At 33.7% G+C, this 70939-nt stretch overlaps 8 protein-coding genes across 10 annotated transcripts in view; 3 read left to right on the forward strand and 5 right to left on the reverse strand.

The window, feature by feature from the left end:
- The window catches only part of LOC124944531 (2-oxoglutarate and iron-dependent oxygenase domain-containing protein CP2-like), an 8072-nt gene extending 3411 nt beyond the window's left edge, over positions 1 to 4661 (forward strand). Inside the window, exons 9-10 of one of the 3 annotated variants that reach the window (XM_047484807.1) lie at positions 237 to 899; positions 4243 to 4661. In XM_047484807.1, coding sequence (XP_047340763.1) covers positions 237 to 530 — 294 coding nt within the window. In that variant the 3' untranslated portion in view covers positions 531 to 899; positions 4243 to 4661. Of the gene's footprint in view, positions 1 to 236; positions 900 to 1183; positions 3630 to 4242 lie in introns of those variants that run through there. The other 2 variants (XM_047484806.1, XM_047484808.1) reach the window with 2 other exon arrangements.
- A 3443-nt stretch (positions 4662 to 8104) lies between these two features.
- On the reverse strand, positions 8105 to 11883 carry LOC124946089 (kinesin-like protein KIN-14S). The gene is made up of 11 exons (XM_047486654.1): positions 11661 to 11883; positions 11385 to 11503; positions 11218 to 11317; positions 10842 to 11138; positions 10477 to 10759; positions 9931 to 10092; positions 9643 to 9858; positions 9516 to 9553; positions 9267 to 9430; positions 9076 to 9189; positions 8105 to 8992 (listed from the first exon to the last, which is right to left on the reverse strand). The coding sequence occupies exons 1-11, from the start codon at positions 11683 to 11685 to the stop codon at positions 8294 to 8296; spliced, it is 2217 nt and encodes a 738-aa protein (XP_047342610.1). The 5' UTR covers positions 11686 to 11883; the 3' UTR covers positions 8105 to 8293.
- A 1902-nt stretch (positions 11884 to 13785) lies between these two features.
- Positions 13786 to 17702, reverse strand: LOC124945036 (lipid phosphate phosphatase 2-like). The gene is made up of 9 exons (XM_047485401.1): positions 17427 to 17702; positions 17157 to 17239; positions 15280 to 15504; positions 15097 to 15184; positions 14886 to 14995; positions 14713 to 14803; positions 14396 to 14584; positions 14224 to 14283; positions 13786 to 14129 (listed from the first exon to the last, which is right to left on the reverse strand). The coding sequence occupies exons 2-9, from the start codon at positions 17205 to 17207 to the stop codon at positions 13963 to 13965; spliced, it is 981 nt and encodes a 326-aa protein (XP_047341357.1). The 5' UTR covers positions 17208 to 17239; positions 17427 to 17702; the 3' UTR covers positions 13786 to 13962.
- Positions 17703 to 19224: 1522 nt separating this feature from the next.
- Positions 19225 to 24042, reverse strand: LOC124945245 (elongator complex protein 2). The gene is made up of 9 exons (XM_047485643.1): positions 23778 to 24042; positions 23605 to 23692; positions 23362 to 23447; positions 23111 to 23264; positions 21415 to 22232; positions 20853 to 21177; positions 20493 to 20710; positions 20244 to 20424; positions 19225 to 19811 (listed from the first exon to the last, which is right to left on the reverse strand). Exons 1-9 carry the CDS (start codon positions 23898 to 23900, stop codon positions 19309 to 19311), a joined length of 2496 nt encoding a protein of 831 aa, XP_047341599.1. The 5' UTR covers positions 23901 to 24042; the 3' UTR covers positions 19225 to 19308.
- A 4783-nt stretch (positions 24043 to 28825) lies between these two features.
- On the forward strand, positions 28826 to 33737 carry LOC124909822 (uncharacterized protein PF3D7_1120000-like). The gene is made up of 8 exons (XM_047450456.1): positions 28826 to 28858; positions 30101 to 30271; positions 31073 to 31561; positions 31981 to 32223; positions 32278 to 32370; positions 32491 to 32946; positions 33017 to 33601; positions 33711 to 33737. Exons 1-8 carry the CDS (start codon positions 28826 to 28828, stop codon positions 33735 to 33737), a joined length of 2097 nt encoding a protein of 698 aa, XP_047306412.1.
- An 8305-nt stretch (positions 33738 to 42042) lies between these two features.
- LOC124945185 (receptor protein kinase-like protein ZAR1) lies at positions 42043 to 45246 on the reverse strand. Its single transcript, XM_047485573.1, has 2 exons — positions 43636 to 45246; positions 42043 to 42820 (listed from the first exon to the last, which is right to left on the reverse strand). The coding sequence occupies exons 1-2, from the start codon at positions 45062 to 45064 to the stop codon at positions 42195 to 42197; spliced, it is 2055 nt and encodes a 684-aa protein (XP_047341529.1). The 5' UTR covers positions 45065 to 45246; the 3' UTR covers positions 42043 to 42194.
- Positions 45247 to 49226: 3980 nt separating this feature from the next.
- LOC124909823 (bidirectional sugar transporter SWEET5-like) lies at positions 49227 to 50467 on the reverse strand. The gene is made up of 6 exons (XM_047450457.1): positions 50422 to 50467; positions 50290 to 50326; positions 49964 to 50180; positions 49705 to 49866; positions 49485 to 49604; positions 49227 to 49409 (listed from the first exon to the last, which is right to left on the reverse strand). Exons 1-6 carry the CDS (start codon positions 50465 to 50467, stop codon positions 49227 to 49229), a joined length of 765 nt encoding a protein of 254 aa, XP_047306413.1.
- Positions 50468 to 67304: 16837 nt separating this feature from the next.
- Positions 67305 to 70939, forward strand: part of LOC124944935 — a 3895-nt gene continuing 260 nt past the window's right edge. The window contains exons 1-11 of the mRNA XM_047485282.1: positions 67305 to 67448; positions 67543 to 67641; positions 68197 to 68281; positions 68620 to 68689; positions 68832 to 68892; positions 68973 to 69026; positions 69296 to 69452; positions 69695 to 69791; positions 70126 to 70235; positions 70378 to 70484; positions 70753 to 70863. Coding sequence (XP_047341238.1) covers positions 67359 to 67448; positions 67543 to 67641; positions 68197 to 68281; positions 68620 to 68689; positions 68832 to 68892; positions 68973 to 69026; positions 69296 to 69452; positions 69695 to 69791; positions 70126 to 70235; positions 70378 to 70484; positions 70753 to 70863 — 1041 coding nt within the window. The 5' untranslated portion in view covers positions 67305 to 67358. The remainder of the gene's footprint in view (positions 67449 to 67542; positions 67642 to 68196; positions 68282 to 68619; positions 68690 to 68831; positions 68893 to 68972; positions 69027 to 69295; positions 69453 to 69694; positions 69792 to 70125; positions 70236 to 70377; positions 70485 to 70752; positions 70864 to 70939) is intronic.

Consider the following 70939-nt stretch of genomic DNA (forward strand, 5'->3'; position numbering starts at 1 on the left):
CATATAAATGCATCTTAATATCCATGTCTAGATTTTATTCTTGTCTCCTCCATATAAACAATTTAAGTATATACTTGTTCTATGTCCAAATTTTATGCATTATGGTTCAATAACCATGTATAAAATCCAAGTATCTTTGTAATCAGATTCTTAATGTCATATTATGGTAACATGTCCAGATTCAAAATACTCATTTAAGCAAGTTGTTCTTGGCTATCTTTTTTTTTTTATTTAAGGAAACTAGCATGACACTTCACAACTATGATTTTCCGCTTCAACTCAAAGCACTTTCAGATGGAATCGAACATGTGGACTATCTTATTAATAGGAAGCTTCAACTCAATCTTGTAAAAGGAAGCTTGTGCAGTGATGTGTTTATGAGTGATTTGACGAAACTTTTGCATGAGATGTTCAATAAATATTGGAGGGACACCTACATGGTTATGACTCTTGTTGTGGTTATGGTCATCTTCCACTTCCAACCTATTATTCTCCATATCTCCTTCAATTTTGATCAACACTCATCATAATCATTGTATGACATAGATCCGGTAAGTTACAATACATTTAAGTTTTGTTGATTCACTCTTATCAGTTATTGATTCACCTTTTCAATCAGATGAAACATTTTATGTCTTTCCCTAATTTATTCTTTACTTCGATCATCAAGATCCACATCACAAAATGTAATTTGATATGTAAGTTGTAGCAAATAGGGTTTGATCGATGTGATTTAACTATCTCCTATCCTTTTCATTTACTCATGTGATTGATATTTGAATACTCCTTGTAGAGATCCATGAATATTCATCCTCACATAAGGCATCAATCTAGATCATGTTTTCCCCCAGCCGTTCAATTCCAAGGAAGAATACCATTCTTGCGTTACATTCTAACGAGTAAGTTGTTTTATTTTTTTCTTGGTTAATCTATATATTGCCACTTTATACACATTGTTTTCCATGATGATATTTAGTATATCAAATCATATTTCCAATATGAGTATCCTTTGTTTATGTGAGTGTTTTCAACTTCTACTTGGATAAGGAAATTGGATGAAATAATCCTAAAAATAGCAAAAATTCCAAAAATGACCTAGACCCAATTATTATTTTTTTTGCAAAAATACCTTTTTCTCTTCTCTTCATTATACTGATTTTCTTTCTTCTCTTCTCTATCACAGCAAACTGCAAACTGTAGATTTTTCTCTTATTCGTCAACGCAAACTGCAGATTCATTTGGAGTCGCAAAGTCTCTAATCTCAACGACGTTTTCATCATTCCCGACGTCTTCCACGCATCCATTATTCAGATGAGTTTGTGTTTTTCGTCGTTTTCCTCATTCTCATTGCTGAGTACGAATGGTTTTAAGAATTTATGGTGAAAAATAGTTTGAATGAATGGTTTATGTTTTAGAATGAAAAATAGTTTGTATGAATGGTTTTAGGGTGTGAATAGTTTGAATAGGTATATTCTGTATATTACGTCACAGTACGTTGACAGAAATTGTTTCTAGAGTGTGAAATAGGTATATTTTGTTTATTACGTTGACGCAAACTGCACTTTGCGTTGACGCAAACTGCACTTTGCGTTGACGCAAACTGCACTTTGCGTTGACGCAAACTGCACTTTGCGTTGACGCAAACTGCACTTTACGTTGACGCAAATTGTTTCTAGGGGTGAATGATTTCTAGGTATATTCTATGAATGGTTTCTAGGGGTGAATAATTTATAGGATGTGAAATATGTGTATTTTGTATATTTCGTTACGCAAATACACTTTTTGTTGACGCAAACTGCACTTTTCATTGACGCAAACTACATTGTGTTTTCATTAATCTAACAAACTGTTTTCTTTGCTGATGGCGCAAACTAAAACAATTAATGAGAAGTTTACTGGCCGTGTTTCATGTAAATCCACCAGGATTTGCTTAGCAAGGATAAATGAGAGGTTTACTCATCTTGATCTTTTGGATAGGGTTTTGCAGACTCAATTCCAGTATCTATTTAAAGTTTCGACCGTATTGTTTTCAGTACAATACTCTATCATATGCTAATAAAAAAAAGCAGCTCAAATTCGAAGGAGATAAGGTTTCTAGTCAATAGTGAGGAGGTATGTTGGGACATTAAAGATTATGTCTTGGTGACAGGCCTCAACTTTGACAAATTGTTGAAGATTGTCCACCCTTGGTCCACAAATATTTTGGGGGTAAATGATGGTTAGAGTAACAGAGGTTGATTTAAGTTTCCTCCAATGCTCTGATAAGGAGGATGCATGAAAGATGGGGCTCATATACCTGATTTACCAGTATCTCTTCGCAGCTGATAATAGGAGAATCGTAAGTATGAAAATCTTCCGCATGGTGGAGGACATGGAGACGTCCTCCAATCTCATCATCTTTCTTCAACTCCTCCGCCTTTTCTTATTCTCCAACTCCTCATCCGCAATCTTCTTCAACTCCTCATCCGACTTCTTCTTCTCCAACTCATTCTCCTTCTTCTTCAACTCCTCCTCTGCCTTTTTCTTCTCCAACTCATCCTCTGTCTTCTTCTTCAACTCATCATCTGCCTTCTTCTTTCAACGTCTCAATGTGTTCCACCATGTGGAAGATTTCCATACTTACGATCCTCATATTATCAACTACGAAGAGATACTGGTAAATCAGGTATATGAGCATCACATGCTTCCTCTATTGGAGAAATTTTCATCAACCTCTGTCACTTTAACCATTATTTTACCCCCAAAATATTTGCGGACCAATGGTGGACATTCTTCAACGTCCTTGTTTTTCACCACATGAAATCTGTCAAAGTTGAGGTCTGTCACCAAAACATATTCCTTCATGCCCCAGCAGACCTCCTCACCATTGACTAAGAATTTTATCTCCTTCGAATTTGAGCTGCTTTTCCTAATTAACATCTGATGGAGTATTGTCCTGAGAACAATACGGTCGAGGTTTTGAATAAATATTGGAATTGAGTCTACAAAGCTCTATCCAAAATATCAAAGTGAATAAACCTCTCATTTATCTTTGTCAAACTGGTGCCGGTAGATTTTCATTAAACACGGCCATGAAACTTCTCATTAATGGTTTTGGTTGACGGCATCTATAAAGAAATAGTTTGTTAGATTAATTAAAACACAGTGTAATTTGCGTCAAGAAAAATGGAATTTTCATAACGAAATATACATAGCATACCTATTTCAAATCTTAGAAACCATTCACACCCTATAAACAATTTGCATCAACGCAAAGTGCAGTTTACGTCAACGTAATATACTTAGTTCACACCCTATAAACAGTTTGCATCAACATAATATACAGAATATACCTATTTCAAACCATTCACACCCTAAAAACCATTCACACACTAAAATCATTCATACAAACTATTCTTCACCCTAAAACCATTCATACAAACTATTCTCAACTCTAAAACAATTAATACTCAGAAATAGGAATGAGGAAAACGACGAAAAAACACAAACTCACATGAATAATGGATGCATTGAAGAAGTCGGGAATGATGAAGATGTCGTCAAGACGAGAAAGTTTGCGACTCCAAATGAATCTGCAGTTTGTGGTGACGAAGAAGAGAGAAGAAGGGGAAATCAATTTGCGTAAATAAAGGTAAAGGGGTAATTTCATAAGCCCAAAAGGTCATTTTTTTTTAAAAAAAAATTATTGTGCATAAGTCATTTTTGAAATTTTGGCTATTTTTATGGTTATTCCATCAAATTTTCACCCAAATATGAGAGGATCAACATCTCCTTTGAATACATTACAACAATATCAACACTAGTTACTATTATTTTAGTCTTCCCTTGGTTGTGTTCTCATTTTCAAGTTATAATTAATATTATTACTAAAAATCTCATTTATACTAAAACTTTAAACAATTTATTGGTCATTAGTTGTATGGAGCCAAATGTGATTATCCAAATCTTCCTGATAGTTTTTAAATAATTCTAAACAATTTATTGGTCATCAATTCTAAATAATTCACTAACATTTTCATATAATTTTTTTTAATATTATGTAAAATCATACATGATGAAAACCATCTTTCACCCCTATGAGTCCTACAAGAGTTACAGGTCCAGATGATTCAACATGATATACATTTATATAAATGTTGACAATTGACTCATGTAAAACCTTACTATGTATACACCTCATTTCCTAGATTAACATTTTTCACTCCCTCATTTATGAAATAAGATAGAATTTGAATTTGAAAGATACAGGAATTGGTCATTGAATTGGAACATAGCAAAGCCTTTTGAAGTGAGACATCAGTATGAGACTGCGGAAATACTTGATGATTATGATTATGAAGAAGATGGAGTGGGCATGAGTAGGCTGGTCAAATGCCGATAAGGGTTCCATTTGTAGGGTGTCGAGGTTGGGATCTGGACCCAGCCGCAACTCAAGATGGTCTTGTCTTCCAAGAAAAAATGTAAGTGATCCCCAATAAAATATTTTTTCATGTCAAGGAGAAAGCACTTAATGTAAGAGATTGTTGTTTCTTATGTAATTCTTGACTGTGTGTACTTGAGATATACAAATGACCAAACCTATTGGTCCTTTGCTTGGTTGAAACTGTTCTTTGCTTGTTGTTTTAATTTTGACAATTCAAGAATTCTGTCATTTTGGATGACATGACTCACTTCAGAATTCTCATTTATAAGAAAATGCTGTTTGTTAGTCTTGTTTTAAGTCATCTCTTGAAGTGCAGTTTTTCATCATGGTCATAACCGCCATGGTGTTAAAGTTACAAAATCTGGCCGTGGTATAGAAGGTTATTCGATTTGCTCATTTTCTTTTTAATCTTCCACTGCCCTTCGAAGTTTGAAGTCCTTAATAGATTTTAATGTTTTGCCTCTTGATTCTGACTATGTTACATTATTTCTCTTTTGATTCTGACCATGTTACATTATATTATATTCTTGGTGCAGTTCTGTCTTTTGAAAAAAACATTTTTTTTGTTACCATTTGTCCTGAAATTAGAAAGTATGATAAGAAGAGAACAATACAATAGACTGATGCTTGAATAATGTATTAACAAGAAAGGCTATGTATGAGCTTGTTTCATCTTGTTTTATTTGATTGTATTCAAATAATTATAATCAAATAAATAACTTCTAATTGTTCAATCAAATACCAAAATACTAGACACTAAGTTCAAAATGAGGTTGGTTGATTTTGCCATCAAAAGATTGCATTCTCCCCAATATTTGTCAAATTTCTCCTTCATCTTTTTTATCATCACTTGAATAAACTCATCAACATGATTTTCTTTTTCATTCAATACATGCTTGACTCTCCAAATAACAGTAAGATAAACATTTGAAGTAGTATAATCAACTCCAGAAATTACATGAGTCGCTTCATAAACAACCTCTAAAATATCAATAACATCCTTCACTTTTTTCCAATCATCAGGGCTAGGACAATGACGATAAAAAAGTTCACCCTCTTTAAATATAGGAAATGCATCCTTAACTCTATATGCCTCAACTAACATCTCATATGTAGAATTCCAACGAGTTGGACAATCAATGATCAATTTTTTTACTTGGATTTCTAAATGATGCACAACATCTGAGAATGTTCACAACCTAGACTCTGATTGGTTAATAAATCGCACACTCTTTTTGACATCATCAATAATATTTTGAATTTCAGAAAGACCATCTTAAACAACAAGGTTCAATATATGTGCAGTACACCGAACATGAAACAACTTACCTTCCAATGGCAACTTACGACTCTTAGAAAATGTTTCTTTAGCAATTCGAATTGCTGAATCGTTGTTCGAGGCATTGTCCATAGAGATAGTGAAGACTTTATGCTCTATCCCTCAATCTTTTGTACACTTCATAAGCCCATTAAAGATATAATGACCTGGATACCAAATAAACAAATCAAATTACTAAACAATAAATATAATGCAAGAAAAAATTCAATTATAAAAAATAAATTTACCAGCGTGTAGAGGAGGTAGAGGTATGAAGCTAAGAAGTCGTTTGTGAAGGTTCCAATTTGAATCAACAAAGTGACCAGTGACACATATAAGAAATCTTTTGCACCTTTGACTTCCAAATGTCAGTGGTTAAGGAAATTTTATTGATGTCTCTCAACGCCAATTGTAATTTTTTCTTCTCTATGTCATATACATTAATGACATCTTTCTTTGTCGTGGCACGAGAAATCTTTTCAAATAGTGGTTGGTTGATACTCAACATGAAAGTAAAACCAAAATTTTCTACAACATTAAACGGTTGTTCATTCATTAAAATTCAATGGGCAATGGCCTCTCTTTGCTTCATATGATCATATTTATCATCTGACAAAGGATTCATCTCAAACTTGGATTTGATAGGCTGAAATTGCAATGTCTTTTGTTTTTCAGTGTGTATTTTCTTTTGCACGCACCTCTTCAAGTGATTCTAAAGATGACTTGTTGTACCGGTGGTTGTCCTAGAAAGAAGACTTTTGCAATATATACATTGGTACTTAAAATTTCCATTATTTCCGATCACTTCAATGAATTCGGTATGAGCTTTGGAAACTTTTTTTCTTTTTTTGCTTTCAAAATGCTCCTTATTTTCCTCAACTTCATCATCTTTATCATCTTCCACATTTTTACCTTCTTCCTCAACTTCATCATCTTTACCTTCTTTCTTATCTTTCTCCCCATCAACATTCACATTCTCAATTCGCAAGGCACCATCGCAGTCATCATCATTTATCTCGATCATAGTTTTCTCCCCCTTTCATAACAAATATGTAATTAGAGCTTAAAATGTTAAAAAAATATATCTATATTCTAAATGATATACAATATTTAATAGTCATATTAGATATGGGTTATAGATGGTCAAAAAATACATGGCCGGAGAAGAAAATGACTCACCGGAGAAATCACTGGAGTAGTGTCGAGTGGAGAAGACGACGAGCGGAGAAGAGAACTACATGGAGGCGGCGGTAGATTTTGAGTGATTAGCAGCAGAATGACTAGATGTGGGTTTCAAGTTTTTAACCGAAGAAATATATATATGTACTAGGGTTTAGAATAAATAATATTTATAAAATTAATATATAATATATATATATATATATAATCGAATATTAGCGAATATCGAATTGAACATCTTGATTTTGTATTCATTTATTAGTCGAATCGAATCGAATATTTTTATTCGAATTCGAATCACAAAATTACGAATATGAATATCAAAATTCGAATACGAATACCGAATCGAATCAAAAGTATTTGATTTATTTACGACCCTACTGAAGGGTAATGCAAACATATTATTACCCCACTTTAGATATAAATTTAAAATATGTTTTTATTAAGTTTCAAACACTAATGTTTATTCATTATACTAAAGAGGATAACTAACCCACTAAATTAAATTAATTTTGTATTAATTTATTATATAGTTTTTTAAAGTATAACAAAAGTTAAAATAAATAAAAGTTACATAGCCCACAAATATCCAACTTTAGTCAATCCAAGGCTGTCAAAATCTCGAGTTGACTCTTAAAATCTTACGATTTTACGATTTCACATTAGGTTAACGAGTCTGATTTTAAGTAAACTCTTAAATAGGTAAACTCTTACGATTTTAAATTTGCGATAATAAGATTTTACGATTTTGCGAGTTCATAAATAATTTCGATTTTACGATTCTATACGATTTTACTTTAAAAAAACAAATTTATATTTAAAAATTAAAAAATAAAGTTATTATTTATTTAAATTAATTAATTAATATAATTAATTTTGTAATTGTAATTTTTTATAGTGTTATTTATTTATTATTATTATTTAATTAATTTTATATTAAAGTATATAATTTCTTAAAATTTGTTAAGTATAAAATACTTAATTATATATAAAATAATAATAATATATAACTATTATTTTTTCAAATTAAACTCTTACGATTTCACGTAAACTCTAGGTTTTACGAGTTTATAATTGGCTAACGATTCTACGTAAACTCTCGATTTTGACAGCCTTGAGTCAATCAAATCATTCAACTAATCCTTATACCGAACATAATCAATCTTTTCGTAACTCCAAACAAATAAGCCAAAACATACCATGCACATTAACAGAAGAACCAATGAATGTGATAAATGTTTTTAAGAAATAGGTAAGCAAGAAGCATACATGTCAAAGAAGAAACACCATTGAATGTGACAAATGGTATTTACTAAATCAGTAATCAAGAACACATATAATTTCAAAGAGAGTTGATAATGGTCAAAACTCAATTAAGGACTTGCCATGAATCTCTTGCCAGTTATTTGGGCCATTGGCGTCACCTCTCCCCTCCCCACTTGCTGCTGCTGCATCATTGAAGAAGATTGAACTCTCGACGACCTCCACAACCTTTGCGGATCCCATACAAAGGACTGACGGTCTGTCCTGACTCTAACAACCGAGCCACGACGTGGAGTAATAGTAGAACCATTAGCAGTCATTGAATTCGAGCTGGACTCGGTTCGAAAGGTGGCGACCGATGCCCGTCTTCTAGGTTGAAGAGGCTGACTCGTTTTAGTAGAAGCAGCAGCAGCAGAAGGCTTTATGACAAAAGAACACCTTCTTGCTTGCAAAGGTTTCTTCTTATAATTGTTTTTGATGGCTGATGACATGGGGTTTTCTTTGTCAACAGAAGAAACAGGACCACGAAACATGATTGAATATCTGTTGTTGTTTGTCGTGTTTTTGGTTGATGAAGGAGGAGGAAGAGGAGGATAAGATGCAGCAGATGTAGGTAAGAAATTTGTTATCCTTCTTAAAGGCATTCTACTATTTTTTAAGGGAGGAGCAAGTGGCGGTTTTCTTTCACCATTGTTATTATTGACACCAGCACCACCTTTTGAAGTTGTTGTTGCTGCTGCCAAAGCTCTAGTTTCTTGTTTTAATCTTGTTTTTCTCTCCTCTCCCAACTGATTCTCTAGATCCCGAACCTATTATTTTAGCAGCAACAAGTTAGATATATGGTAAATAAATTGAATTGGATTTGTTTTGTTTTGTTGTTTGTTACCCTTACCTTGTCTTGAAGACTTTTGCAGATGTGTTCTCTAGAGCTGAGCCTGAGTTGCAATGACAGGACACTACCTTGCAATTTCTTCATCTCCTTCTCATCTTGTTTAGCTTTCTCTGCCTGCTCACATATGTTGTTGGTGCTTTTAGAACTCTATAAAAGAATATAAAGAACAACAAGAAAAGTTGGTTTTGTACCAGTTGCTTATACTTGTGAATTTCAGAAATGTCGGCCTGTTTGCGAGCAGGGCCTTGCTCGATACCACGCACACGGCTTGCAAAGTTAAGAGAGCAGAGAGTTTCTCCCAAGTCAGATGAACTTGGACTCATCTGAACAAACATTAAAGTTTTGCAATCTCCTCCTGCATTTTGAATTCCAGTATGTTTAGATTGAATGAATAACCAAAATGGTATAGCATATAAGTAAGACCAGAGATTGATTCTTACCAAGGGAGCTTTGTAGTATATGTGTAAGCTTCGAGTTCCTGAATTAAACAACAACAACAACAACAATAAAGAATGAGACTCTGAAATTGAATTAACTTTGAAAAATAATAAGGGAGAAGAAACATGCCTGTATGGAACATGGGCTGTTTTGGATGCTAGAGCAGCAATAACATCACCAAGTGCCGAGAGGGATTTGTTTATACATTGGGATTCCTTCAGTCTTTCTCCTTCTACTTCGATCTTCCCCACCCTCTCACTTCCAGCCAAATCTACCAGCCATAAGTGGCTCTTTGTCTGTTGACCATTTATCAAACTCTCCCCCTTAACTGTCAACCTCAACAAGCTACCATCAAAGTAATCAAACAATTAGTTGTGAACAACAAACAACAAAAAAACAATCATATCAAATTTTTACCAATGGGAACGGCTACTAAGCTCATTAGCATTAGTAGATCCAACAGATCTGGCTCGACTTCCTTTCTTAAGCAGGTCCCAGATTTCATTAGAATTGTGAACATGAGTTTCTACTAGCCCAGGGACTTCTTGTGCTCCATCCGACGTCTGCTTTATCTCCAATCTTCATTTTCATTGACAATAATTGAGAGACAAGTTAGCTTCCATGAGTACACTATGGGGTATAATCAATCTTCTAGATATTTTGTATTGAAAGTTTGACTGCTCTTAAAAAACCCATGTAAATTTTCCTAATTCAACTGGAAGATGAGGCAGCAAAGACTGTTTGCAACAAGAAACTTTGTGTTGGACTGACTAATCACAATTGTTTTTCAGTGTCTTCAAACTTGTAGCTAAAAATGAAATTTAGTATGCTATTTTCAACATTAGCATTACAATGATGACTTTCAATCTTTCTTAGAATCAAACAATAAACTGAATTGCATTGACCAATCAAGTAGCTATCATTGAGCTAGTTAGTCAAGAACACCATCACAAATGAACTTACTTTTTAGAAGGTTGATTGGAGTTCTCTTCAAGGAGGAGGTCTCTTATCTTCTCATTATAGACTTCCAACATGCTTACATACAATTCATATCTCATAACTCCACACCTTTCATTAGAAATCCTGAATAAATTCTCCAGAGTTCGATAGTTAACACCTCTATTTTCAGGAATTCCTTCCATCGTAAATGTCTTGCCTGTACCAGTTTGTCCATAAGCAAAAATACAGACATTATATCCATCTAGTACAGATGTAACTATTGGGGAAGTTTGAGCAAAAACAGCCTCTGCATATAGAGGAAGAAACATTAGTACAACCATTAAAGAAAAAACACCATTTTGAAGATGGGATCGTTGTCAATTAGTTACCTTGGTCATCCTCAGGCCTGAATACATGATCAAACTTGAACTGCTTTTTGGAGGAATCAGAGCATATGATCTGAAGCTCGTTCTCCCCCGAGGATTCATGATCCACTACAGAAGTGCAGCCATTTTTTATTTCACCCTGATTTAAAGGTCTACATCTGCAGAAAACTCTAATATTCCCTTTAAGCTCGATCACCTCATTGTAAAGCCGCTTTCTCTCTAAAGACTCTTCAAGATATTTCTTCTTCAAAAGTTCATATTCTTCAATGTGTTTCTTTTTCATAACCTCTTGCTGGGTACCTAAGAAAACAAAAAACTAAATGTGACTACCATTTCTTGAACAGAGAATAGTAATTGGGGAAAGAGAGGAAAAGCATACTTAGATCATTAAGTGCGCCAACAACTTCAGAACTAGGAAATGATTCAGAGGTGAATCCTTTCACTTGATTGTACAATTGATCATGGACACTGCTCAAATTCTATAACAAAAAGATGACACCAAGTAAGAATCAGCGAATCAAATGAGATATAGTTTTCCAAAATTACCTGAACTTTGCTCCTCAATTCTTTAACTTTCAGTAGAATTGGACGAGGGTGATCTTGGGTTGGGGAGATTTGTTCTGAAATCATGCAATCATCCAAATCGCCGCTTTCTTCAATTTGTTCTGGAAAAAGAACATATACTTACTCGTTTTTCATTGATTCGTTCCAAATAGATAAATGGTGAGATCGATCTCATTACAAAGAACCCAATAGACTCAAATCTTCTTAAAGAAAAGCTTCCGAGAAGTATTTTCTAGGGTTATAAAAGAAAATACTAACCTGTTGCATCTCTAGGCGAGGACATATTGGCTCTAGTTTCTTGAAGAAGAAAAATTGTTGTCCTGAGTTAAGCGTAAAACGTTCGACAGCGAAAGAGAGGACACGACAGAGAGAAGAACGGAGAGGAGAAGACAGCGGAGGACGGAATTGAAAGCTTGAGAGAGACAGTCTTTTGAAAGTTTAAGAGAGAGAGAAAGAGAGTATTTTGAAAACTTGCAACGGTCCGATTTAGGGTTTTGGCTGAGATTAAAGGAATTTTGAATTTAAATCAATACAGGGTTACAAGCAAAGCCTAACGGTAATATTCTTAACGCGTGTGACGTGTCTGACCAGGGAGCGTCACAATAAAAGGGTTTCTTTTTTCTTTTTTTGTCTGAACGGAAAAATAAATAAATAATAATAATAATAAATACAAATATTTGTAGGAAAATAAATAATAATAAATTAGTCTATTTGCTATGCAAGAAGAAAAAAACACATTATTTTTGTATGTTGATAAAAAGTCATAATAATCTAGAAAATATAACATTTTGTAATAAAAACAATCACACTAAATCTAAATTAAAATCTACAAAATAAACTCGATTAAACAAAAAAAATTACAGAGAATTTTAGTTTAACAAATTTGGAGTAGAATCACAAAAAAATATCAATTTTTAAAAAGTTTATATATATATATATATCATACCAAACAAAAAAAAAAATCATAAAAATTTAAGTATAACAAATTTTTAATAGAATCACAAACAAATATCAATTTTTTAAATAAAGTTTATATATTTTTGACAATCAAAATGGTCAAAGGTATTTTTTTTAATTATTACAAGTATATAATTAGAGATTTGGCAATCAATAATTTTATCTATTATTTTTTTTTGGAACTTTAATAATAATTATAAATTTCATTTTACTAAAAAAATTATTTATTTATTTAATAGACATCAAATAAATTGAATAGACAACTTAGTACCAACAACCAAATTATTTATTTATTTATCAAATTGAATATCAACCATTTAACTAATAAACCAATAAATTATAAGAAAATGTGTAATATGACTTGAAGAGCAAATTGCAATATATTATTACCAACTGAAAAATTGAATTCACTTTTCCTCTTCAAGGGAACACACATCACATAACAACAAATTTAGTAAGGAGTATTGACATCTATTAAGGAATTAAATTCATATTTATAGTAAGTGTAGTATTTGTAAGAGAAGTCTATTGACCATATACTCTTTCATTACAATTTCGTCTTTAATTTCAACTCAATGTCATCAATTTTTGGCAAGAACATGCATCAAGAAATGGAAGGAAAACACCAACATCAAATTATTCTTATTTTTCTTTATCATATTTTGACTATATAAGCTAATTTATGACATTGAGTTGAAATTAAAGATGTTCTACTTGTTTATTTTGATGTAACTCTTTATATCATATTTTAACTATATAAAACTAATTTATAACTTAAGAGTCGTCATTTAATTTTTTTCGTAAAATTTTATCCCCTCAAAAAATAAATTATTTAGGGGTTTGTGGTTGCTTACACATGAGAAAGAGCAACACTATGTCTCAAGTGTCGTTAAAAATTATCTTTACTCATAATATTTTGGCTAATCTTAGAATAATTTTACAATAATTTTAATTAATTTATTTATTATTTTTTATAAAATATATATAAAAAAAAATACATGATCTTAACCCGACAAATAAACCTCAAGTTTAGATCGTTCAACCTGAAACGTACTGTCACCCCTCGTTGATGCATCACACTCCAAAGTTCAATCATAATTTACTAATGAAAAGATTAAAAAAAAGTAAAATGTACAATCTCTTCAAAATCCAAGTCTCAAAGTTGGGTGGTCACATTTCTATTTTACTAAATTAATCACATTTTCTAAGCCTAAAAATTCACTTTGCATCATATAGATAGATCATTGTAATTTTCATAAAAAGATCTTCAAATCATGAAGATGTGCTAGCAAATCAAATAGTTGTATTTCAATTCCTTCAAGTGAGAAAATTCTTATTTTTTTTCAAGTCAAATTTTAAAATATTAGCAAATCAAACTACTTTTTATACAATAGGATGTTCCTTATCTACTAATGGTACCACTACAACAAAATACAATGAAACTTCTTTACACTATCAAAAAAATCATCAGAATTTGAATCCACTACAGAAAAAAAGAACAATAAACCAAATAAAGTAATCAAACAATCGTCATGTTAAAAGTAACTGCCTAAAAGTTCGACCAAGTAAGCAATCAATCCGATCCTCCCTGCATCATGTTGTGTCATCCAGATTCTATGTCGTTCATCATCCTGTTCTGACCGGCTTGCGGAGGAATATACCCTCCACCATATGGAGATTGACTGGGAATCTGAACCTCTCCAACCGCGGCTGCTTGTGGGTTAGTGTTTGACTCGTTTAATGCTCGAAAATAAGCATATGGACCCCAACCTATAGATTCCATCAGGATGAAAGTTTTTTTTCAGTTAGCAAATTTTTCTTTCTATAAAAAACTGTCTTAGCAACAAAAACAATAGTTATTTACCGTCGTTGTCATATGGAGGCGGGAAGAACTGCAAGTAGCAAAACGTCGCCACGGAAAGACCTGTCAACAACATAAAAAGAATCATGTTTTTATTCATAGTACTTGCAAATACAACTAAGTAGAAAAAAAAACATTTGTGTTCCTTAAAAGTTGTATATGTTATCTATATTACCTAGAAGGCCTCCGGCAAACACATCTTGCCAGTGATGCCAATAGTCGTCTACCCGAGAGATAGCAACAAGACACGCCATGAGGATTGGAAGGAAGAGAAGACATAGCTTCGCCACGTGGCCTCTTTGGTCGAAAACCTTTATTTTTCCAGCTAAGTATAGCGATAAAAAACTAAGACCCGCAAACGACCCTGCAAAACATGAAACAGGGTAAAAATTAAAATTGAAATAACCTGACGAAAAATCGTAAATAAATTTATTTGAAAACACTTCTTGTTGTTTTTGGGTATAATATATACATATGAGGGTAATTTCTTACAAGAAGCATGTCCACTTGGAAAACTTTTGTGTCCTTCCTTAATGACACTAGCTTTACCGGTGCATATTACATCCCCCAAACTGTCATAATTCTGAGAAACATAAAACATTGTTGAATAATTAATTTAATCAACTAGTTCAGGCAACTGAAAAATAAAGGGGCATAATACATACTTCGACTCCGTCTGGAAAGCAACGCCAAAAGAAATCTGGTCGAGGCCGACCAGTGGCAACTTTTATCGAGTCGGTTAAGACCCCGGTTATCAGCACAGCAAACAATAACCCTGCCACCAACCACCATTTGAAAATATTTATAAAAAATGAACCATAAATAATGATTAGCTACTTAATTTCCATATTATATGACAAACATTTCTATACATACCTAATATGGCATTGTGAAGATCAAAGACATCTTTTCGACGGTAATAAAAGAGATAGAAAACAACGATGGGCAAGACAACTGCGTATAGCTGGAAAACCGAAAAGGATCAATCTTTTTAGCTAAAATTGAGAAACAAAACTTGTTGTTGTCGAAAATATCAATTAAAGTGTTACTACTACTTACAGGAACAGACCAGATAGGGACGGTGTTATCTTTAAGAGGATATTTAAGATCAGTCATCATGTCTTTACCGACAAAACGATAAAAGGGATGAATGATGTTTAGGACAACTTCAATGGCGATAAGAAGAATTAGTATGAGCCAATCATGAAGGTGAAATCTCGCAACTTGAGCACCATGTGACTTAATGGTGTGCACTCCAAGTTCAATCTCATTCATTACAGTACCCTGTTAATTATATCATAACAACAATAAACATAAGTAATTTTAACAAATTAATTTTGTATCAACCTCCCATTAGTTGATGAAAGTTCAATGTTTTTATACTATCTTTTAAACAAATTAAAAATGAGAAAGAATGTATGTGGGAACAATTCTTTTATATAATAATTATTGAAATTATGAATTAAAATATAAAAATACCTTACTTTCTATGTAACTATGGTATCATCAATCATGTCAACCTTTACGACTAATTCCTTCAAGAAGGCCCTTGACATTGAATAATCAAGATAGGGTCCTATCTATTATTGTGTTTACAATGAAAATAATATTCAAAGTTACCAAATTTTTATATAGATATTTATGTTTTCAACTCTTATTATTTGACAGATCAAAGTTTTCAAAATAAATTGTTTTTGACTTAAGAAATTCTTTGAATCACTAAAATATCTTTTGAATTTAATATTAATAATATATTTTAATATTGTAGTGGATTAGATTGATTTTATAAAAGAAATTATTGATGAAGGTATAATTTATAAACACTTTTATAATATTCAACAAACTTATTTGAATAGCGAACATTTACTAAATGCTTTTGATAGATATGTTTTATCGCTCCAAAACTTATTCTTATTTACTCCAAAATATTGTATGTAACACCGTAATAAGAGTATATAGGCGAGACTTGAGAGATTAAATGAGTCAATTTTTAATAATATATACGTATTATTCATAGTTAGTATGTTTAAATGAGTTAGGATATGTCTAAACGAGATTTATTCTGTTTGAAATTATAGGCAGGATCAAACTAAACTGAAATGTATCCAAAACAATCTCACATCAAACAAGCCTTATAAATAATCCACTTTGTTATTAAATAGTATTATTTTCAAATAATATGGTTAACCCAATAAACCTGCCCCCAAATAATATAATTGACAGGTTGTTTTTACATGTTAGATATGAATAACAAAATCAATATATGGAGTCAAAATATGCCAGGTCATGATGATTATTGAATTGGAAGATGCTAAGATATATATAAGTATTTAATTTCATTATTGATGTAAAATTAAGAAAAATGAAGTAAACATGAAGAAAAGAATACAGGCATTGTTCAAAGTGTTCAAAGTTGTGGGTTTTTTTTTTCTAAATTATGAAGAGCTAGCCTAACACCCAAAAACCATGACCATCCAGTTCCAAAGCACTCTCAATGAGAATTGAACCATGAACTTTAGATCTTTTAGGACCATCCAGTTCCAAACAACTCTCAATGAGAATTGAACCATGAACTTTAGATCTTTTAGGCCGACTCTTTAGGTTAATTCGATGTTATCAGTAAAGGTAGTGTCTGAATCTCCCTAAAGAAGTGACACATATACACAAAACAAAAGTGAAGTATAACATCCATCGTTTGTTGATTTTTTTCTTTGAACATGTACTGTTTTCTTATTGAATACAGACACTAGGCACAACCGGGTAATGGTAGCATCGAACTAACCGACTCTTAGTCACTCAGTCATCGTGGTTCAAAGTTGTGGATTTTGTAATTGTTGCAAATAAAAACAGATAAAGAAAACCCTAATGCTCAAATGAATCAAGATCGAACACAGTCTACAGTAACTATATACAAAGAGAGATAGAGAGAGACTGACCTGAGATGTTCTCCTGAAATAATCAAAGATGAATAAGTTCTTCCAAGCCATGGCAGGAATTTAAACTGAAATGATGATGATATCTTGAATTGAAAAAAGAAAAAAGTGTTGGGTGAGAAGGTATATTCAAAACCAATATGAAAAGACCCACAATCTTATCTCTCCAACTCCAATAAGAATTATTTATTAGGGTTTAACAGGAAAAGCAAATAAGCAGCAAATCTAACCTACCACCCATTAAAGAGGGGAAAAGGAGAAGCAATTATTTACCTGAATACAAGTAGTGGACCCCTGTTGAAAAAGAAATTGTTCTTGGCTTTCACTAAAGGTGCGATCTTTATTTCCTCAAATGTTAACAAGATTAGCGTTTAGGAATTGTGGGTTTTCTTTAAGAAGGTGGATGGATTAACTGTTGTATATATATAACAAAAAGTACGACGCGTAGTTTATATCGGTTGCGTTGCTAATGACGTCTACAACAGAGGATGGATGAAGCTTCAAGGGAAAAGAGAAAGAAAGAAGCGGTTTCTTCAAGGCGAATAGTCGCCGTTGTCTGGTTTTTGGCGATGGCGATTGGCGACTATGTTTAAATTTTAAACTCAATTCAAAGGGGTTGATGATGGACCATTTTTTTTCATCCACGTGTACGCCTCAGATGACCTTGTGTGATGCCGACACAGGACTATTCCTTATCATTTATTGGTTGAATGTTTTTTTATCGCCTTTTTCGGTTTGGATTTAAAAAACCTAAATAAAATAAAATAAAGCATCATCCCTCTCTCATTCATTACCTCATTTAAATAATTAATTAAATATTAAAATATTTTTTATTTTTATTTTATTAATACGTCTTTTATAAAAAAAAAATAATGATTATCTCATCAAAAATATTAATAATTATTTTTTTTCTCTAAATTTTATAAATAATCCAATCCAAACAAAGGAGATTATTTTAAATTAAATGTTAAAATATCTATAATCACATTTTCATTTTCAGATTATTTTTTAGTAGTTGATAAAAATAAAAGGAAATCTGGCTTCAAATTCAAATTTGTATAAAATTTAAAAGAGGATAAATCTGATTAGCTAAAATTAATAAATTTTCTTTCTCCTAATCATTTATTCATTTCATCTCTTATTCTTTATTCAAATTTTTTCTCCTTATCTCCTCTCAAATTTTTATTTATATAATTTGTAAGAAATAATGTTTTAAAATTTATTATTAATTAAATAATAAAAAAGAGATTAAAACTTTTGCATCTAAGTCCTTATTCGGTTATTTAAATAACTCAAACATTTTTTCAATCTCCCTCTCAACCATTACATTACTCAATTCATTACTCAAAATATTAAATAATTCTTTATTTTAAATTATTATTTATTATTTTATTATTATATATTAATACCCTTTAAATAATTTTATCAAAAATATTATCACCTTTTCAAAATCATTATTTATTTCCTTCTCTATGTTATTAAAATAACTTCAATTCAAACAAGGTCTAACTTCATGAGTTAGATTTAAAAAAATATATATTTAAAAAAGTGTAGAACATAGTTTTTCTCCAAATTTGTATTATTAATAAAAATGAAAGAGTGGAATTTACTTGGTTTTATTATTAGATGTATTCATATTTTAATTAAATAATATATTATATAACAAATTTAAATACATATTTTTATAATTTTAAAATAAATTTAGTATAAATTATTTTATAATTTAAATATTATCTAATAATATATATATATATATATATATATATATATATATATAATATTAAGATATTTAATAATATTAAATCTTCAAAAGTTTGTTACCTTGTCATTGTCTGCTTAAGTCCTAACCTTTTATATTAAAATGTCAACATACTTTTCAATCAAATAATATTTTTTTTTGTTCTAATTTGAATAAGAAAATTTCTTATAAAAGTTAATATTCTTTTGAATGAAAAAAATACTTGAATTGGAAAACAAATTAAAATTTATATATTTATATTTTAAGCATAGGATTCATTATTGGGTTAATGTTTAGATTTATAAATTGCCTTAATTTTCAAACTCAATCAAATACACCAAGACTGTAGGATCTTAAAGTTTCTCATAAAAATAAATTAAGAAGAAGCAAATTGTCTAAATAAGTGTATAATCTAGACTAGAGTAAGTTGATTCTGAAGACTCTCACAGTATGATCATCTCCACAAGAAGCAAGCTCCATAGTTCTCGAATCCATATCCATCTCTGAATTCCTCCATGCCAAACGGTTCACAGATGAAACATTGCACACAAATGGATCAAACCGTAAGGCAACAACTGATGTCGCACTCTTAGCCGACCCGATCCCGTTTTCTGTCCTACTGATGGAAGTCCTCCACAATTCAATCAGCCCATTTTCCATCCCAACCGCAAGAATCCCTTCATCGCGTTTCTCATTATCTATGCTGGCCCATGATAATGCTGTCACGCTGCTGCTGAACTGAGGCAATGCTACAAGAAGCTTAACCGAAGAACTGTTTTCTTCTATCCCCCATATTTTTACTGTCTTGTCCCTCGAACCGGTTGCAAATTCGTGGCCTAATGGGTTCCATGAACATGTCCATATTATTCTTTTGTGTCCCTCTTGCTTGGCTACAAGCCCATAACTGATTTCGTTTGAAGCTGCATTAGGATTCAAAAAATAATACCCAAAATATATTATGAGAAGAAAGAAAATAAAAACTCTATACCAAATAAAATAACAAAAATTACACTATAACAGGGATCATTATCCGAAAATAATCTAATACCAAAAGAGAGTCGTTTTCAACTTTGGCGCAATGAGATGGATCGTGACAAATTACTAGTTTCCAAGATACCCAACAAGAAGTGTTTCTTTCTAAAGAGTTTGTTGACAGTTTCTCAACTATATCAGGATATAGATCCAAAAAGTGTTTCCAAATGGCCCATTATGTACAAAAGAGTAGGGAAGAACATCTAAATATTATCCCAAATCAAACAGGGAAAAAACGTCGTGCCCTTTTCCAATTCGACTCGGTTATAGATTTACATAGAAATTTAGATTGTGACGGTGTAGTAGGTATGTATGCATACCTGTTGTTTGTTCAATGGAGAAAACGGAGAAGTGGCGATCCCTTGAAACAGCCAAAAGATATTTGTCGTCGTAAGAGAATTCCATCTGAGAAACTGTCAAGCTGTGAGCTTGCAACCGACCAACCGCCTTCCATGAGCCCACTTGCCATAGCCAGATATCCGCCACTGATGCAGATTGGGCCTGTTAACAACACTCAAAAATATCAACCAATAAGGGTACAAAATAAAGAAACAGCACAATGAAATTACCTTGCATGACGAAGCCACAATCTTTCCCACATGATCGCTACATAAAGAAAACAACTCATTTCCGTGTCCATAAAGTTTGTGCGTCTCGGGCCAAAGTGTATGCCAAACCAGCTGTTCTTCGATCGGAGGTTCGGTGAATTCAACCGGAACTGCTTCTGGTATCGTCTCGAGTGTATCCATCCCTTCATTGGTAGTTCTCTCCGAGATCTCAGTTGTGGCTGCAAGAAAAAAACTATACCATTAAGGCCTTGTTTGATGTGGGTCATTTGGGTATACAATAAACCATCAATTCATAATATTAAATAATAAGGACATTTTGGTCATTTTATCAAAATAATCAGCCGTGATGAGAGATTTTACCATTAACATAAATGGGCTTTTGTGATAAGCCAAGGGCAGACATATTAGCACCCAAAATCTGAAGGTTGGTTTGAACATCATCATCAGGAGAAGAATACTTGTCTAAGCAGGCGTGATTCAATGTTTTAAGGAAGGACAAGGGTGCTTCAAACACTCGAGCAACTTTTTCCTCAGACCCGCAAACGAACCGATGGTTTCCTTTTCCTTTGATGATCGTCACGCAATTAATATCATGACCGTGAACTTGTGGCCTAGCAACTTCATGCCACGCTCCTTCGTTTGTTGAATGAAGTTCGTCAAGCCAAGTAGCAAAAACTCTAGTTGTCTACAAATATTTTATGACCAATTAGAAGAAGCAATTGGTCGCCAAAGCATTGAGTAATATGTTATATATAAATTAATATTGAATCTCTGTGTCAGACTAAGTTTAGTTTCTAAAAGAATCAGCGTGCTAATAGTAAAATATAGTCCACCAAAACTATACTATGCAACGACTGAAATAGATAGAAAGCATAGAAATTATAAATGAAATCACCAGCAAAGATTAAACAACATAAAATACCTGATCATGGCTGACTGACAACAAATATTGGCCAGACTTAGCCCAAGAAATATCAGACACAGCAGCAAAATGTCCAGACGGGACTTTCTGAGGTTTCCAGTTGTCGCAATCAAAACCCACGTTTCTCCAAAGATGGAAAGACCCACCATACCCATGAGCTAATATTGAATCCCCGTTTGGACTCCAATGGCCACCATAAAACCCTAATGCACAATGACCTAGCTCACCAACAATAACCACATTCATCCATATCCCAGTTGTCTTCTCCGGTTGCCAGATCATCATCGTTTTATCCATTGATGCAGATAAAATGCTTAGTGGTTGTTCACATTCAATCCCATCAACTGATAAAGGTGGCTGCCACTCAACTGAATAAACCCAATCTTCGTGACCAATCAGAAGAGATTCTAACGATATCTGGTAAGACATCGAGCCTGCTTTAAAGATTGGACCTTTGATGAACGATGTCAAACTAAATTCTTGTGACCTCTCAACAGAAGAGCTCTGTAAAACCATCTTCCATATCCTTATGCCTCTGTCTTGCGATGAACTTACTAACAGAAGGTTATTTGTTTCACCGTTTGAATTTATTGGTAATGAGAAGTCCAAACTTCTGATCCAATCCGTATGACCTTTTAACTCACAAGCACGAACAAACTGTCCCGTTCTCTCTCCACAGAAAAGATGAATCTTATTATCCAATCCTCCAAGTGCAATCACTATTCGTCCATTATTTCCAGGTAACTTTGCCAGTGAAACCGCAACCATAGGTTTTGTACCGGCAGAAAAGGATTGCAGAAGCGATAATTTGCAGTCTCCTGAGTATAATAAATAAACAAACAGATGAAAACAAATTTAATTTGCCAAAGATAGACAAGGAGAAAATTTGACAGAAGTAGAGGTCATTGTAGATTGGATTGGTTAGGTTATTTGGCTAAATATCTATCCAGCTCTAACAGATCGGTTTATACCCTATCAAAACCCTGTATCTGGTGAATCAAATGTCTCAAATATAGGGTCATTTTGTCAATTTATTTGGATAACCGACCCTATACATCTACGATTTCACATTTCAAATGTTTGTGAACTAATTTTAAAACAATTAACTAACAAAATAAGTACAAAAACACCAAGGAAAAAACAACTTCAAATAAGTCCTGTAATTGAACAAACTTTTGTATAAAGAAACCAATAATAAATGTTTAAAATAACGTTTTCTAATTGAATAAATGCAGAAAATAGACAATAACTACAAGACAGATAAAGTCTTTCATTGAACAAAGTCAGTTACAAGTATTGGACAATTGCAATAGTCCTCAATAACTAAAGAATAATACCAAACCTAAATTTCCTCTTTTAAAGGTATGCTTATCTGAATCAAACAAATAATACTAAGTGAAAATTATTCAAGTTAAATGTTAATGAATATTAGCTAGAATAAATGTAAAATGGAACATGCTTAGTTCAAGTTGGTTTATATCTGAAAAAATAAACAAAATTTGATTCATCCCAACATTAATATAATTTGATCGCAATCAATCAAGATTTGAGTACAAACTAGGGGTGATCGTTGATTGTGGGTTGGTTCAGTTTATAAACTATCAAGTCCATGCCCTAATATATCAGTTTAAGATTCAGCTGATCATATGTTTTTGGGTTGGCAAATGAACTGTGCACACCTAGACAGAACACTCACCTCCAGACATAGATGGGAAGATAAGTTCCCACACATGAACCGTGCCATCAGAAGAAGAAGAAGCAAACATCGCGTCGGTTTGAGAAATCATAATCCCGGAAATGCAGGTCACACCTTTCTTGTGTGATTCTGGCAATTGTAAGATGTACTTCCACTGTTGAGCATATAGAGAATGGTTCATTACAGAAAAAAAAAACAAAAAAAAAAACAAGATAAACCCAAGACTCAGAAAAAAAAAAACAATAGATTACATTTTTATCTGGAAGAGACAATTCCCACAAGATGATGCAGCCATTGGCATCACCAGACAGCAAATAATGTTGTTTCAACTTCGTTGCTGTAATCATAAAATATGAAAACTTTAATATTGAATTAGCATGTTTAGTTCTTCCTAATCATAATCACAATCAAACAACCGAAAATCTTCATAAGAACACACATGATCTTGGTGGAATTTAGGTTTTAAGTTGCAGATGGAAAGGAAAAAGGCATACCCATGAAAGAAAATTTATTGCTTGGAAGCCAGTGAGTGCAGTTGACTGAAGCCTTGTGCCCTGGAAGGGTAGTTAGAATTTGTGCAGTCTGATGAAAAAAAACAAAATGAAGAATGAATTAAAGCGAGAAAGATGGAAAAGAGGAGAGTTGAGGAGGAGGAGTATAAGACCACCTTTGGACAGAAGATTGCGACTCCATTTTGGGTACCGAAGGATACCAAACCAGAAGCTCCCCAGGAAACGTTATTGACGATTCTGTTGCAGCCAGCTCCGATGAACACTCTCTCAACTTCCATCGCTTAAGGAAGAGAGTTGAAGTGTAGTTACTTATGCGATTATAGAGGGGAAATGAAGTGTTTCTGCTACTTCTTCAGTCTTCAGGCGACGGACGAGAGAGATCAGGTGCTCGGAGGAAAAATGGTGGGAGGAGGGGAAAGAGAAAGACGGAAGAATAACTGAAGCGAGCTGCGACGAGCCCATGAATGTTGTTTTTCTTGGGCCACATCTCTTCTAGGCCCAGTCTAAGTTACCTTTGACAATTTTGTATATTTACTAATAATCAAACCTCTAACTATATAATAGTAAGAGATTTATAGTCTAAATTTATGGTGAGTATTTATTTATTATAAACATTGTATTTTGATGGGTATATTCAGCTTACCCATAGGTAAAAATGAGAATTTTTATTTGGCACAATCTATCTATAAATTGTTGGAAATAATAGATTTTTCAATATATCTTTCTCTCATAAATTACTTTTATTTAGATTTTGTCAATATTAATAAAATAAAGAGAATTTAGGGTTTTATTGTCGAACATAGAAGTGAAATGAATATAATGAAAGAATCTATATAATTAGTGATTAGAATAAAGTACAAATAGACTGAAAAAGATGATAAAAGTAATATTTAACGACTAACATCCTTTCAAACTCACGATCCAACAACAATAAGCCATTGGACATCCCTTCAAACTCATGATGCAATAATAATAAGCATTGGATATTTGTCAGTCAAAAAACGAAAGCGCAAAATCGAGTGCGCTTTTGTAAATATATCAGTAATCTGCAAAGAGGAAGAAACGGATGACAAAGTGATGGTGTGAGTCTATAGATGATGACAGGTGACATGACAATCAATCTTGATATGTTTGGTGGTCATAAGAGTAGAGAAATGGTAGGTGAATGCATCGTTAACCAAAGTATCAGATAGATCTTTACCGGCTCAATGTCAAAGAGATCAATACGAACTATATATGTTTGTGTCATATGATATGAATTTGCTGGAACAAAGAATATTGGAATGTGCTATAAAAATACAACATGACGCGAAACATACAAATTTTGACTAATTGGATCAAAAATCGATATCTCTTTTGATGAAAACCATAACCCAAAAAAATATACAAGACACACTGGAGGGACAACATATTACGCTCAACATGTGATCGAAGGAAAAAACAAATACAATCGAAAACACACAACGATGAATAATAAGGTGAATCACTATATAAATTTTCAAACGGAGATAAATCTGAATTGTGAGATGTTGAGATTATGTTGATCACATGAGCATTGGTAAGAATTGATTCCTCCCGCAACACATTAAGAACATCTGCAATAGAATGAAAGAACGAGTTATTTCAATAAGATAATGATGTTTTTTTAGCCACACTATTTTGCTGAGGAGTGTCGGTACATGAGGTTTAGTGAATGGTACCATCATAGATAAGTAATTGAGAGAAATTATTAGAAGTGTTTGGACCACTAAATCACACCTAAAACATTTAATGATTGAAAAGTGTTGGGTTCTCACAAAAGCTCGAAAATTGTTGACTGTAGTAAGAAAATTAGACATATATTTCATAAGATAAACTTAAGTATAATGAGTGCAGTCATCAATAAACAAAACATAATATTGAGAACCTCCTTTAAAGAAAACATGAGAATGTCATCACACATTAGAATGTACGAGATCAAATAGAAAAGTGAAAAAAGAAATATTTTTATAATAAGGCAATGCTGGAAATTTTACCAATTTACAATCATTACAATAAGAAATGTCATTATTTATAAACAACCAAACTCTAGTAGACACTAAAAAATTTAAATGAGATCCAAAAATATGACCCAAATGGGAATACCAACGTTAAAATTCTGAAGATGAATGATTCAAACGAAATGATGACAAATCAATACTGTAGACAACAATATTTGATGCTTTGAATTAATCCAAAAATAAAGTCATCATTTCTTACAACATGTCTCAATCACCTTCTATAACCGCGGATCCGTAACACAATAATTTGGAGAAGTAAACAAAATTGTGAGACTAGAATCACACAATTGATAGATGCAAAGTGTAAAGAAAGACTAGGAATATGATAGATATGGGGAAAAAAGAACCAGATGTATATACAAAACCAAATCCTACCAATGTCATTGGAATACCATCGACAATAATGACGTAAAATAATGGAACAAAATTAACTAACACAAATGAGTTAATATAAAGAGAAATGTGATTAGAGACGCCTGAATTTAATATCCATAAGTAAGACGATCTACCCGAATTATTAGACGATGACAAACCTTTATGAGAGAAGGCGGACATTGTGTCGGGCGAGAAACTATTGAAACAACTTAAACATATATAGATTCAAGGTCAGAGCAACACAATTGTATTACCGATGTACGGTGGGCGATAAGTCCATGGTGCACTCGGTGGCGAATGTTGTTGTTGAGTTGTTGAGGTGATCGTAATTGTTGTTTATTCTTACTCACCAATTTCGGACATTGAGTCTTCCAATGACCCTTCTATTTGCAAAATGCCCATTCATCTATCGAACTGTCGTAGTTATGTCTTGTACCGGCCTCAGAGATTTTAAAATATCGTTAAATTCAATATCTCAAAACCCTCGGACCATGGATTTGTTAATTGCTTATCTGATTACAGTAAGTTCACAATTCTATTTTGTATGAACAAATCAATCGGGATGCAAGATTTTAATTCATTTGAATTTACGTGGTTTTGCAATCCCTTGACTTATGAATAAAACTAGTGAAAACTATGATGGAGAGAGGTCTTAGAAGCAAGTCGATTTTGATTGCTAGCAACACAAATAGATGGATGTGTAGGCGTAGCAAATCCATTGTCTACTTTAGACCTAAATCGAATTTCTCCGTTAACAATTCATTGACAATAGGGTCAACCGTAGGAAGAGGGGAGTGATGTAGAATTGTTCCACGTAGTCCCTCAAAGTCATTTCGAAGGGTCATCAAAAACTGCACTAAACGTTGTTCTTCTCGACGAGTTATGTAGGGTTCAAACTTTTGCAATTCTGCTGACTCAGTGAGAGCCAATTGATCCCAGAGATCATACATGACATAATAAAATTATTATATATTCTTATCATTCTGATGATAAGTGAGTGAATGTCTGTCTCTAACTCATACTGCTTAGCAAAATTCGATTTGCGAATATAGTCTGGCAAAATTATTCCAAACCTCCTTAGCTGTATCATATTTGGTCAACTGAACACATATTGTCATGGCTCTCTTGACCAGCTAACCCAAGAGGCTTAATCATCCATTAAAGCCAAACCCAAAGAACATTCTAGAAAACCTTGTGAGTCATTTAATGTAGTGGTTGGTTATTAGGGTGGTAGTTGGATAGTAACTCATTATTGTGGTGGTTGGCTAGCACACCATTAATGAGGTAGTTGGGTAATTAATGTAGTAGTTAAGATTAACCTTATAAATACATTTGAGGTATACCTTTGTAAAGAATCAAGTATTTTATTAATATAATTACTTTCTCTCTCTAAAAGTTCTTGTGTTGATTCAAGTGTTGCATTGAGAAAGGCTGACTAGTTATTGATCTTACGAAGATAATAACTAGTGCCGCACGGTTTGTTGGAGAAAAGACCAAGCCCGTGACAATTGGTATCAGAGCGAAAATGACGAAGAGATCGGATGAAAGTTGAAAGGTCGTGGATGAAGTAGAGAATCTTCCCCATGTGACCGGAGAAGATGGTAGGATCTCTCGCAAGGTTCAAACGGGAGGATCCAAAGCTACCAAAGAAAGAGAGAGATCAATGGACGATATCGTTGACATTATCGCCAGGCTGGAGAAGGTGGAACTCACAATGGCGTACGAACAAGATAATGTTGGGGACCTAGATGAACGCATTGCCGAGTTTGAGAAGGAGAGAGACGAGCTTTGAGAAGGAATGCAAGGTGCCTTAAACGAGGGCTTGTCAAAATGTCAAGAGAAAGCTCAGATCGTGGAGCAAACCCTTATTGGTGAAATCAATACCTTGACCGAGAAACTCGAGGTAATGTCATCTAAACTACAAGCCACCGAAGAGGATGTGGTGTTACTCAAGAAGGCGGTTGCGCAAGAGTGCGGACGTGCGCCTGTTGGAGTCCCCAATCCGACAAGGATAGAGTTCCAAGACCTAAAGTGTATTTAGGCGAGAGGAATGCGAAGGAGATTGATAACTTCTTATGGGGTCTGGACCAGTATTTCAAAGCACTCGGCCTGGTAGAAGAGGCGAGGAAGATAGATATTGCCACGACATACTTAGAAGACACCGCAATGTTGTGGTGGAGGCGAAGGAGTAGCGACATAGAAAGAGGTACGTGTTCTATTAACACTTGGACCGAATTCAAGGAAGAACTCAAGAGGCAGTTTTATCCTGAAAATGCTATTCGAGAAGCAAGAGCCAAGTTGCGGCGACTCTCACATAGGGGGAGTATCAAGGAGTACGTCAAGGAATTCATTGTCACTCTCCTTGAGATCCCCAACTACTCGGACGAAGAAGCTTTGTTTTCCTTCACCGATGGTCTAGAAATGTGGGCTAAACTAGAGTTAGAACGGCGTGGCGTCCAAGATCTAAACACCGCCATTGCTGTGGCTGAATCTCTAGTTGAAATGCGAAGACAAGACAACACAAAATCGACCCACGATAGGAGCGACAAGGGGAAGAACGGTAGAGATCGTTTTCACAATAGGGAAGCTCCATCTAAGTTTACCAAAACCAATAGTGGAGATCAGGACGAGAAAAGTGGGGAGAGACCCCGGATAAAATGCTTCTTTTGCGAGGGACCACATAAAGCAAGAGAATGCCCCACGAAAAACAAACTATCTGCATTATTGGAGGAGCAGGAACGCCTTCATGAAGAGGCGCGATTGGGGTCGCTACAGGGAAATTGGACTAAATGACCCTGCAAATAGGCCTATTTGCATCCGTGGTAATTTTTAATATTTTTTGATCTGATGACCACTTATTTTTTTTTTGACTAATTTATCCTTTTCGCGAAACGCGAAGGGAGTTCGCGTTTCGCGAAGTGAAACAGTCTTGATATATATACTCAAATTTTTTCATTTCTCTCATTTTCTTTCTCTCTCATGCTTTCTTTCCTCCTGAGTTTGTCGCCGGCGGCGTAAACTCCGGCGACGGCGAGCCCTCAAGCATAAATCGACAAGATAAGCAACCTTAAACCCGAATCTATGTTTATATAACAGATTTATGTTCTCATTTCTATTTTTTAATGAAACCCTAACCCTAAATATGTTCTTTTTGGTGATATTGGTTAATATTGGTTCATATTGAATCATATTTGTTCATATTGGGTAGTATTTGTTCATATATGTTCATATTTGTTCATATTGGTGTATTAGTTTGTTCATCTTATTGATTGTTCTTTTGGCTGTGATGATATTTGCAGATGATATCGTTTCTGCTAGTTATTTAACGAAGCGTTAAGTACTTAACGAAGCGTTATGTACTTAGCGAAGCGTTAAGTACTTAACGCTTCGTTAAGTACATAACGCTTCGTTAAGTACTTAGCGCTTCGTTAAGTACTTAACGCTTCGTTAAGTACTTAACGCTTCTGCACGCGCGCGTAGGAAGACGAAGAGGCGCGCGTATATGCACGCGCCTGACCATATATTTTAAAAAATAAAACATTTGGACATTCATTTGTTTCCCTCTTCTATCCTCTCGATTCCTCTCTCTCTACAACCGTCTCACTGAAGAACACATTGACAAGGCCGATCTTCCCGTCCCCCTCGTGTCCTCCCTCTCTATCATTTATTCCCCATAAATCTCAGGTTAGTTTTATTTTGGTTGTTGCATGTCTTTTTTTGGTTATGGGTTTTCATATTTGCATGTTTAGTTTTAGGGTTTTGGCTGTTTCAGTTTATTTGGTTAGGTTTAGCGTTTAATGTTTGTTTCTGGTTATTGATTATTGCATTATATTTGCATGTTTGTTTCTGGTTGTTGGTTATTGTTTCTGGTTTAGGGATTCGCGAAGTACTTAACGCTTCGCTAAGTACTTAACGCTTCGTTAAGTACTTAACGCTTCGCTAAGTACTTAACGCTTCGTTAAGTACTTAACGCTTCGTTAAGTACTTAACGCTTCGTTAAGTACTTAACGTTTGATGTGGTCTATGTATATGATCTTACATTTTTGTTGTTGTTCCTTTTGTAGATGGCAGAAACCACCGTTCCTGATTTCCCTGGACGGATTTCTTGGAAAAGCGCCCTCTGCCTTAAGAAGATTGTAACGAAGTTTGAGGAAATGGATCTTGTGGAGAAGGTGTACAATACCCAATTCCGATATATAGTCTCTGCCCCAGTGTTGCAGTTCTCAGGAACTATTGTACATCACATGTTGCTTAGGAGGGTAACCTCAACCTCCAAGGAGATTACTTTCAATATCAATGGGCAAGAACTTGTGTTTGGTATGAAAGAGTACGCCTTGGTGACGGGCCTAAACTTCGGAAGGTTTCCTGAGGTGAACGAAGAAGAATGCCGAGGTTGTCCACCTCTGTTGGTAAAATATTTTAAAGGGAAGTCGAGTGTAGTAATGCAAGACTTGGAGACTGCTTTTTTGAGATGTAGAGATAAGGAAGATGCCTGGAAGATGGGGCTGGTATGCTTGATTTGCCTGTACCTATTTTCATTTGACCCAAGGAGGGTGGTATTTGCCAAAATCCTCCACATGGTCGAAGACGAGGAAAGTTTCCTCCGATTTCCTTGGGGGAAAGTGACCTTTAGAGCCACCCTCAAGGGTTTGAACAAGAACATGAGACATCTCAGTCACACATATTATAAGAAGAAGAAGAAGAGTACTACTGATCCTTATGCTCCTTTTGCTTATAACATTTATGGGTTTGCACTGGCATTTCAAGTGTGGACATATGAGGTCATCAAAGGTTTTGTTCCTAAATTTGCTAGAAAGAATGAGCTTAATGATCCTCTACGCCCAAGGTTGTTAGTCTATCATTCCAACAGGAAGAACACCTTGATCGAGATAAAGACTGCCCTGGAGACAACGGATCTGACTGAGATGGAAGAGTCCTCCATGGAGAAGAGGTTATACAGTGGTGAGGACTTTGAACAAATAGATGAGTCAACTGATGAATTTTTTGAGGGATTTACAGAAGGGAAGTTAGTGAAGGAGGATTATGATGATGAAGAGGAGGGAAGTGAACCTGAGGATGAACATGAAGAACCTACTTCCAAACCAAACACCCGGAAGAGAAAGGCTGCGCTTAATCTCAAAGAAGCCGTAAACCTGAAGAGGAAGCTTGCTTATGAATCTAGTCCTGCCCACATTCCTAGCCCTCCATCCGCTACTAGTCCTGGATTACCTCCAACATCTTCTGTTGGATGTAAATGTGAAGAGCTGAAAGAGGAGGTAAAAGCGCTGAAGGAGGAACTCATCAAAGAGGTGAAGGAGGAGCTCAAAGAGATGAAAACAGCTTACGAAGAAACTCAAACAAATCACAAGGCTTATATGAAAAAGTTGGTTGTTAGTATGTGCGAACAGTTATTAGCCAAATCCAACCAAAGGATGGCCACGTTAATTGTCAAATTAGATAGTATGGAGGAGGAGAGGAAGAAGAAGAAGAAGAAGAGCAAATTGGAAAAGAAGGGCAAGACTGAGGTAAGATGAAGATACTTATCGCTTCGTTAAGTACTTAACGAAGCGATAAGTACTTAACGCTTCGTTAAGTACTTAACGCTTCGTTAAGTACTTAACGCTTCGTTAAGTACTTAACGCTTCGTTAAGTACTTAACGCTTCGTTAAGTACTTATCGCTTCGTTAAGTACTTAACGCTTCGTTAAGTACTTAACGCTTCGTTAAGTAATTATCTTTTGTTGTTCTTAACTAACCACACTGTTGTTTTATTTTTGCAGGAAGGGAATGTGGAGGAGATGAAGACGAATGAGATGGAGATGAAGGATGGGAAGGTGGAGGAGGAGAGTGAGAAGGTGGAGGATATAACTGAAGTAAGTTTTACTTAGCGAAGTCATATGTTTCGGGAAGTAAACGCTGACCACACTGTTATTCTATTTTTGCAGGATGGGAAGGTGGAGGAGATGATAACGAATGAGATGGAGATGACGGATCGGAAGGTGGAGGATAAAACTGAGAGTGTCAATGTGAAGGTGGATGGTGGGGAGATTGAGAACGATGTGAAGGTGGACGATGTGAAGGTGGATGGTGTGAAGGTGGAGGATAAAACTGAGAGTGTTAATGTGAAGGAGGATGGTGGGGAGATTGAGACTCATGTGAAGGTGGATGGTGGTGAGACTGAGAATGATGTAAAGGAGGATGGTGGGGAGATTGAGACTGATGTGAAGGTGGATGGTGTGAAGGTGGAGGATAAAACTGAGAGTGTTAATGTGAAGGAGGATGGTGGGGAGATTGAGACTCATGTGAAGGTGGATGGTGGTGAGACTGAGAATGATGTAAAGGAGGATGGTGGGGAGATTGAGACTGATGTGAAGGTGGATGGTGGGGAGATGTTGCTCTCCGACATGATGCAAGAAATAATTGATAAAAAGAAGGATAAGGTGAAGGTTGAGAAGGTTGAGAAGGTTGAGAAGAAAGCCAAGGTTGGGAAGGTTAAACTCAAGGTTGGGAAGGTGGAGAAGAAAGTCAAGGTTGAGAAGGATGCCACGGATGGGAAGGATGAGAACGATGGGAAGGATGGGAAGGATTCGAGGGCTGGGAATGATGAGAACGATGATGATGACTTCCAATTATACAACACTCCACCTAAAGGAGTACTTCCCAAAAAAAGAGTGAGGAAGCAGAAGAAAGATGAAGACTACACCAACCCTTCTTTGTCAAAACAGCCAAAGACGAATGATCCATTAACTATCAATCCCCTTCAAAAATTTGATGATGAGTTGTTGGTTCAATTACAGAATTGGTTGAAAGATGAAGCTACCAATGATGAGACAAAGACTGTGTTTACTTGCGAAGCACGAAAGAAGTTGTTTGTTAGAGTTCTAACAAAGTCCACATGGCTTAAAGATCCTGTAAGTCTTGCATTTCATATTAATTCTTTAACTTATGAATAAGGTTTTTGATATATGCTGCCTTTTGTAGGAAATCGACGCAGTGTGCCACTTGTTGCGCAAAAGGATTGAGCAATATCCCAAGACATATAAACATTGTAAAGTATCAATAGGGGATTGCTTATTAGCAGATATGATGAGGCGAGAGTACCCGAACTATAAACAAGATCCTGAAAATTTTCCAATAGCAGACGTCTTTTCTCAGTACTTCTGGGGAGCGCCTCATAGACATATGCCAGAATGGCCACACGTAGACGATATTTACGTGCCTTTGAACATTGGCAACAAGCATTGGGTACTGTGCGTCGTTCGTGTACAAGATAATCACATTGACGTTTATGACTGCGACTCGAGTATTTATAGGAATCTCGATCCATACATGAGACCTTTGTGTGAGATGTTTCCACGAATATATGCAATGGGAGCCAGTGATGCTGAGCTAAAACGGTATCCTAATTTCAATTTCCAGAAACTGACATATAAAAGGTTGCCACACCCAGCCAAAAATGCAGTCGCCAAATATGGGGAAGTCCCTAGAGCAGATGAAAGTGGGGATTGTGGTGTATTTATGCTTATGCACATGGAATACTTGACTGCTGGTTTAGGTGTAGAGAAGGTGACTTCCAATGAAATGGAGTTTTTTCGACAAAAGATGGCGGTCCGGTTATTTCATCAAATTACAGAACCTTAGTTTGTATTGTAATGGTTTATTGATTTTTGGATAGAACTTGACTTGTGCTTATGTATTCTGAACTTGTATTACTTTTTGGGTAGAACTTCAACTTAAGTTACATTTCATGTTAAAATATTTTAGTTTTAATGTAGTCTGGTTTGTTGGTAGTCTGATATTTTAAAAACCAAAGAATTGAACATATAAATCAATGTACCAAGTAACTAACTTAAACTCACTTAAACCCAGTTTTACTTAACGAAGCGCTTAACGAAGCGTTAAGTACTTAACGAAGCGTTAAGTACTTAACGAAGCGTTAAGTACTTAACGAAGCGTTAAGTACTTAACGAAGCGTTAAGTACTTAACGAAGCGTTAAGTACTTAACGAAGCGTTAAGTACTTAACGAAGCGTTAAGTACTTAACGAAGCGTTAAGTGCTTAACGAAGCGTTAAGTACTTAACGAAGCGTTAAGTGCTCCTACAGTAAGCAGATAAACTAGATACAACATACAGATTACAACTTATCCGATTACAACTTATCCAAAACATAATACAACATATCCAAAACATAATACAACATATCCAAAACATAATACAAATTATCCAAAACATAATACAACTTATCCAAAACACTTATACAACTTATCCCAATCCCAATCAATCTAAAGGCTCATATTGTTGAGATGATGGCTCGTGCTGTTGAGAAGATGAGTCATGATGCTTAGATGATGATGCTTTTGCAGTAGATGGAGCAGGCATGACTGCTTTGCATGTGGCCCTATTATGTCCTAGTCCACCACATGAGGTGCATCGTCTCGGAGCCTTACGTACCTCACCTTGAGATGACCTACGCTTTGTTTGTGGACGCCCTTTCTTAACCTTCACGGGTGGTTTTAGACATACTCGTTCCTTGATCATTTCGGGAATATCCCAATCGTCTTCATCACCAGCAGGGTAACATGTCTCCGCATATGCATTCATCCAAGATTCAGTTGTGTAATATCTGTAAGAATGGAAAATAAAACGATTAAACAATTGGTTAAATAGATTGAACATGTGAGCTGAATAATACCTTGAACAAAAGTCATAACAAACCAAATTGCGGTGACGGACAGCAGCCATTGCATGAGTACAAGGAAGACCAGAAACTTCAAATACCCTACAAGTGCAGTTCATGTCTTTCAAATTGACTTTAAAATGAGACTGATTGTCATGCACATAAAACTCGAATCGGTTAAGCGATGATACTGTATAGAATCTAGCCTTCTCGAATCCCTCACGTAACCACTTTTCATATGTTGGAGATAACACTTCTCGGTGGTTGGACGCTCTTTCTCTTCTCTCATTAAACCAACCTTGTATTGTCACTCTTAAATACTCCGCCATTGAGGAAATGGGGTACTTTCTGGCTTCCCTGCTCTGACTATTAAAACTCTCAGCATAATTGCTTGTTAGTTGATTGTATCGCTTACCGGGGAAAAATGCTCTACTCCATCTTTGAAATCCAATTTCTTCCAAATAGGCAGCAATCCTATTATCTTTAACCCTTATCTTGTCAAAAAAAACGATTGAATTCGTGGACGGTGTACGCACGAGAAGCCATATCAAACTCCATATGACAATTATCAGTTTTGAATTTCGCGTTGATATTCATCTTTATGTGATATGTGCACGCACCGTGGTATGCTTCTGGAAAAACAGCACATAAGGCATTGGCGATGCTTGGGTGTCTATCGGATACGAAGACGAGATCATCAACTAATCCAATTGCTTCTCTCAATTTTTGCATAAAATAAGTCCAAGAGTTATTATTCTCTGAATCAACAACTCCGAATGCGACAGGATATAATTGTTCATTAGCATCTAATGCAATAGCCACCAATAGTTGACCTCCCACCTTGTGCTTAAGAAAACTGGCATCAACACACAATACGGGACGACAAAATGCTTTGAAACCCCTAATAGAGAGGCCTAGGGACATGAACATATACTTGAAGTGCCCGAACTCGTCTGTTTGGATGTCTGTTATGGTACCAGGATTATGCTTCTCCAACATGTATAAGTATGAGGGTAATTTTTCATATGAATCCTCAACCGTTCCTCGCACCGCCACTAATGCCATTTCCCTAGCCCTCCAAGCCTTATTATAAGTCAAATTTACCCCATAAGTTGCCTGCATGTCTTCAATTATTTTCTTAGGCAAGTGATTATGGTGATGGTCCATATACTTACTCTTCACGCACTGCCCAATAACCCATGCTGGTGTTTGCATTTTTTTCTCTGGCCTAGATAGAACTGAGCATGAGTGTTGTTGGTCGAATTTCCGGATCTCAAACATCTCAGATAATTTACCTTTCACGGCACGCAATCTCCACTTGCATTTCTCATCCAAACATTTCACATACCAAAGATGTTTTCTTGACTTCTCCACCTTGAATTCAAAATGATTAGCCATCGCATATTTATATAGCATCAGTTGTAGTTCTTTTTTATTTTCAAAGAAGGCACCGACTTCCAATACAGTTTCAGTAGTTAACGCCAACGCAAATGAGGGGTCTGTCGGTGATATGTCTGTCGGTGATATGTCTGTCGGTGATATGTCTGTGGGTGATATGTCTGTCGATGGTGTACCAAATGATGACCTTCTTGCACTACTTGGTGTACCAAATGATGATCTTCTTGCACTAGTAGGTGTACCCGTTGATGCTCTTCTCGCACTATGCGGTGTAGGTAACGATGCATGCAAGTCCTGAGTAAGTGGGATGTGAGGCAAAGAGTTATCTCCGGCTTCATTACTTTCAACAAAGACCTCCGAGGGTAAAGCTTCTGGTACAATTTTCTGAGTAAATTGTGGGAGAATACTTTCTTGAGTTGGGTAGGTAAGTAGTGGTATCTTTTCTTTAGTAAATTGTGACTTCTCTACTACAGACACAAACAATGGTGACACAGTTCTACCCAAAATCAAGCGTGATAAATATATGTTCAGATCCTCATCATCTTCAATAAAAACGGGTTTAGGATTTGTGATATTCGGAATATCATACTTCACTTGCAGCACTAAATCATAGGTAGATTTCTGCACTTGAAGTCTTTCATGGAGTTTATCAATTAATTCAGCATAACGAGTACTTTGGGGTAAATCCAATGTTTTGATTGAAGAGGCATCAAAAAACCATATTCCATTAGCATCAACTTTCCACTCTCCATTATAGAAAACGAAAACTTCGGCTGCAAGATAAATTGGAAACGGGATAATTAATACTGTGAAATGGAAACCCTTCGCGAAACGGGAAGTACTTAGCGAAACGGGAAGTACTTAGCGAAACGGGAAGTACTTAGCGAAACGGGAAGTACTTCGCGAAACGGGAAGTACTTCGCGAAACGGGAAGTATCATCAGATGAAACCCTAAACAACGCAGTGATTCGAAAATGCATAAATGAACAACAATAAACTTGAAATACATAAACTTACCAATTGTTACAGTGCTTGTGCTCGTCGTGGAGCTCATTGAGTGCCGCCGTTGAACTCCGTCGCCGGCGAGATTAGAGAGAAGGAGGAGAAAAGAGGAAGGGAAGAGAGAGAAGAAGAAGAAAAGAAATGAAAAAAGATGGCCGGATTTTATTATATAGTAAGGGTATTCTGGACTTTTCACAGAGTCTCACTTCGCGAAACGCGAAGTCCCTTCGCGTTACGCGAAAAGGGTAATTTCGTCCAAAAAAAATTAAGTGGTCACCAGATCAATTTCAATTATCTGGTGACCACGGATGCAAATAGCCTTATTTGGGGGGTCATTTCATCCAATTTCCCTCGCTACATCTCCTCAGTTCTATTAAAGCCAAGTTCGAAGAACCAAAGTCCGCGAAGATGGGACGATTGTTCGTAGAAACGAAAGTGGGAAACCACACGGTTAAAGCTTTATTGGACACGGGAGCCAACAGTAACTTCCTAGAGGCAAAAGAGGCGGGAAGATTGGGGATCGATTACACCAAAGAGAAGGGGTGGCTGAAAGCGGTCAATTCGGCACCAAGTGCGACATATGGCGTTGCTCGTGACGTAAGGGTCAACTTGGGAGAATGGACTGGAGTCTTAGATTTTTCCATTGTTGACATGGACGATCACAAAATGGTCCTTGGCATAGATTTTCTAGACAAGGTAAATGCTTTCCCACTTCCTTTTGCAAATACTATGTGCATTCTAGAGCAAGACAATACTTGCATGATTCCTTTAACAAGGGAATGCAAGATAGAAGCTAGACAGCTTTCTGCCATGCAACTCTCAAAAGGCATGAAGAAAGCTTGTCCAACATTCCTTGTTAGCCTGAAGGAAGATGAGAAAAGCGTGTCCCAAGAGAAGACACCTCTAGAAGTCACGAAGGTTCTAGAAATATTTCAAGATGTAATGCCCGCTGAGTTGCCAAAGAAACTCCCTCCGAAGAGAGAGGTGGATCACAAAATAGAGTTAGCCGAAGGTACTAAACCACCAGCAGCGGTCCCTTATCGCATGGCACCTCCCGAATTGGAGGAACTAAGGAAGCAATTAAAGGAGTTGTTGGACGCGGGCTATATCAAGCCGTCCAAAGCACCTTATGGAGCACCGGTACTTTTCCAAAAGAAGCAAGATGGGTCGCTTCGAATGTGCATTAATTACCGAGCTCTCAACAAGTTGACGATAAAGAACAAGTACCCTATCCCGTTGATTGCTGACTTGTTCGACCAACTTGGTGATGCGAAGTGGTTCACAAAATTGGATCTACGGTCGGGATACTACCAAGTAAGAATAGCGGAGGGAGACGAGCCCAAAACCGCATGTGTTACGAGGTATGGATCTTTTGAGTTCTTAGTTATGCCTTTTGGTTTGACGAATGCTTCTGCTACATTCTGTACCTTGATGAATCGAGTCTTCCAAGCTTTCCTGGACAAGTTCGTTGTGGTGTACCTAGACGATATTATCATATATAGCAGAACATTGGAGGATCATCTACAACACTTACAACAAGTTTTCCAGGTATTAAGGGAAAATGAGTTGTTCGTTAAGAAAGAGAAGTGTGAATTCGCAAGGCCAGAAGTGATGTTCTTGGGGCATATCGTGGGAAGGGGCCAACTCCGGATGGACCATTGAAGAGTGGAAACCACCGAGGAAGGTTACTGAGCTGCGATCTTTCCTCGGCCTTATCAATTACTATCGGAAGTTTATAAAGGTGTACTCATCGATCGCATCCCCATTAACGGACCTATTAAAAAAGAATAAGTCGTGGAATTGGGATACGAGATGCAGCGAAGCATTTGAGAAGCTAAAACAGGCATTGATGGAGGAACTCGTGTTGGTACTACCAAACCACACCATGGCTTACGAAATCCACACAGATGCCTCAGATTTCGCCCTTGGTGGAGTGTTGATGCAAGAGGGACACCCCGTCGCTTATGAGAGTCGCAAGCTCAATGATGCGGAACGTCGGTACACCGTCCAAGAAAAGGAGATGACTGCGGTTGTCCATTGCTTGCGAACATGGAGACACTACTTGTTGGGGGCTACGTTCGTCGTGAAGACCGACAATGTGGCAACAAGCTATTTCCTCACTCAAAAGAAGTTGACTCCAAAACAAGCAAGGTGGCAAGCTTTTCTCGCAGAGTTCGACTTCATTATGGAGTATAAACCGGGAAAAGCCAACTTGGTAGCAGACGCCCTGAGTAGGAAGGCAGAGTTAGACGCAATCACAAGTGCTAATTTTCCTTTAGTAGATCAAATCAAGGAAGGAATAGAGCACGACCCACAAGCCAAGAGTTTAAAAGAATTGGCAGAAAAAGGGAAGACTCGCCAATTTTGGATAAGAGATGGAATACTCATTACCAAAGGAGATATAATCTATGTACCAAGGTGGGAAGGATTAAGGAAAGTCATTCTAAAGGAGTGTCACGACTCAAGATGGGCTGGACATCCAGGAACACATCGTACATTGGCGCTAGTAGAACGTGGGTATTATTGGCCTCAGATGAGAGACGACATTGAAGTCTATGTTAAAACGTGTCTTGTGTGTCAACAAGATAAGGTGGATCAACAAAAGACTGCGGGATTGCTAGAGCCATTGCCAACCCCGGAGAGACCTTGGGAAAGCATTTCCATGGACTTCATCACTTGCCTACCCAAGTCTGATGGGTGTAGCAACATAATGGTTGTGGTGGATCGATTTAGCAAATACGGAGTGTTCATCCCCATGACGACAAAGTTCACAGCTGAAGATGCAGCTCGATCATTTTTCAAGTATGTGATGAAATATTGGGGCATTCCAAAATCCATTGTGAGCGACCGTGATACTCGCTTCACTGGAAGGTTTTGGATGGAGTTGTTCAAGCTTATGGGATCCGAACTCAACTTCTCAACTAGCTTTCACCCGCAAACCGACGGACAAACAGAAAGGGTGAACGCCTTACTTGAGTTGTTCTTAAGGCACTACGTGAGCGCCAACCAAAAAGACTGGACAAAGTTGCTTGACATAGCCCAATTTTCATACAATCTGCAAAAAAGTGAATCAACAGGGGGAAGTCCCTTTGAGATAACTACAGGTCAACAACCCTTAACTCCACACACTTTGGCGATGGGATACAAAGGCCCAAGTCCTACGGCCTTTAAGTTCGCCAAAGGATGGCATGAGGAAACTGACATAGTACGAGCCCACCTCGCCAAGGCCGCCAAAAGAATGAAGAAATGGGCGGACAAGAAGAGAATGCACTTGGAGTTCGAAGAAGGAGACCAAGTGATGGTAAAACTCCTCTTCCATCAAGGGAGACGCTTTTCGCAAGTTCACAAGGGACTGGTGAGGCGGTATGAAGGCCCTTTCATCGTGGAGAAACGGATTGGAAAGTTGGCCTATCGCTTAAAATTACCGACGCATCTGGAGATGCATCCCGTATTCCATGTAAGTTTACTAAAACCTTATCATGAAGACAAAGAAGATCCAAGTAGAAGTGAGTCAAAACGAGCTCCCACGGCAATCACTACCGTACCCGAGAAAGAAGCCGAAGAGATATTGGCACATCGGGTCATACCGAGGAGGGGTACCCATCCAAGTTATGTCGAATACTTTGTAAAGTGGAAGGGACTACCGGAAAGTGAAGCCAGTTGGGAACACGAATTAGTACTATGGAACTTGAAAGACGTCATTCGTAGTTATAAGGAGGACGCGACGAGGACGTCGCCAGATTGAGTGGGGGAGAATGTCATGGCTCCCTTGACCAGCTAACCCAAGAGGCTTAATCATCCATTAAGGCCCAACCCAAAGAACATTCTAGAAAGCCTTGTGAGTCATTTAATGTAGTGGTTGGTTATTAGGGTGGTAGTTGGATAGTAACTCATTATTGTGGTGGTTGGCTAGCACATCATTAATGAGGTAGTTGGGTAATTAATGTAATAGTTGGGATTAACCCTATAAATACCTTTGAGGTATACCTTTGTAAAGAATCAAGTATTTTATTAATATAATTACTTTCTCTCTCTAAAAGTTCTTGTGTTGATTCAAGTGTTGCATTGAGAAAGGCTGACTAGTTATTGATCTTACGAAGATAATAACTAGTGCCGCACGGTTCGTTGGAGAAAAGACCAAGCCCGTGACAATATATAATGAATAACATAATTGTTAATCCACGTAATTATTTTCGAGTTATTTATCTACCAAGTATCAACCAAAGTCTCATAATTAATCAAATTATCATTGCAGGTTTGATCTGCACACCTATTATATAATTCCATATAGATTTTCTCCGTAGAATATTTTTCATAACATAACTCCCATATGTATAATTTTTGTCGTCTAATTGAACACTAATGGACTGAAGCGAATTATCTTTACGAAATCAGACATAATGAAAACAACATTAACAAATACGAATTTCCAAAATATAATAACGACAACACAAATAAAGCAACACGAATACAAATCTCCAAGCAAAATCAGGTAAAGTAACAACTAATCAAAATAAAAGCGAAAACGAAAAATATCAATGACTATGATAGACTTCAACACCAAATCTAGAGTTGTACGGACCATCACAGAAATATCGAAAGCGGTAAATTATAAGTTTTGGTAAACAAAGAAAATCAATAAATGGAGGCTCAAATATCATGATAAATTAAAGAGAAAAGCTAAAGTTTTTTTTTTATTAAAAGCATAAAGTTGAAATGAATACCATGAAATAATCTATATAGTTAGGATTACACGAAACTGAAAATATTTCCGATTAAATTTTATGGAGTCCTTAATTTTCAATTAACATAGATAAATTTGATTTTTGTATAAGTTAGGTTGAATTGGTCTTTCAAAGGTGCATGCTAGGTCTCATTTAATTACTAAAAAAAATTGATAAACCTTAACAGTCAGAAATAGAGAATATAATTTGCTCAAACATAAAACAACATAGAAAAACAAACTTATGGTAATGTCATAAACTTTTAGTTAAGAATAATATTGATTACACATGATTCTACCTAAAACATTTTGTTTTTCCTTACACAAATGAGAATAAACAAATTCTAAATCACTTATAGTCAATCTTTGGAAATGGAAAGTCTTTCCAAAGCTTCACTAACGTTCCTCATGGAAGGTCTCCTCTCCGGGCTGCTCTGTATACACGCCATTGCGATTTTCAAAACCTCAACAATCTCCTCTTCCTTGTCATCATCATGAGCCAGATACGGATCAAGAACGTCCGAAATAGGTCTCTTCTCTTCAATGCAAAGCTCAAACCAGTTAACCAGATTCATCTCTTTCTTCCCAACTTGAATGATCCCTGACTTTCCGCTTATCATTTCCAACAAGATCACACCATACGAATACACGTCCCACTTTTGAGAAGGTTTAAGCGTTTTCATAGCTTCTGGGGATCGATAACAAGAACTCGTGATATTATTTGGGCGCAAGGTTGGGCCATCGTTTGTTGTGGCCAAAGTCGGGGTTATTACTCCTGTTATGTTGGCCAACCGCCCTAGTCCAAAGTCGGATATTCTAGGGTCCATGTTTGAATCGAGCAATATATTGCTCGGTTTAATGTCTCCATGGACGTACTTTTTGGGGCTAAACTCATGCAGATAAACCAAACCTTTTGCTGTTCCTTGCATAATTTTCTTCCTTATCAACCATGGGAGTGGAGTAAATGATGCATTTCCAGCCTTACCTAAAAATTAATAAGAAAAAAACAAACAAGCCTTATTCTCAAATCATTCATTCCAAGATTGTTAGATGTTAGGTTTAAAACACTTGTGTCATCATCAATCACTTATTCTATCAATTAATTCAAATTATCAATCACAAATGTTAAAATACACCTACTTTATTGTTTATAACATTTCAAAGTATTCAATAATAAAGGATATTTTGGTAATTTGACCTATAACAAACCATTTTTTAGGTCAAAATATACGTTTTCCAACAAAAAACAGATAATTTCAAGTAAGCCCACATCAAACAAGATTGTCACGAAATGTTGGCTTCATAAGATAGAGCCAAACAAACATCTCATGAAGTATGCCAAGAACAGGGGGAGAAGAAAAGAAAAAGCCTCAAACCTAGACTCAAGTAGACTCCTTGAAGAATGGATAATACACATGGAAGCCAAAAAACCATCAAAATCGGAATCAAAGAACAACCAAACGTCAATCAAGACAAAGAACCCTTCCTCGACACAAAACAAGCCCAAAAACAAACTACCCAAGTGTGCCACCAAAACAACTACTCCCCCATAATTTGATCTTCAATCTTACTCGATTGTGTTAAGCTTTAGATATTTATCAATTGGTAAGATGGCACTAATGCCTATTTGGAAACAATTTTTGGGATCCAGATACAAATGACAAACCATCAATAAAATTTATGAATTTGTGTCACACTAAGTTCTGGTTCCAAACGTGATCTCACATGGATCCGCATCGACACACGAGATATATGACAGAGAAAAGGGGAACATGCATATAACAAATAAAGAAAACATACCATGAATTGCATTGGCCAAGTTGCCATTTGGGACAAAATCATAAATAAGAAGCTTCTCATCAACAGACCAATAATACGCTCTAAGAGCCACAATATTAGGATGCTTAATCTTCCCAATTGCTTCAACTTCAGTCTGAAATTCCTTAAACCATTGTGAACCACCTTCTCCCAATCTCCTCACAGCCAGTATAAATCCATCTTCAAGAACAACCTTATAAACTATCCCAATCCCACTCTTCCCCAGCACAAAAGCCGAAGCCTTCAACAGTTCATCCAGATTAAACGACAAATGCATATCCAAAGGAACAAGATCATGCTGCTCCATATTCTCCGATAATGTTTCTGATTCCTCCTTACGAAAACACGTCATACACTCCTTCTTCCCTTTTCCTTTCCCTTTCCTTCTTCCCTGACGTAATCTCGAATAGCAATAAGAGAACAGCAAACCGATGATGCATACACCGATAATATCTCCCAATATAATCGCAATAATGGCACTTTTACTTAACCCTTTTGCAATCTTAGTATTGCTTCCATCATTGTTATCCTGAGAAGAACCAGGCAAGTAAGGATAAGATGAGGAATTCCCACAAGGGTTCTTCAATGGAGCTCCACATAGAAATGGGTTCCCAATAAAAGCTGTTGGTCCCCGGTTTATAAGAGCCCCAGTTTGAGGTATCGGACCGCTTAGATTGTTGTATGTTAGATCAATGTACACTTTTTCAGGAAGATTACCAAGGCTAGCTGGAATTGAACCAGTAAACTCATTATGTGATAGATCAACAGTTCCTTGAAGATTAGACAAGTTTCCTAAGTCATCAGGAATTGGACTGTTAAATCTATTGAACGAAAGGTTAAGGTTTTCAAGCAAAGACAGATTAGCACCAAATCCATCCGGGAGAGGGCCGGTGAAGTTGTTCCGACCAAGATCGAGGGTCTTCAATTTCTTGCATCGAATCAATGATTCAGGAAGTGACCCATTTAAGAGATTTTCTGACAAATCTAAAGTTTGGAGATAAGTGAGCTTACCAAGTTCAGAAGGGATTGAACCGGATAAGAAATTTCCATAAAGCACCAAGCTTTTTAGACCCAAGGCTTTGTAGAGGTCAGAAGGTATGGTACCTGAGATTTTGTTGCTCCTTAGGTTTAAATGTCTGAGTTCAGAGAGAGAACCAAGAGAGGGAGAAAGGAAACCAGAGAGTTTCTTGTTTGGTATGGTAAGAGAGACGACTTTTTGCCTGTTGCATGTGATTCCATTCCAAGAACAAGGGTTTTCATCAGAATTGTTCCAGTTATGCAGAGACCCTTCTGGGTCTTCCCAAATGGACCGCTTGAAGTCTAAAAGTGCATTTCCTTCATCATTCAAAGAAACCACATTTGCTAATTGAGTGTTGCAGAGAACAAATATCAGTAGAAACAGAGGAACCATCCTCAAGAACAAGAAAAACAAGTGACCGTTGGAGCTGGAAATAGGTTCCAAAGCTCTTATCTTTCTTCACCAGAAACCAAATGGAGCTCACAGAGAGAGATTGAGAACGCTCTGAGTATGAAAGCTTCCAGTTCTCTGTACTGTAGAGGGATGGGGAAGAGAGAAGGGATTTTTTTCCTTTTTTTTTTTTGTTAGAGAGAAGAAGATTTGCATATAGAAAAGAGGGTTGTGAACAGAATCCAATTCATTTCTTAAGAAAAAGAAAATCTTGAATAATCATTTTTTTTTAGCTAATCTCTAATCTTTAATCCTGATTAAATAATAAATACCATCACTTTTTTGTTAATGATTTTTGTTTAGATCTTTTTTAACCATCAACACTCATTCACAACAAAATAATAATAAATATTTGAAAATAATTTTTTTTTTTTGTAAAGATAGAATCTTGAAATCTCACTAAAATATATGGATATGGATTGATATTAAGAATCAATACATTCTAATTATTATCGTCTTATATTATTATCATTATAACATGATAATAATGTCTTTCAAAATAAGAAAAATAGTTACTTGGATTTTTCTCGAGTTTATACACTAATGTATTAGTGTTTTAAACCACACTTTTTATGTTTCTTTTTTTTATTAATTTAATAACATTTATAAATAAACTTTATAGAAACTTTGATGATGGGTGTAATTTTTTTTATTAAACATAAAATAATAAATAATACTTAATATTTAACTTAATATGACCGTTAAGGGGGCAAATAATGATTTGAAATGGACGGATTAATAGGGACATAAAATAATGAAATGAAAATATAAATAATGAGTTATTAGTGTTACTAATTAATTAATGGTGAGAATAATGAAGGTTAATTATTTAATTTAAAAATGTATGAGGTTTACACATTTCCATGTATGGAAGCTATTTGGCCAAAAAAGTCACATTAATTTATTGAATTTAATCTCTTAATCCTAGAGAGATGAAGGGCATGATTAAGGCACGTTCACTGGTGGCCACACATTCTAGAAGATTATAATAAAATCAACGGTCTAAGATTAATGTTACTTTTTGATTGCTGCTTTGTCGGGTGAATGCTTGACCTTAACTATTGGGTCTTAACCCAATTTATTTAATTCAAAATTTCTCGAATAACTCATTTTAATAAACCCAATAACTAATGTATCAAATATCAATCAAGGGTAACTAAAAAGTGAAATATTAATAATTTATGTATATAACTTTCCTTTTCAATTTAAATTAGATATGGCTTGAGCTACTTTAATCACCTCTAACTCTAATACCTAGCTCATAAATATATTTTATAATATAAATTCATTTTATTTTTTTAAAATGTCATTTTTTTTTATTAAAAATAGTGCAAAATACTTTCAAACATCACAAAAAAAAAACAATAAATAAGAAAACAACATAAAATTTTTAAATGTCAATAAGATCAAAAAAAAAAAAAAATATCATATGTTACAATTTTTTTTTTTGAAGCGAATGCGTGTAACATAAATCCTTTGAGACGCTCGTATCTATAACTTTTCATTTTGAAAACTCATATATTTATTTCTTTTCAGATTGTCCACCACATCATAAGGGGAATTGGTTTTCAGTTATCCGAGATTTTGTTACTAAAACTTCATTCAATCTATTTGATTTAGAAGTCGACGTCTTTTGTTGTTGTATCCTATTGAAATTGAAGGAGGTTTTACAGAAGAGTCTGCATGCTCTTGACAAGGTCACAATGAAGAAGAATATGATCAATAAATTTTTCACTTTTCAAACAAATGTTGCATCTGCTAGCAAGATGATTTTTTTTTCAGTTTGTTAAATGTTAAGACTCATTCATTGATAGCTTCCTAACCAAAATACAAAATTTTTAATGATTTTTTTTATTTTATTTCAACACCTCTTTTCAAGGAAACAAGGATTGAGTTCTTTGGAGAGACGCATGATAAACATAACTAGTTTTAAAATCGGGGGAGTTAGAAAAAGAAAATTTATCATCCGTCTCTAGGTCAATCGAAACGTTGGTAAGATCTTCTATGAGAAGATGATCCCACCTCTTCGATAAAATCAAAACCATATGAAAAATCGTAAAATTTTAGTATCTTAAATTTAGAATAATAAAATTTACTAATTTAAAGTTTACATAAATTATTTGTTAAATTGATTTAGAATCATTTTATAATGAATCAGAAACTTTTATGGGTATATTAAACTTTAATTTATGCTTACAGCTTTGTTGAAGATTTCTTTAAGTGTCGGTTTTATTGAAAATTTCTTTTTATCTTAAAAGGGTAAAGTGACATAGACAGCTAAGATTAAGATTTCATTGTGATAGGAGTATATTTTAAATAAATTAAGAAGTTAAAAGAGTGGAAATAATGTAATCAAAATTCAGGAGTTACATTACAAATTATTAAAAAGTTGAGGACTATATTTTATAATCTTCTTATAGTAAATTCTACAATGGTGCTGAGAATAATAAATATATTTGACCATTTAAAGAAATAGAAACATTATTCTTCTTTTTTAATAAAAATAAATAAAAATTAAATCCAGTTTATGGGTTGACTGGGAGTCAGAGCTCTCCGGTGTCTGCGGGGATGATTTGATCCAATTATTTGAAGATTTCAACTCCATTTTTGTTTATGCTAAATCAGTTTAATTAATTTATTATTTAAAAAATTTATTATTTGTTATCTTGTGAGAATTTCTCCATCTCAATATTAAAACCTATATTTAGTGTCGGCTTAATAGACACATTATTGTACTTTTAATATAAGGGCATGCACATATAAATCCAGCCAGAAATATAATTGTCTTTTATTTTATTTTTTATTCTGGGTTTATTTCTAATTTACTATAGCTCCCCAAATTTATAATTCACCTTTAATTTAGAAAAAAAAAATAATTTTTTTATATAATTATTGACATTTAAACTTAATGTATGCTGATGGGTTACCATTATTTGATTAATTTATATATTTGAATGTATTTTGCGAATTAAATTTGATATATTTATGAGAGCAAACTAATTTATTTCTTATGTAAGTTAACTGTCACTAATTCACTTAATAAATAAAAATTAATATTTTTCTATTCTTATTCTAATTAAAACTTACCTTTATTTTTAATTCTCCTTTCACATATTTATATTTTAAATTTATAAATATGAATAATAAGAATCAACTTAAACTTAAACTTAAAACTTTTAATAATAAGAATCCAATTCATATAAACTTTTAATAATAAAAATCCAATCCATATAATCTAAATGGAGAGAAGTCCTTACTTGTCAAGGAAGAAGCAGGAACACGGATCTATGTAGGAGATTACTAACCAGGTCTACCATCCGAGTATCTGAAAATATTTTTTTTTTATATATCACAATAATAACAGAAAAATACCGTCGTTATTTATGTTTTCCCGTTAGTCGCTAAACTAAGTTTATTTTGTTTGTTAATTGATATTATTAACATTTTAGCTCGAACAAATTTTATGAAATTTTTTTAGTTTTGATAAATTTCAAATCCTAGCTCCGCCCACTGATGTAGCCGAAGCCAAAGACCCATGTATGCAAATAAGAAGCTATTTGATAAACCTTTTTTTGATCCTATTGTGGTCCTTCCTAGCTAATATTTATTTTGTCTTCAGGTAATGATTTAAACATGATGCAAAGTAAGTAGAATTGAAATAGGTTATTCTAGCTATAGAGAAAGACTGAAAGAGAGGCAAACTGATTTCTTGAGCATGTTGAGAGGATTTGATTTGTAGTGAATTAGGTATTCTTTTGTGATGACTTTTAAATTAACTTAGTGATTGATTCTCTTGTGTAATTAATTATGATTGAAACAATGTTTAGTTCTTTGTATATTAATGGTTAATTTCTCTCAACTGGTGGGTTATGCAGAAAAGATGGCAAAAGTGTCAAAATCTTAGCTAATATATAAAAAACAATATGAATTTAAATTTAGCAATAGCAATAGCAATAATAATAATAAAACTAAATTTAATTATGGTATAAAAAAACTTAATTAGTCATTATCTATTTATGAAATAAGAACCCACCAACTCCATCATAATTGAAAACTTAAAAAAGCTAAATCTAAAATAAAAACATTGATCCAAAAATAAAATAATTTATTTGGTGGACATTTCAACCTCAACCGGTACTATCTCATCGTTCTCTTTGGTCATTTTGATAACAGTTGGGTTCTCATTGTCTTTTTCGAGGCTCAACATTTCAATGCTAGCTGATTTGTAGTATGTGAAATAAAGAATCAATTGCATGACACCAAACAAAGTTCCCAAACCATTAGGAATCTGTAACAACAAAATCAAATGTTTAATATTAATATATATAAAAAAGTAATTTCTCTTCTTAAAAAATATGTTTACCGTAACATAGAGATCAAATTTAAGGAGAGCATACGCCAACCAAATGACCGCATTAATGGAATTCGCAAATGAAACCCAAAAGGGCATATATTTCACGCTCTTTGTCCTTATCACTTGTCTCTGTATCGATTAATTTGTCACATACATAAATATTAATATTATTAAATTAATAAAAAAATAACATTATTATTATTACAAAATTAATTATTAATATGCTTACCATGACGGTTAATGGAGATGCATACATGATAGCGTTCAATACGACGCACACAATTCCAACTAGCATGGACCTACGCTTGGTGGTTTCAAATGCGTACATGGTTATAGTGACTATGATGCCAACAAAAAAGCATTCAACCCCAAACACCACTAATATCGTCTTCTGAAAAATTGCAAGAGAAATACAAATTAATGGTTGTTATAAATTTTATTGGTAGAACAAATAATTAACGATGGTACAATGGAGAAACATAACATACACGTTTCTTCTGATTGGAGAAGAAGAAATAAAAGAAAACATAGATGAGTTCGATGAACAATCCTATGCCATTGATGGTGCCGACCAAAGTGCTGCCCGGATGAACCATAGGCAATGCGTAGAATACCCACATGGCGCAATTGAGTAGAGTTGCAAGATAAGGATCCGGCTTAAACTCTTCAACTGATTTCGCCTTCCATATATGCAAGAATGTTGGTCTATAATAATAATTATTAAACTTATATGTACAAAGTGTTACAAGAATATAAAATAAATATCTAAATTCTTATGTAAGAAAAGCAAAAACTAAAAAGAGAGATTACTTACAATGGAGACAGAAAAAGGAAGAAAGATATAACATTCCCTACAAAGATTGAAAAAACAATAGTAATAAAGAAGAAATTACATTAAAATTTGAATGAAGAATAAATTAATTAATGAATTAAAGAAGATGATTACCAATAATTCCTACAATGTTGCGAATTGCTTCTCTGCTCATAACCATCTACAATTGTAGTAATAAAAAAGATGAGATAAAGATCACATTAATAAGTAAGATCATAGAGAATTATGATATTGAGAATTGAGATTTAATTAGGGTTTAGAGAAATTATGTTACCTTGTTGCAATCTTTAGTAAAATATTTGTTTTGTGGGAAAATATAGTATGATTTGAAGGCTTTTTATAGGGAATCTCTAGAGAATGTGGAAAATATTAAATAGGATGTGAAGATTTTTTATAGAGGATGATTAGGGTTTTTGAGAATTAAGTTTGACTAGAATCTACAACTAACCCTAATTTGGATTAAGATTCAATTTTAATTTAAAAAAAAATACTTTAAAAAGAGCTAGGTTGGTTACGAATGTGGTGGAGAAAAAATGGGAAATTGGTTAATAAATTAAATATAATTTTTTGAATATATATATATATATAATAATAATAATAATAATAATAATAATTTTAAGATTTCATATTATTACTAATAAATAATATATATAATAAATTAATAATTTGTAAAAAAAAGTATAATTTAAAATTTATATATAGAATATAAATTTGGGCATAATTTAAAAAGTTAGAAGGAAATTTTAAATTTTGTAATTATGTTATATATTTTTAATATTTTAAATTTTAAATTATTTGAATTTATCATTATTTAAAAAAAATATTATCGCAACAATAACTATTTTCTGTTATTATTTTAGGATTAATCTTTAATGATATATATTTTTTAATAATAAAAATAGATTTTTTTTTTATGATTACTTAAAAATAAATAAATTATGTATTAATTTGTTTTAAAGGATAAAAAAAGAGAATGGATATTATCATATAAATCAACAATAGCTATTTACTTGCTATTATTTGGAGATTATTTTTAATATTATATATTTTTAATATTAAATATTGAAAATTATTTGAATTTATTATTATTTTAAAAATAAGTTATTATCAAACATAACTATTTCGAGATGTTATTATAGGATTATCTATTATTTTATATATTTTTATAAAATTATTTTTATCACTATTTAAATTAAAGAGGAATATATAGAGATAAGGTAGAGAAACTAAAAAGGGAATAAGAAAGAGAATAAGTGCATTATCTTATTTATTGAAAAAAAAGAAAAAGTTCGAGGAAAAAGATAAAAAAGTCAAATTATTTTATTTTTTAATTATTATTCTCGTTCAAAGGATGAAAAAAATTGATTTAGAGATTATTTTTAATATTAAATATTGAAATTTATTTGATTTATTATTATTTAAAAAAAGATAATATCAAAAGAAAAAAGTTGTTAAGTTCTTTAAGATTATGTTTAATTATATATATATATATATATTTTATAGTAAAAATATTTTTAATTATTATTTTTTAAAAAGTAAGTATATATTAATTTTGTTTAAATGATGAAAAAATTGGTGTTATTGTTATATATTTTTAATAATAAAAATTATTGAATTTAAAATTAAAGTACCTCCATCTCCAATTAAAAATATTCTGTAACCACTCATATTTTAAATCATATATTAGACTAATAAACTAGGTTATAGTTGAAAATAAGTATTTTATTATTAAAAAATTAAAATTTTTAATAGTTTACAAAATACACATACAAAAAATTATAAATAATTAATATAAATAAAATTATATATATAACTTTTCTTAAAAAAGATATAAAATATAAATAACTTTTCATATACTATTTTTTAATTTAATAATTAATTTTTGACCATTGATAATCCGATGTAAATATAATAATGATGGGTCTGTAAATATAATGATGATGGGTCTGTAAATATAATAATGATGGGTCTGGTTGCTCATCAAAATATCTAATTATTCAGTAGTGTGTAACATTTAGAGGGAAATTTATTCTATGTGGAAAAGTTTTCGTGAGTAGTCTAGATTCATTATGGGAATGATTTTCCGATTAGATTTTATGACGATATTTAGTGTAGTGTCAAAAGTTTAACTACGACGTATCATGAACTTGCTTCTATTGTTATAGGTAGAAATTCAGAAGCCAAGAGATCTGATCTCAAGCCTAAAATCGAGATTTACAAGAAATTCGCCATTAAAGCTCAAGCATTCAATTTTTTTGAAATCTTCATATAGGACATTTAACTTTGAATTTAGACATTCAAAAAGCTTTCTTAAGGTCTAAGGAGTGTGCTTTAACACTTGATAAACTCCCAATCATCCTTTAATTCATACTTCCAATTTAAAATTGAAATTTGTATATTTCAATTTTTATAAGCTTGTTTGTTGTCTGGTTGTTGGATTTTATGATTGAAAATCGATCTCAGGATCATTTATGAGCTTTCAGTGAAGCCAATATCGATCAATCGATCTCAAACAAAAAACCCAAATTTGAATTTTAAAAAGTTAAAAACGAGTTTTCTGTTCTTGAGCTAATCTTCAAGAACACCAACTTAAAAAGCTTTCCAACATGTTTCTAATGATGTTGGACAACTATTTGGATCATGTTTGATCCATCCCGATAATATTTGATCAAAATCAAAAATTTCAAAATAATTGAAAATTTTCAGTTCTTGAATTGGTCCAAATGAATAAGCAGTGTTCATGTTTTGGTATCAATCAAGCATATGAAGTATAAGAAAATTATTCACAAACACTTTACACTTCATTAAACTCAAAAAAAAAATCCGAATTTTACCCTTCAAATTATTTTGAACAAATTAATCATCACCCAGGTCAAATGATATCTTGGGATGGTGTTTCTAATGTTCCTAAGAGCTTTGTGAAGCTATCTAAGCCCTTGGATCAAAGGATCCAAGCCTCCATGAAAATTATAAAAACCTGCAATTTTGATGTTCTTGAGGAACGATAGGTCTGACCGATAAATTTAGGTCAAGACCGAGATGTCTGACCGATGTTCTTCATTTAGAACCAAGAGGTCCGACCAAAGATTTTTACATTCGACCGAGAAATTGAACCTAGGACTAAGGAGTCTTAACCCGATCAACAACTCTCTAACCTAGGACCGAGGAGTTCAACCAAGAACTCTAGCCAATGACCGAGAGGTCTTAGCACCCCGGTCGAGAGACTTTCACACGTTAACCGAGGATTCTAAACCTGGACGGAGGGGTTCTCGACTAGGACCGAGGCATTTTTAGCCCCGACCGATAAAATGAACCTAGGATCTAGGACACCGGTCATAAGGCCTGTTTGGTTACAATTTTAAAATTCTAAAATTATTTTCGTAATTTGAAACCTCAAACAATTTTCTAAAAATCTCGAAAAATTAGAAAATGATTTCAAAATATTTTTGGGATATTTATATAATTTGTTTTTGATAAAAGCTTGTTTGTGATTTATTTTTAAACCCTAATATCTTTTAAACTGATGTTCTTCAGGTATTTTCCTCTCTAGTCATCATCAACAATATGTAACACCATTTAAATAATTATTGTTACAATTCTTTAAATACACAAAAACTAATGAATGTATAGGACCGAAAGAATAATCAGTTTAAATAAAACGTTATACAGCCGATTTTCAAAAACCAAATTTATAAGTAGAGACCGTTTTTAAAAATGGATACAGAGGATGAAGCGCGATGCCCTTTCCCGAGTATCACCAAACTACGAACTTAAAGAAACTCTAGCTAAAAATACGTTTGTACAAGTATGCCTTTTTTATTGATTTAAAAAAAATCAATTGACGACTCTGCTTCAAATAAATAATCTTTTAAATTAAATATTTTTAATTAATTTAACACAATTTTATTCAAAAAAATCAAATTTTATTTGATTATAATAAATCTGAACATTATTTAAACTTGAACCCAAATAAATTATTTTTATAATTAATTTAAAAAACTGTCAGAAATTATTTAAAATCTTGTAAAATAATATTTTATTTTAAAGAAAAATATTGACACGCAAACCGATGTTGAAATTTTCGAACCTCAAGCTTATCCGTGAACTAAGGATTTTCCGAGAGTTATACATCATATATTAATACACATATAAGTCAATTTGAAAAAAAAATTCACCTCCTCAAAATCATCCCATTATTATTTTCTAAATAACTAGATTATTTGGATAACCCCAATTCAAACTACTAGGAGCTGTCACTGAAAATACAACATTTTAAAATGATAAATGGATCCAATTCAAGGAAACATTACAAAGAAAAAGAGCTTGGAATTATTCTAAAGAAAACAAATTTTTTAATTAAGACTTTATTGAAAATATCTTTTTGGTAGAAACAATTGTTCATATTATAGACATTAAGTTAACAATGTGAGGAGGAAGATGTTGCGTGGTTCTAATCTATTAGATAGATTACAATTAAATGTGTTATTTGTTCTTTAAAATGAATGATATTAATGTTGTATTTTTTTTTTATTGATAAAGCTTTTTGGAAGTTTATATTCTTAAATTTGGAAATCATACCATAATACTAATAAGTGATCAATATCTCTTTTCTTTGTTTACAAATGTCAAAATTTTGGATCGCAATTGAAAATATTTTGTTCACATTATAATTATTTTGTTAGGTTATTTCTTTGGAGGCAAATAGTTTTCTAAAACTGTTATAATGGATAATTCGGTGAACTTTGTGAAAAAATGTCTCCCTATCCATTATTTCACATTATTTTTTTTATTAATTATTAGAAAAACATTTTCATTTATATAATTCATTATTTCTTTATTTAGTCTCTTAAGAAAATGATTTATTGATTAAAAAACAAAATTATACAAGATTATTTGATAAAAGAAAATATAAGAAATTTCTTATCTACACTATAATATTTTTTTTTATCCCACAAGAGTGTATATATATATATATATATATATATATATATATATATATATTTATAATATAATTTTACATAGTTTTTTTATTCCCACAAGCGCAATATAATTTTTTTTATGCCTTAAGAGTATCGCTTTCTTGTGAGTTGTGTGTGATATTTAATTATGAGAGAATCATTGTAATAATATTATAACAATCTTGGTAATAAAGTTGAAAACCTCTTGTGCTTCACAATGGATGTAGGTCTGTTTTGGCCGAACCACTATAAATATTGTGTATGTGTTCTTTAGTTGCTTTCTTTCATTTTCCTAATTGTTTGGTGTTGTTATTGTTCTTGCATTAAGGGATACTTCATCTCCTAGTATCCCAACAAGTGGTATCAAAGTGAGGCTGTTCGAGAGGAGAGGAAGCTACATAACTTAGATGATCCTTCAATGGTTTTTGACAAGTTCTAGTGAGGTTTCCAAAAGATGTCAAAGTTGTAGTTCTTGTTGGTATAATGACTTGTCAAGTTTGAGATGGAAGAAGTACGAGTTACTTTATGTCCAAGGAACAAACTAAAATGGTAGATTTTAGACAAGAAGACAATGGTGAAGGCATATTTGCAAGAGGTAAACAACATCTTGAGAAAAACATGCATTATAGTAAGAGTTCTAAGTCTATGTTGAAGACTAAAGAAAAGGTGAAGTGCTTTCAGTGTTAAGAGGAAAGGCACTTCATAAAAGAGTACCTAAAATTAAAGAAGCATAATATAAAATGTTAAGCTTAGAAGGAAAGATATTAACCATTAATGGTGAGCAAGTTATTATCTCCGAGGTCACTCATTATACATCAAAGTTCTGACATCTGAGGCTTGACCTCAAAGGCTTGCAAGAATTGGGTAAGAAAGGAGTTCTTGGTACAAGAACTTTAACGCATCGTAATGTAAGGGAAGCTGAATCCAACACCAAAGAAAATTTTCTTTAATAGATTTTCATTGAATGTCAAAGGGTATAGAGTTTGGCTAAAAGAAGGTGGAGATAAGTTAAGCTAGGTCAAGATGTGAAGTTTGACAAGTCTGAAGCACACAAAATGAAGACACAAATAGTGGTTCAAGAGGAATCACAACTCGAGGTGGAGATATGTCATCAAAACAACACACTGCCAATGAAGAATTGTCATGGGACCCTTGAGTTTTCTTTTAATGTTGGAGATAAGGATGAATTTGGTGAAGAGGTATCCTTGTCCATGGATGAGGGAAAGAATGGTACCCAACAAATCTTATCAAAAGGAATTATTGATGACAATATTGTCGATATGTTGACAAGGTAATCCTTCGGGCCAAAATTTCTAGATTGCATTGAGTTGGCGAGTGATTAATGATTGATATATTGCTAGTTATCACACAATATGAATTAAAGACCAAAAAGAGAAAGACCAACAGAAGAAACTTATAAATTTAGGTGGAGATATCATGAAGCAACTCTCAAACAAACTAAGAAGAAATTATTGCATTATCTTTCAATGTGAGAAGATGAATAAGACCTTGAGTGAGATTCCTAGTCATGAAAAAAGGAGCTAAATGGGAGGCTTAGTCAATTCAAAGGTAATGATTTGGTTTTTTTACTCTATCTTAATTGTCCTTTCATTGTGGATCATAGTTAAGATTAATGAGATGATTGATTTGTCATCTTATTAAGAAGAGGATTGAGACATTGAATGAAATTTTTAGTCATGAAAAAGGGGGCTAGATGAGAGGCTCGGTCAATTCTAAGGCGAATGAGATCATTGAATTGTCATCTAATACGAGAAGATGAATGAGACATTGAATGTGATTCTTAGTCATGAAAAATGGGCTAGATGAGAGACTCGATCAATTCAAATAGAATGACATTCACGATTTCTTTCGAAGAAACTATGAAGCACGGTGAAAACAATTGAAGACAATTATAAAAGTATGCGGTTCAAGTTCGTTGAGTGTGCAAAGTTTAAGGCAAGATGGGTGGTAAATGTTTTTCTAGATTTTGAGCTTAGGTAAAGAGTGAAAAGTTCATTTTCTTCAACTACTTTCTTTTCACTCCCTAGATACATAGGCTTGGATATTTCCACCATTGGTTATCCCTTATTTTTTGCTCCATCTTAATTGTCCATTCATTGTGGATCATAGTTAAGATTGATGATGATGATATTTTTGAAAGTTCATATAATCCGTTAGATTATAAATCTTAATTTGTAAAAGCATTGCGTAACCCATTATATGTGATATAGTGGATTATTTATGCGACATAACGGTCCCGTGAGTTTTACTCTTGTCAAAGGGTTTTTTCACACTAAAGTTCGATGTGGGGTTGTACATCGAGAGGAGCATAATTGAGCAAAGAGAATCTGTTACCAAGAAGGTGACAATGTTGTTGATATGCTGACGCTTTCTAAATTTAGGAGCTATGGGACTTTTCTTGTTGGCAAAGAAAATGATGAAAAACAAGAGGGAGATAACTTGTAAATCAAGATGGAGTGTTGAGAATGGATTTACAATATTACAAATATGGTGTATTCATGGTACACAATTTTAGTACAAGAAAAGAGTATATTCAACAAAACAAAACTATATTTTTTTTGTGTATAATCTTGATATTAGGAAATAAGATTATCACAAAAGGAAATTCAACAAAAAGAAACTATATCTTTTTATGTATAATCTTGATATTAGGAAATAAGATTATCACAAAAGGAAATTAGATCTTTTGTTATGGAAATACAATTAGGAAATATGGTAAGAATATTTTGGAAAGTCTCTTTCAGAGTTTTGGACAAGATATTGATATTAACCTTATTTGGGCTTATTTAAAGGTGCAGTCGGACACTTTAGAAATTCAAATCTTTGCCTTGAGAGCATCGCTTCTTTGTGAGTTGTGTGTGATATTTAATTTTGAGAGAATCATTGTAGTATTCTTATAACAATCTTGATAATAAAGTTGAGAACCTCTTATGCTTCAAAGTGGATGTAGGCATGTTTTGGTCGAACCACTATAAATATTGTGTATGTGTTCTTTAGTTGCTTTCTTTTGTTTCCGTAATTGTTCGGTATTGTTATTGTTCTTGAATTAAGGGATACTTTATATATATATATATATATATAATTCTTCTTCAACTTGTTTCTTCTCTAGAGTTAAAATTAAAAGTATATAAAATAATAAAAATAAAATTTAAACTGTTATTATTATTTTATTTTTATTTTTAAAAAGGTCCACAACGTCAAAAGAATGAAAATAAATAAAAATTCTAAAAAACAAAAAAATGTTATTAAATAGGTTATCGAACTCGTAAGTCCTCGAAAAAATCGATTAACTCCCCGCCGGACTCTACCGGCTTTCCGAAATAAATCTCAAAAAACATCATAAGAATAATGAATGATACGCATCGGACGACTAAAATTAGTGAAAATTCGATGATTTCTCTCTAACTAGATAGTTCACCATAAGATAATTGAGATGGTAACCAAATTATGTAGGCCTGTCATATTAGCTGCATCAATCCAAATTTCCCAACAACTATCTGAAGACTCGTGTATCATCCAATGAATTCTAGTGATACTCTATAAAAGACTTCAGATACTAGCCACCCATCGACAATGCAAAAGTAAGTGAGTTGCCGATTCAACCTCCTATCATTCGTAAGAATTTCATTATGAATAACGCTCCATCCAATGAACGATATCTTGAATGAAATCTTTGACTCTTAGAGTTTCTTTCAACAAAATTATATGAACTCATCTGAGTGAACAACTTTCAGCAATGCCCCACATGGAAACTATCCATGTCTTACAAACGCATAACGTCTTATTTAGATAGGAACACTTGTTTGCGTCCTACCAAAAGTAAATTCTATTATATGAATAACTCTCCATAATGTTTAATCTCCTTCTATATCTAATTCGGCTAGTAAAACCACTAGACCGATGATCAAACGTGTCCTTAATTGTGACATTTTTATATATGACATTGAAGCAAGATCTAGATATGTCGTAACTAGACTTTTGAAACTACACCAACTGTCATCCCAAAAACTGATCAAAGAACAATCCCCACAATGAATATATATTTCTCACGAACACTTTTACACATATAATAAATTCCGCTCCAAATGCTATACCCCACTGGATAATTAGACATTTTTGTGAATCAACCAGATCAATCGTAACCATACTTACTTTTGATCATCGATGCCCAAAGACTCTTCGGTTCCATTGCAAATATACAACACCATTTTGATAAAAGAGTCTTATTAAAGAAAATAAGATCTCGAATATCCAAACTTCCTTGATCTTTAAAACATTTAACCTTATCCCAACTGACTAAATGATAAAACAATGAGTTAGAAGATCCCCATAGAAATTTGCACATTATTCTCTCCATTTTCACCGTCACACTCTTGAAAAGAATGAATAAAGACATCATATATGTATGCATAGATGACAACACACTTTTAATGAGTATTAACCGACCTTTTTTGAGATTATTTTATTTTTGCATCTAAACAATTTATATTCCATTTTAGTGATAATCAGGTCCCAAGAGACATTGAATCGTAATTTAGCATCCAAGGATATACCAATGTATGTTGATGGAAGATCACCAATTCTGAACCCCAACACATTTTTCAATATCATCCTTCTTCTATTCGAAATAGGATTTGAAAAAAAGATGTCTGACTTATTAAGATTCACTCGAAGACCGAAACATGCACTGGATAACCATAAAATATCCCGAAGGTGTTTAAAATTCTTTAAGGTAGCCTGAACCATGTAGAGCGTGTCATCAACGAAAATCAAATGTGATATAGAAAATGATATCTTCTTAACCCACAAATCACTCCACATATGAGTCCCGAGTTTACTGCGACCACTATCATTTTTGAAAGAGCTTCCATAACAATAATAACAAACAAGAAAGGAGAGAGTGGACCACCCTATCTAATCTCTCGAGAACTCTCGAAAAAATCCCTAAGAACTACCATTAACAATGACATAAAACTTAGTCGTCGAGAGACACAATCTAATCCACCCAATTCATTTCGCACTCATTCCCATTTTGCCCATTAAATAAAACAAAAACTCTCAACTAACGTGATCATAAGGTTTTTCAATGTCTAACTTGACAAAAATACATTTGTCACCTCTTAAATTAACTAAGTCAATGCACTCATTATTAATACAACATCATATAGTTGGCGACATATGATGAACACCATCTAATTATTAGATATGACCGTCTCTAATACCTTTCTCAACCTATTTGCCAAACATTTTGCGATAATCTAATAGAAAGATGAAATAAGACTAATAGGCCTAAAGTTATTCACATCAATAGTCCCTAGAACTTTACGAATAATACATATCAAAGTAGAGTTCCAACTCTTATCAAATGATGAAAAATGATAAAAATGATCAAATGCTTTCATAATTCTCGTATTAAGAAAATACCATGCCTTCTTAAAAAAACCAAAATAAACTCGTCGCATCTTGACACTTTATCATTTCCGCATCCCTTAATGGCCTCCTCAATCTCGCCTCCAACATATCTTTTCTCTCTAAACTAATTGAATAAAAAATAATACCATTCAATTTAGGTTTATCCTTAAATGGCTCGTTAAACAAATCCTTATAAATGACAATACTCGTAAAAGTTTCTAGTTCACTATCATGAACTCCCTCCTCAATCGAGATCAAATTAATCACATTATTCATTGCTTGCACGTTAGAGATCCCATGGAAAAATTTGGTGTTTCTATCTTCGACTTTTAACCATGTAACTCTACTTCGCTGGCGTGCCTCAATTTCTTCTTCCTTACACATATCGAATAACTTACTAACAAATGTGAATCGGAGAACTAGCCTCCTCAATGGAGAGTTCACGAATCACCTCAGCCCCATCAATGACATTAATTTCATGACACAAGTCATTGATTTTAGCACAAAATAAAGCACGATCTCCCACGAACTAACTTTTGAGAAACTTACGTAGATTTCTTAAGTTCATAAAGAGTTTACTCGTTGGAGAACCAACTAATGTCTAAGTCACCCAACATGATTGCACACATGCTATAAAGTCTTCCTTGATCAACCATTTGTTTTCTAATCTAAATGGTCGACAAGTTCTCTCCATCATACGACGGTCCAACAAAATCGGTCGGTGATCTGAACAACTCCATAGAAGGACATTTTGAAATATATTAGAAAATCCTCGAAAAATAAATTAACTAATTAGAAATATATCGATACGAGAATTAACTTGACCCCCATTCTATTATCTCTCCTAAATGTGAATTTACCGCCTTCCAAAGGCAAGTCGATAAGTTCAACATCTTCAGTTGTCTTTGAGAACTCGTGCATTAAGCTACTAAGCTTATTGACCCATTTCCTTTAAGACGGAGATCTAACTTCGTTCATGTCGCCCGCAAAAATAATTGGTAAGTCCCAAAAACTCACCACACTCTTCTTTTCATTAAAGAACTATGTTTTAAATTGTGATAGAACCGGTCCATAGAACGCAAAAATTACCCATAAAAAATGTATCTTCCCGATTTTTTATTTGAACGTTAACCGAGTATCTACCCAAATTAACATATATTTTTTTCTTCATAATGTCTTCATTCCATGGCACAAGAATTCCATCCGATGCCCCTATAGAATCAAGAGCCTCTCAACCACACAACCGCTATCTTCTGAATTTTAGTATCACTAAAACAATATATGCCACAACCAAGTATTCCCATTAGTGACTTAATGATCTCTTTACACCATCATTTAACCCATAATTAGGGGTGAGCATATTTTGGATTAACCCAAACCCAACCCTAACCCAAAATATTAATTTGGGTTGGTTAATTCGGGTTGGATTAAATTCGGGTTAGGTTAAATTCCGGTTAGGTTAAATTTGGGTTAGGTCTAATTCGGGTTGGGTTAAACTCACCCAAATTATCCAAAATATCAATTTAATTAATTTATTTTCATTGTACGTATCTTTTCATTTTCATCCTCTCTGCCCTATCTCTCTCTCCCCTATGCCATTTTCATTCGAACTCTCTGCCCTATCTCTCTCCCACATTCCCTTTTCATTCAAAAGTCAGGAGTGAAAATCTCACTAATGAACGGAGCTAACTAAGTAGAGAAGATTGAATGGAAGCTTCCATGGTTACTTCTTTCTCTTTCCTATCGGACTAATCGGAATCGAATACCTAGTTAAACCTTCGGCGTCTAAACCCTCCATTTGAGTACGTTTCTTTCTTTTATCTCTGTTGCTTTAGGTATAACCCAAAACACCAATAGAGGAAAGAAAATCCTGTTTGTCATCCTAACCAATGTTTGTTCTAACGCTTATGAGTAAAATATGAGATTTATTTCTTCATCTTCTTCCCTTCTTGATGGGTTTGTACAGGAAAAGGTAACTTGAGATCACTGCTAGAGCTACACAAGGGACTCTAAACAGGTACGCCTCATCTGTTACTTGAGATTTGCATCATTTTGTTTGTCTTTGTTTCATTTATTTTTATGGGTTAATCCAATATTAGTTGATAACGCTGTAAGCATGATAGATTAAGAAAGGAATCATATGTCTTCATTGTTTTTTCTGGTTATAGATCATAATCCCATCTAAATTAAATCAATACAGTTTCTTTGGAGATCATGTTGCTAGTAGAATCATTGATTTCACAACTTTTGTTGCATGCATTATCTAACCAACTCTGTAAATAATAAATAGTATGTGAAATTTGGGAATTCAAGTTCATTTGAGTAGTTCATTTCAATAATAAGGTATAATTTAAAAGTATGGATTTGTTCTAACTTATATTTGGAGATTTTAGCCTAAAAGATAGCTTATAGGAGAACTAGATGTAGGTGAGATTCTAGCTAAGCTGAAAGGATGATATTGGTCCATAAAATGAGTTTCATGACAGATCTATTTAAACCAATTTGGTGAGGTTCCCAATATAATTAGGTAACTTATTTGAAGTTTGAATCCATTAGGTTATATTCTATAAAGAGCTATTATTAGGAAATTCAACTAATGACTTAAAACATGTAATTTTTTATTCTTAATGATTATGCTTCCCAAATAAGTCCAAATAAAGTAGAAATTGATTAGTTTGTAAGCTACCCTAGTCCCAAGCTTATGGATTAGCCGAATTTATGTCAGTCCAATGCAATATGATATTGTGTCTTCTCGTGTTGCATTGGCTTTGTCTAACATATGAACTGTTTTATAATCTCCAACTCTTTCTTGAAAATGGTAGATTTATCTAAGTCTATGTTGCAATTTATTTTCATTGTCTTGTGTAGGAAATTCCAATTTGCAATCATGTATATCTCATGTTAGGTGCATCTTTTGGTTTCTTAGCATCAATACTATATTTAAAAAAAATACATCATCTAAGAGAGACAATTTAAACTAAATAGTTTTTATTAATTTTTATTTTTATTTTTTGGGGGGCAGATTCTAGGTTGATCATTCTAATAATTAATATGTCACAAATAGAATAGTCAGTTGATGTCATAGAAAGGAGGAGTAATAATGAATCTGATTCTACAAGTTCAAGGACGCAAAGAAAAAAATGAACCAAGGTCGAATGTGTGGATGCATTTCGAAAAGTTTGAAAATAGTGAGGGAAATCAGATGGCTAGGTGCATACATTGTAAGAAGGAGTATAGTGCACCATCGAGATTTGGAACAAACACCTTGAAACAACATTTAAATAGTTGTCAAACAAATCATTAGAGAGAGAGAGAGAGGTCTAGACACAAGAAAAATAATATCTCCTTTGGCATGGAAATTCGACCAAGATAATGTTCATAAAAGTTTGGCACATATACTCATAATAGATGGACTTCCTTTTTCCTTTGTGGATGGTGAAGGATTTAAGCAATTAATGTCATCTGCGTGTCCTAAGTTTTACATTTCATCTAGATGGACAATGGCTAGGGATTGTTATGATTTATATGAGTGAGAAAGTAAAACTCACGACTTATTTTAATAATAGTGATCAAAGGGTTTCAATTACCACAGACACTTGGACTTCGGCTCAAAGAGTAAACTATTTGTGTCTCACTGGTCATTTTTTTGATAAAGATTGAAAACTAAATAAAAGAATATTATCCTTCTGTCTGATTTCAAGTCACACTGGCGAATAAATTGGAAAAATAGTGGAAAAGTGTTTGATAGATTGGGGAGTTGATAAGATATTCACTGCTACTGTCGATAATGCAAGTTCCAATGATACTACAGTTGCCTATTTAAAAAAAACTTTTATGAATTGGGGAACTAGCATTTTGAAAGGAAAGTTGTTGCACATGCGATGCATTGCCCATATTGTGAATTTAATAGTTACTGATGGTTTGAAAGAAGTTGATGATTCTATTAGTCGCATTAGAGGAGCAATTCGTTATGTGCGTCAATTTCCATCAAGACTTGCACAATTTAAGCAATTCGCTGAATTAGAAAAGCTGCAATCAAAGAGATGGCTTTGTTTAGATGTCTTAACTAGTTGGAATTCTACTTATTTAATGTTGGACACTACTAAAAAATTTGAAAGAGTGTTCGATAAATATAAAAGGGAAGATGTTAATCTTTTGTTTGACCTTGATAACGGGGCTGGGATGCCAGGAGTTGATGATTGGGCTTACACTCGTGCGTTTTGTTTCATGTTGAAGCATTTTTACAAGCTCACTGTACGAGTATCATGTTCTTCGTACGTGACTTGTAATACTTTTCTTTTAATGAGATTAATACGGTTCACACATATTGTAAGATTATGAAAATAGTGATGATGTGCATATATGTGACATGGCAAGAAAAATGAAAAGGAAATATGACAAATATTGGGGAGATATAGAAAAAATGAATAAACTGATCTTTATATCACCTATCATTGATCCTCGTCAAAAGATGGATTATGTCAGTTTCGCTTTAAAAGAAATGTATGGTGAAGAAATTAGGACTAGAATGAGCATGCAAGTGAAATAAGATATGTATGAATTGTACAATACATACAAAAATGAGTTGAATCCATCTAGTGATACTAATGAAAGAGTTCAATTAAGTGAATTGTTATCTCAGTCAACTTCAATGGAAGACACAATGATGTTGCGTTATAAGAGGCACAAGATGGGAACATTAGGTGAAGAAAAGAAATCTGAATTGGACAAATATTTAAATGAAGACACTAAGAAAGATGTTGATAAATTTAGTGTTTTGGGATGGTGGAAAATAAATTTTCATAGATTTCCTATCCTTTCACAAATGGCCCGAGATGTATTGGTAGTTCCGGTCTCCACCGTTGCTTCAGAGTCAACATTAATAATGGTGAAAGAGTTTTAAATGATTTCAGAAGTTCACTTAGCCCACGAATTGTTCAAGGCCTAATATGTGCTCAAGATTGGCTTTATACACTTTCACCTCTTATTGACATTGTTGTAGAAATGGATAACATGGAAACATTGGAGAACGGTAATCTACTATTATAATTATAAGTTTTTATCATATTTTAATTTAAATTTGTATGACATAACTTTTCTTTTACAGATTTGTCAAAAATAGCTTTTGAGTATTCATTAATTGAAATATGATGAACGTCAAACAAAGGTATATGTTTAGCTGAATTCATATTTAAATTATATTTTGGTTGTTGGATGATAGTATGTAACACTTATTTATTTGAAAGTGTTTTTTTATAGATTGCTTACTAGAGAATATCTAACATCATAGCTGAAAATAGGTTAGGGAAGGTGATGTTATTTACTATTATAGTTGCACATACTTACCTAATACTATAATATGTTACACCTAATACTATAATACGTAACTGTGTACTTAGGTTAGGGAAGGTGATTGAAGAAGCTGAAGGATATTAGATCACGTACTGTTGGAAATCTATAGAATCCTTAACTTGATTGTGAACATTCAGATTTATGAGAAAGTCATTTCTTCATTTTTTATGTGCAATTTGTGGTGGACTATGTACTTGAGTATATATTGTTCGATGATTGTATCTAATTTTTAAACAAGTTTATGACTATTTTTTTAGTTTATATGCCTGATTGTTTGGTGTGTTAAGAAGTTTAAGGTGATAAAAGTCTTTAATGAGTAAAAAAAGTGTATTAAACGGATAAAAAACTCATTAAACGTATTAAAGATGTGTTAAATATGGTTAAATGGGTCAAATACTTATTAAATTGACTAAAACTATGTTAAACATATTAAAAACGTGTTAAACATGTCAAAATTATGAAAAACGTGTTAAACGTGTGAAAAATGTGTTAAACAAGTCAAAAACGTGCTAAACGTGTGAAAACCGTGTTAATCGTGTCAAAAATGTGTTAAACGTGTGAAAAACGTATTCAATGTTTCAAAAACGTGAAAAACGTGTTAAACGTGTCAAAAACGTGTTAAACACGTTAAAAATGTGTTAATCGTGGCAAAAACGTGAAAAACATGTTAAACACGTCAAAAACGTAAAAAACGTGTTAAACGTGTAAAAAACGTGTTAATCGTGTCAAAAATATGAAAACGTGTTAAACATGTCAAAAACGTGTTAAACGTGTCAAAACGTGTTAAACGTGCCAAAAATGTGAAAACGTATGAAAAACGTGTTAAAAACGTGTTAAACATGTTAAAAACGTGTTAAAATGTCAATAACGTGTTAAACGGATAAAAATGTGTTAAATGAGTCAAATACATGTTAAATGAAAAAATAAAAAATTAATTTGGATTACCCAACACATATTAGTAAATAATACGGGTTGTGTTATGGGTTGGGTAATACGGGTTGAGTTTACCCGTTTGCTCACTCCTACTTATAATCGTTCAAAACAATAATTTTCCAATCATTGATAAAAACTGGCCAGAATAACTTTTTCTCTGCTCAAGACACACTTTCTTACTTGTATTTGTCACGTTTTTAAATGAGATGATATTTATCGACTTTTCAAACGTATTTGTTTTTTGAATATTGAAAAATTAAGATTAAAAAAATAAAGCTAAAAAGTTGACCTTTGATTAAAATATATATATATATATATTTCTGATAAACTCGTTAACATAAACGACTATGGCAAAGAGTAGTGTATGATCGGACGATGACGGACAGGGGAATCCGTGCTGTTATTGAAGCGATTCATTCCAGTCCGACTCAGATTGTCCTCTATCTCTCCGGCGGAGCTTCTCAGGTTCACTTTTCTCTCTCTCTCTCTCTCTCTCTCTCTCTCTCTCTTTCCACATGTATATCTTTGCCGATAAAATCAACCATTAACTTCGAAGCAGATAGTGGGATGGCTGTTATCAGTTCCCGGAGCCTCAAACACAGTGCTTGAAGTCGTTGTTCCTTATTCTAGAATGTCCTTGATCCAATTGCTTGGCAAGGTATGTGTTTCACATCATTTCTCATCACTTCCCTACTAATTTGTCTCCCCCCAATTTGTTGACTTACCTGATTTCTTCTTCATCATCCTTTTTTCATTTAAAGTTATCTTCACCTTGTAACCAATTGGGTTTCACTCTTTTTGCCAATTGGGTTCTTGAAAATGTGAGATAAATTTCCACTCTTGGTACATTTATTGGGGGAAATATCATATAAGGTCTTAACTCTCTCCATTCCTGCTGAATTTGCTGTCCTTCACAAGTAGCCAGGATAAGCACACGCACTGTGTTGTGCTGCTTAACCAGGATCAATCTTGAATCTATTAGTTATTTCTTGTAATGAGCAGCTATAGGATAAACTTCACAGCTCTTGTTAAACCTGAGGAAATTCTGAGTGTATTTTCTTATAGCTGCTGAACAAAGAAGGATACATTTTCATTTACCCTTGCTTATGCTTTTATACTTTCATTGTTTTGATTTTCGATAAAGTTTCATTTAAAGTTACTTGTTACATCTATGGCTTCTCATTTATTGTTGTGTATACTTGAGTCATTACAGGTTCCTTCACAGTTTACTAACCGCCAGATGGCTGAGGAAATGGCATTAATGGCATATAACCGTGCTCTTAAGCTCTCAAGGCCAGGTGTAATTTCTCTTTTCCTTATGCTCTAACTTAATTGTTACTGTCTGTAGTTTCCTATATAGCGAGCGTGTAGTAAATATCATATGGATTGAGCTGTTTGATGCACAAAATTGTGCACTAGTAGCTAGATTGTGACTCAAAATGGTTCTTCAAATCCAGTGATAAATGTGTATAGGAGGAGAATGCATTATATGGTTTTGAGAGAATTATATTGTGTGCATTATTAAGTCATCTCATTGACTTAAATAGTAGAAAAAAAGAATCTATCTACAATAATTTGTCATGCGTATCAACTTTTGTGGTCTGATCTCATCTTGTTTTTGATGTACGCTCAATAGGATCCCCAGTTCTAGGTGTTGGATTTACAGGTTCTTTGGCTACATCATATGCAAAACATGGAGATCATAGGTAAATACCTTTTGGGAATTTAAATTATCTTGGGACCTAGACTTGCAAAATGTGCTCTTCTTTCTTCATAATCGTTACACATCTTAACCTTATTTAGATTGCTGTCTTAAAACACATCTCATGTCGTGCTGCTTGTGCACAGGTTCCATATTGCAACAAGAACTGCTGATCGACTTCTCATGTCCTCGGTTACTTTGTGCAAGGTACTAACTTGTTCTGCCACTATTCATTCTTGTAGAATTTTCAAATAGCTCTGGTATCACTTTGTAATGGAGTATTTCAGGGTTTGCGTAATCGAGAGCAAGAAGATACAATTTCAAGTCAAGTTTTGCTGAAGGTAATGAAATCATTCCTTTGAGACTGAACCATTGCCATTTCTATTTCATACTTTGTCAAAGATGCTTTTTTTTTTATACGATAAAGTTTGTATTAAAAAAGTTGTCGCGACGCTCCTATAATATAAACAATGTCATACCAAGTCTTGAACATGTTACCCGAGCAACTCAACCATCATGTTAGGTTGAATTTGTTTTGTCAAAGAAGCTTATTTCCTTAAAAATATTTAAACTTTGATCTAGTATTTTTTTTCCGCATACCTGGTTACAGATGCTTGCAAATGCTAGCAAAATTTCAGCAACATTTAGCCCAGGATTGACTGAATCTGAAGTTCCTGAAGAATGCGAGAAGCACTTCGATGAGGATCAAGAATTAGAACAACTTATACGCGGGGATATATGCTTTAAAATTTATACATTTTCAAATGGTACACTTCAAATCTTGTGTCTGTTTAAGAATTCGTTTGACATTAAAGTCTTCTCATTTCTTCCTTAGAAGTGCAAGTGTAAGGGATCACCTTGTTTAGCCTCCAAGTCCATATGTGATTTCAGTTGGGAAAAATCACACTGGTTGAATTTTCTTAGATTGAAAATTTCAAGAAGATATCTGATTTTTTATGTTCTTTTTATTAAGGAGATGTCTTAATCTTATAGTCTATATATTTTGCAGATATACACAGCTCTACTACTGAAAGAAAAATAATTCTTCCTGGTTCATTTAATCCCTTGCATGAAGGTCATGTAAAGCTCCTTGAAGTCGCTACTAGGTACTTGAACATTCTCCTTGCCTGTTGATCTTCAAGGGGCCCAGTTGGAAACACCACATAAACAGAAATTAAAAGTGTTTTCAAACCAGTTTCAAATTATTTGAAGTTGATGCAAGAATTGTATATAGTTTGTCATTGCTATCATTTATTCTCATATGTCCATTCTATGAAATTCATTACTCTAACTTTTGTTATCCATGTCACTATATTGTTCTCTACACAATTTGTCAAGATTTATTTTTGTCATTTTTCATCAAAGAAGCAAAATTGACCTTCTAGAATGGCAGTTACTTGCACCAAGCTTATTTTTAAGTACTGATTCCTTTACTTACAGCATATGTGGTGATGGGCATCCATGCTTTGAATTATCAGCGATAAATGCTGACAAGCCTCCACTTACCGTGTCTCAAATTAAAGAACGGGTAAAACAGTTCGAAAAATTTGGTGAGACCCAAGTTTTTATTTTGTAAAAATTTATTTTCAGATTTATTAACAGGATGTATAAAATAACTGGCAGATGAAATATTATGCAAAGTTAACTAACTAGATGGAGATCTTAATTTTTTGAACAAATAAAAATGTGTAGGCAAGTCTGTGATCATCTCCAATCAACCTTACTTCTACAAGAAAGCAGAGGTTTTTCCTGGAAGTGCTTTTGTAATTGGCGCGGACACAATGGCAAGGCTCATCGATGTAAGGAAAATTCTAGCTAGTTTGAATTATGACTTGTATTTATTTGTATGATTTTTTTCTCAATTCTTTTCGTAGCTAATGTAAAAATACCTGTAAATAATTGGAAACTGGTATTTAATCATTATCTCATTGAAGAATTTCCAAACTTAAATTGAAAGCTAGTTTGTTTCCTGGATCTTATTTTTCAGATTATGATCAAGGTTTTTGTGAGTTTTAGCTTCATTCCATCATTATAATTGGTCATGATTGTTACTTAATTACTTTGCAGACTAAGTACTACGGCGGAGATTATGAAAGGATGTTCGAAGTACTTTCAGGGTGCAAAAGAACAGGCTGTATCTTCCTTGTAGGTGGTCGAAATGTAGATGGTGTTTTTAAGGTCGGTTTAAGCCTTAAACTATTAATGGAAACTTCTTTCTCATTCTTTTCGATAAATGATCATTTTTTGTACATTT

This window comes from Impatiens glandulifera, chromosome 7, assembly GCF_907164915.1.
Source record: "Impatiens glandulifera chromosome 7, dImpGla2.1, whole genome shotgun sequence".
In the NCBI taxonomy this organism is placed as follows: domain Eukaryota; kingdom Viridiplantae; phylum Streptophyta; class Magnoliopsida; order Ericales; family Balsaminaceae; genus Impatiens; species Impatiens glandulifera.

What these genes read in the sequence shown, in the direction of transcription:
- LOC124946089 (XM_047486654.1), bottom strand. Translation starts at nt 11,685, where the DNA reads ATGTCCTCGCCTAGAGATGCAACAG. An exon ending in AATTGAGGAGCAAAGTTCAG is followed by an intron (nt 11,318 to 11,384) that starts GTAATTTTGGAA and finishes TTTTTGTTATAG; the next exon opens with AATTTGAGCAGTGTCCATGA. An exon ending in TTCACAAGTATAAGCAACTG is followed by an intron (nt 9,190 to 9,266) that starts GTACAAAACCAA and finishes ATATGTGAGCAG; the next exon opens with GCAGAGAAAGCTAAACAAGA.
- LOC124945036 (XM_047485401.1), bottom strand. Translation starts at nt 17,207, where the DNA reads ATGGCTTGGAAGAACTTATTCATCTTTGATTATTTCAGGAGAACATCT. An exon ending in TCTTCACAATGCCATATTAG is followed by an intron (nt 14,996 to 15,096) that starts GTATGTATAGAA and finishes GGTTGGTGGCAG; the next exon opens with GGTTATTGTTTGCTGTGCTG. An exon ending in GTTTGCCGGAGGCCTTCTAG is followed by an intron (nt 14,284 to 14,395) that starts GTAATATAGATA and finishes TGTTGTTGACAG; the next exon opens with GTCTTTCCGTGGCGACGTTT.
- LOC124945245 (XM_047485643.1), bottom strand. Translation starts at nt 23,900, where the DNA reads ATGGAAGTTGAGAGAGTGTTCATCGGAGCTGGCTGCAACAGAATCGTC. An exon ending in TCGCAATCTTCTGTCCAAAG is followed by an intron (nt 23,693 to 23,777) that starts GTGGTCTTATAC and finishes TTTTTTCATCAG; the next exon opens with ACTGCACAAATTCTAACTAC. An exon ending in TGTCTCTTCCAGATAAAAAT is followed by an intron (nt 23,265 to 23,361) that starts GTAATCTATTGT and finishes TATGCTCAACAG; the next exon opens with TGGAAGTACATCTTACAATT.
- LOC124909822 (XM_047450456.1), top strand. Translation starts at nt 28,826, where the DNA reads ATGACCCTGCAAATAGGCCTATTTGCATCCGTG. An exon ending in TGCAGTTCTCAGGAACTATT is followed by an intron (nt 30,272 to 31,072) that starts GTACATCACATG and finishes AAGTTAGTGAAG; the next exon opens with GAGGATTATGATGATGAAGA. An exon ending in GTGGTGAGACTGAGAATGAT is followed by an intron (nt 32,224 to 32,277) that starts GTAAAGGAGGAT and finishes GATGGTGTGAAG; the next exon opens with GTGGAGGATAAAACTGAGAG.
- LOC124945185 (XM_047485573.1), bottom strand. Translation starts at nt 45,064, where the DNA reads ATGGTTCCTCTGTTTCTACTGATATTTGTTCTCTGCAACACTCAATTA. An exon ending in CTTGGCCAATGCAATTCATG is followed by an intron (nt 42,821 to 43,635) that starts GTATGTTTTCTT and finishes ATTAATTTTTAG; the next exon opens with GTAAGGCTGGAAATGCATCA.
- LOC124909823 (XM_047450457.1), bottom strand. Translation starts at nt 50,467, where the DNA reads ATGGTTATGAGCAGAGAAGCAATTCGCAACATTGTAGGAATTATTG. An exon ending in CAACATTGTAGGAATTATTG is followed by an intron (nt 50,327 to 50,421) that starts GTAATCATCTTC and finishes CAATCTTTGTAG; the next exon opens with GGAATGTTATATCTTTCTTC. An exon ending in CATCTCCATTAACCGTCATG is followed by an intron (nt 49,605 to 49,704) that starts GTAAGCATATTA and finishes TAATCGATACAG; the next exon opens with AGACAAGTGATAAGGACAAA.